Source organism: Lepus europaeus, chromosome 16, assembly GCF_033115175.1.
Source record: "Lepus europaeus isolate LE1 chromosome 16, mLepTim1.pri, whole genome shotgun sequence".
Lineage (NCBI taxonomy): Eukaryota > Metazoa > Chordata > Mammalia > Lagomorpha > Leporidae > Lepus > Lepus europaeus.
In genome coordinates, this window is record NC_084842.1 from 79,256,155 (window position 1) to 79,328,243 (window position 72,089).

The following is a 72,089-nucleotide window of genomic DNA, read 5'->3' on the forward strand; positions in this document are numbered from 1 at the left end:
GTTGACCAGTTGACATTAAATCAAGAAATTAATGTGCATTATATGGATGGGCTCAATATAATGTGTTTTAAAATCAGAAGAGGAGTGAGAGACTTGGCAAAGGAAGAGGAGCTAGAAGACAGAAAAGATCTAGTAACATGAGGACTTGAACCACTCTTTTTGCCCTTTTAGTCAATTTATTCACTTTTAAAATCCATATATGGTAATAGTCACTGTTTGGGGTACAGTTCTATAGGCATTTGGGCAGAAGTTATAATCACATGGTCACCACCATAATTAAGATACTGAACAGATTCAACAGCCCACATTCTTCTCCTGACCTCTATAATCAACATCTCTTCTCCCCATACATCCCTCCATCCCTCTAATCCCAGTAACTACTAGACCTGACTGTTTTTGCCTTTTTGAGACTGTCACAGAGATGCGGTCAGATAGATGTGATCTTTTATGTCTAACCTTTCTCCCTTAGAATGGCATGCATTACATTCACTATAATTGTGCATATCAGTGGTTTGTTCCTTTTTATTGCTGAGTTGTATTCCATTGTATGATGTTTTACAATTTATTTCTCCATTCGCTAGTTGAAGGATATTTGGGTTACTTAAAGTTCTTTTTTTGATTATAAATAATTTTGCTACAAAAACGTGGATTTGGATATCGGTGGGTACATAAAATTTCATTTATCTGGATTATCATCTATCAGAAATTGCCATACTCTTTTCCAAAATGGCTGTATCATTTTGAACCAATGTTTTATGAGAATTTCAGTTGCTCCACATCATCACTACACTTGGTATTGTTATTTTATTGATCGATTGTATTTTAATTAATCTAATAGGTGTATAGAGATATTTCATTGTAACTTTAGTTTGCATTTCCCTAATGGCTCCTGATGTTAAGAACATTTTAAATGTGTTGACTTTCTATTTTTCTATCTTCTTTTGTTCAGTTGTTAAAAGGTTTGCCCAATTTTTGTTGAGTTGCTTTATTGTTGAATTTTGAGGGTTGTTTAATCTGGATTCAAATCCTTTGTTGAGGTTGTGATTGACACATGCTTTCCTCCAGTGTGTGACTTCTCTTTGCATTCTCTTACCAGTATCTTTTGTAGAATACAAGTTTCTGTTTTGATGAAATTCAATGTATCATTCTTTTCCTTTATGGGTTATGTTAGTGGTGTTATCTCACCAGTTTTTTAATTTTATTTTAATTCTCAAACAACTGGCAGTGTTAGGACGTGGCTTCCAGGCAGTGGCTCCTCATGGACCCTGCTCCAGCTCTTTTCTCCACTTGCTGTTCTGCCCATGCACAGCTCACTTTTGACTGTTTTGCTTAACAGCTAGGACCTCTCTAGTAGGAACCCTGGCCTTCAGGAGTCCTGGTGAAGGGTGTTTTTAGCAAAGAGAGCCACTGAGGATGCTTCCCACTTGCAACATGCTTACAGCCTAGTTGCCTGCCTTCCAGAATTTCATTGCCTTTCATGGCTCCTATGTTTTTACTGAGCCATTACAGTCCAATTCTTTGTTAGCTAGTCTCTAACTTAACATAACAGGGAACAAGGTTGAAACAAAATGGATGAAACTGGAAACCATTATGCATAGTGAAATAAGCCAGTCCCCAAAAGACAAATATCATATAGAACACCAAAAAGTGTATAGGAATGAAGCAGGTGAAAAAGAAGCAGAGGAACCAGGACTGGAGCTGGCGCTCCACTCTGGAATGCAGACTTCGCAAGCAGCAGCTCAACTACTGCACTGCAACACCCAGCCCCTGGGTTTAAAAGGAAAATGGGCATGGTGAGTGCAAGTCTGCCACTTAATCCTGGATATTACATTAACTACAAAACCCACTGAGCTGAACTCCTGTTGCTGGCTTTAAAGATGGAAGAAAGGGGCTATAAGTTCTGGAATTCAGGAGATCTGTAGGTGCTGAAAGCAGTCCCTGGATGACAATCAGCAAAGTCATGAAAATCTCAGCTCTATCCTGCAGAGAAGTAACTTCTGCAAGTAACACAGATATCACAGGACATGGATTCTCTCCTTGTCTCCAGAAAGGAACACAGCCCAGCTGACTTCTCCACTGTGGTATTGTGAGATTCAAATCAGAGAAACCAATCAAACCCATCAGAACTTTGACCCATACACCTATATTATGGAATCCATAGAAAATGAATATAAGGTTCAAATAGGAAAATAAAAGCCACTCTTAGGACATTTTAAAAAATACATTTAATTCATATAATTAGCTAACCTGTTGAAGGAGGAGCTGAATATGGAAAAAAGCAAGGACATTTTCTTGGCATATAAGGAAAAACTCAGGGCGATGAGTATAAAACAGGCCTGGAGAGCAACCATTGGTTTAGACAAAGAAAAGCCTTCCTCTAATCCAAGACTTCTTGGTGTTGTAGATTAAATTATGCTCCCAAAAGCGCCACTCCTTTTGGTTGCCACATCATTGGAGTATCCTCATGTTGAGTAGACTGGAGTTTGGATTTGCTAATAGACGTGCTTGGGCAAATGGCATGGGGGTCAAAATAAAAACTGATGGTACTAAACCCAGGCCTTGAGAGGTTTGTATGTCTCTCTTTTTTTTAAAATATTTATTTATTTTTTACTTGAGAGTCAGAGTTACACAGAGAGAGGAGAGGCAGAGAGAGAGAGAAGTTTTCCATCCAATGGTTCACTAACCAATTGGCTGCAATGGCCGGAACTGCGCCGATCTGAAGCCAGGAGCCAGGAGTTTCTTCCAGGTCTCCCATGCAGGCCCAAGGACTTAGGCCATCTTGTACTGCTTTCCCAGGCCATAGCAGAGAGCTGGATCCGAAGTGGAGCAGCTGGGACTAGAACCGGCACCCTTATGGGATGCTGGCGCTTCAGGCCAGGGCGTTAACCCGCTGCGCCACAGCACTGGCCCCAAGAGAGGTTTGTATGTTTCTTTTTAGCCCCCTGCCTGCTTCCTTTGCTTCTCTGACTGCAATGTAAAGCTTCTACTATGGCCACAAGGCTGGTTCTATGAGAAGAGATACAGATGGAGCAGAGTTGAATCTGCAGATCCATGGTGTTAAGATTTACCTATTAAGGCAATTGAAACTTATTAAGAAAATAGAAAATGAATATAACTAGAGATACAGCCAAGATACTGTATATTTCCTGATGTGTGACAGATGATGTACATTGATTCTGTTATAAATATTATTTAAATGCCAAATATTTATCTAACCAAAATTGAGGTATAATAGCTATATTGAGAGGATAGGGATGCAAAGTGTGAGTTTATATATATGCCTGGGTTCTCATGTGTGCTTTTGAGAATTATTTACAAAGGTAAAATCCCTTTCTTTCAAAATAAGAAATTGGGGAAGAAACCAATAGTAACCTAGCAATATATATTCTCTTCTTTATAATAAGAAGTTCTTAGCTGATAGTGTAGCCGCCCATAACAAAGACCATTGTTCTCAGAACTAATACACTGGGTTCACAGTGGGATCTAACTGGAGTTGTACTGTACTTTTTCTGGGCTGTGTTCATAGAAGGAAACAATGAGCTCTTATTCCCTTTTTCACATCCCATTGGATGAAGTGTGGTGATGATGACAAGCCATTTTGATCAGATGACTAAGGGTCTTTCTAGTTTGATGCTTTTAATAAGAAAACATAATTTTCACAATGCCCCTGTGTGATTTCATGCCCCACCTGACCCCACCTGTATGCCCACCTGCCAATCAGGCTACATAACCACTCCCTTTTGGAATTGGATAAAGGCCTGGAACACAGTGGGCCCAGCCCTTTGGCCCTTTTCCCCCTCCTTTTGCCATTATTGACCTTTGTTGTCCTTGTTGCCCTGTGCCTTTGTGCTGGCCACTCTCTGCCTTTGCTTTGCTGCTTATGCTAAGCTACTTGTGGCTGCTCACAACCAAACACTTGCTGCACTTGGCTCCTAGCCTGCTCTCTGCTGGATATGGACCCCAACTTAATCTCTAGACTTTTCTTTCTCCATTAGACAAAGCCCTCACTCTCCAATGCGTTTTTCTCACTGAATAAAATCCTTAAAACTTAAAAAAACACAAAATGTAAGTTTCTATTTTCAAAGCATTCTTACTTTATTCTCTGTAACAGTAGCTAAACTTATATCTTGACCCAGAAACCAAAAGGTAATGACTGAAGCTGAGACTCAGAACTAAGCAGTATAAGAATGTTATTTAGAAGTATTTAATTAAATGCCAGAAAGAATTGCTAAAAGATTTGACAAATGTTGCCGCTGAGAATCTTTGGACTTTTAGAGAGAGGTGGAATAAGGGTCCACTGTTTATCTTGTGCAAACTATGCATTAAAATTAAAATTACATTAAAAACAATTGTTTCTCACATGCACATACAGTTCTGTAATCTGTGATTGCTGACATCTGGGCATGAAATGTGTTTCCACATAGGAGATTGTGATTTAAGGTATTAGAGAAAACATTGAGTTATCAAGTTTTATTTGAAACCATACAACAACTGACAAAAGTTTGATCAATGACATCATTCTCATATTTGTAATCTCAAAGCATAAATATGTTATAAGACTAGAGGTTGGTTTCAAAACAACCAAACTATTATATGACAGTCAAGAAATCTGAAAAGAAGTGTTTAGATGCAACCGTGGGTCATCATTTCAGGGGTAAATGAAGCACCTGCTGTCAAGGGCATTGCAAGGCTATAAACCTCACTACCTGAAGGGTGATCATGATTTAAGAAAAATATATGTGACCCATTTGTGACATGGAATGAAAAATGCTGCATTAGCCTCGGCAATGTTGGGAGAGATGAGAATGTTAATAAGGCACTTGCTGACGTTACTGTTTGGAAACACAAGGCTTGTGATACAGCTTTTTGTATCTTCTTTTACTCAAAAACATGCCTAATGGGTCCACAGTATTTTAGGAATTTATAAATAAGCAGGATATTTATGAGTTCCAAAATTATCAAGGCAATATGGAAAATGAATTGGTTTTTACCAGAGAAAGATTATGTGAGGTTATTGCAATATTAGATTTGAAAATGCCCTTAGAGGTAATTTCTTTCTTTTTTTTTATTGGACAGGCAGAGTTAGGCGGTGAGAGAGAGAGAGAGAGAGAGAGAGAGAGAGAGAGAGAGAGAAAGGTCTTCCTTCCATTGGTTCACCCTCCAAATGGCCGCTATAGCCGGGGTGCTGTGCTGATCCGAAGCTAGGAGCCAGGTGCCTCCCCCTGTTCTCCCATGTGGGTGCAGCGCCCAAGCACTTGGGCCATCCTTCACTGCCCTCCTGGGCTATAGCAGAGAGCTGGACTGGAAGAGGAGCAACTGGGACTAGAACTTGGTGCCCATATGGGATGCTGGCACCACAGGTGGAGGGAGGATTAACCAAATAAGCCATGATACCAGCCCCTCCTTTCTTTCAATTGCCCCATATCTGTGAGGAAAGTGAGGTTAAGCATTGGTAGTCAATGGCCAGGAGTCCTGTGTGACTTAAAAGATGAAGGGAGTAAAACAGGATGCTACAGAGTGAAAGCAGAACAAAGCAAAGGAAGGGGGAAAGTCCACCTCTTCTTGCTCTTCCCCGGTGTGGATATGAGGTCCACAAGTGAGGCCTGATCTGAGACAGGTTTGGGAATAAAGAAATGTTAATTGAATGAAAAGTTAATATTTTGATTTTAAAGTACTGGACTTTCAAATACATGAAAGCAAGCCATAGACAGCTCAGTGTAATTGCTCTTGTAACTGAACAGTGATCCAAAGACATCATATGTTGCTGATATGTTCCTTGCTGAAGGGCAAGGAAGTGAGGTCAAATGTTGATGTCAGTAACATGGCAAAACTTAATCACTGACTAATCATACCTCAATGAGTTCCACCTGCTCAAAAAATCCATTCTATGTAGCTACAACTCATCACCTGTAAGTGTTTTGCTGCACCCTGAGTTGCTGATCTTGACATTCATGGAAATGAGAAGAACAGGAGGAGGGGTGAGTCGTAGAGAAAGTTGTGTTCAGTTTGCCAATATTGAATTAGAAGGATTTAGAGAATACCTATGTACAAGTGATGGAGCAGGAGTATACTTTCACTTTCTTTTTGAAGGCTAAAACATTGGAGAAAGCTTTAGAATGGAGATAGAACTTGAAAGAGATTAGATATTAGATGCTGATTGAAGTGATGGAAAGTGATGACATTGTCTAGAGAGAATAGGTAGTTGTGAGGAGAGAAGAGACTGGGGTTTTCAGGCCTGAGGGGCATGGCATTTGAGGATGAATTAGGAAATATGATCGCACAGAGGAAAATAAGAAGGAATAGCTAGGGATACAGGGAAAACTGGGGACAGAAATATAACAGAAGCAGGGAAAGTGGGTGCTTCAAGAAGGATTTGTTAATAATGTCAACTGAAGCAAAGAAGTCAAAATTGAAGGCTAGATTGTCATTTGGATTTAATAAAACCAAAGTCATTCAGGACTCTGGAAAGATAGTGAGGGTAGAACCACCACACTGAAGATTAAATCGACGAGAGGAATCTGTGCGTGTTTAAGGCTACTGGAAAGAGGATACAGACAAGAAGTTGCACTGAAAGGATGAAGGGGTTGTAAGTGATGGTGTAAGACCCTTGGAAAGGCAAAGTGAGACAGTCAGAAGTTTGGGAAGAATTAACCTTAAGTAAGAGGGGAACATGTCTTTTTAAAATAAAAAACAAGGAAAAAGTGGTTGTGGATGCATCAGGTTACAGTTTAGTAGGTGTTGGAAAAGCTGATGCATTCGGTATGGCATCAGTATCAAAGGATGTAACCACCTCCCTGAACTGGGATCTGGCCAGTTGTTCAGGCGATGCTGTGTGCAGTCTGGGGAGCACATTGTGTATGAGAGATTGACACCTGCAGGGTGTGTAGAGAGGGGTCAGGCCACAGTGTTAGTGGCTGAAGATGATTAAAGAACAGGGAAATGTTAGTCTGAAGAAATGCAGATTTGGAATAGAAGTAATTATGGTCTTTAAATACCTGCAAGAGGGTTCAGTGTTATCTGCTGTGGTAGTAGAAGGCAGATATAGGCAACAGTGGAAGTTATAGGAGCCAAAACTTTTTTAGTGGTTAAGTGTGACCTGAATTTAAGTGTGGACTGGCTTTTGTTAAGGAATAGTAGGAAAAGTAGTGAAACCTAGCCAAGTGTCCACAGGGAGTTTAGGACTACATAAATGTTTCATTCTAAAAGTATTAAGTTTTTATCCTGTGCCAGATACTATGCTGGGTTCTGGCCACACAATCTGATGCAGGCAATTAGCTTGGAATCAAGTGTGGGAAAGAGACATATAAAAAAAGATACTTACAATACAACCAGCTGCACTTGGCATAGCACATATCATTCTAGAAGATAGCCGTAACTATTAATAAAATATTAATGTGGTCCTATTTATTTATTCATATATTTCATCACAAACACAATTAAGAATTTCATTCGTCTTGGAGACAGCATTTTGTGAGCCTGATGATAGAATTCTTTAAAGAAAATCACATGGCTGTCCATAACTAATATCAGGTTTTAAAAGTGAGAAGCAGAATTATGTCCTCTGATAAGAGACTTGAAAAAGCACAGGTGCACAGTATTCAAAATGATTCACTCAACTAAAAAAGAGATGGGGTAATTGATGCCTGGAAATGCATGAAGGTTGTATAAACACTCCCTAACTACCTATCACCTATTCGTGTCAATATTTATAAGTCAACAGACATGGTTTTCATGGGATTGCCTGCATATTTATTGGGTAAAGCTATTGGGAGAAACCAGGCCCAGCTGAATATGGGAAATTCATGTGAAGGTTTTATGTAATATATCTGAGTTAGTACAAGGGAAACGATGGGTACCTGGGAACGTGGGCTCAGAGAGTACAGGTTCCTAACCCTGGCTTGGGTGTGGAGAGTGCACGAACAGGGAGCAGGCACAGGAGTGACAATGGCATGGAGTTAAAGTTTGCTTTCAGGTGGATAGAAGGAAGACTCTAAAGACCACAAAATTAAATCAGATGGGTGAACACACGGAGGGTGTTTCTGTGTTGTGTGCACACTCACACTGTGCACAGCTCAGCAGTATTGTAAAGCAAAGAAGTGAGGATGGGGCCAGAGACAGGATGGAGAAAAGGGTCTTTGAGCCTTGTCTGAGGGAGCCAGACTGGTTTCACAGGGACCAGCTAGAGCTGTGGGCCCAGGGTGGCCCAGGGTGGAGGAAGAAAATGACCTGGAGAAACGTCTGAGACTTTATGTGGAAGGTAATGTGGGATTCTGTAGCCCCCAGTGGATGATCAGAGTGTTAGGAAATAAGCATATCTTCTGGCTCTGGCCCTTGTGACCACACGTGTACCTCGGGTAGACCCATTTACCTGGCAAGCCTCAATTTCCACTGTAAAATAGGACAGCTGAAGAAGATGGCAAAGGTTCTTTGAAGCACAACAGTTGACAGTTCTATTGCTTTCAGCTCTGGGTGAGCAATGTACAACGATGTCTTCAGTCATACATGCAACAAATGTTTGAGATGAGTGAGGTGGGAGACATGGTACTATTATAAACATTTTCCTTCCTTCTCAGGAATGGTGTAGTCCTGGTCCTGTGAACAGTTTATTCTCCTCTCTGCTGGGAAAGGAGATTTTCACCTTCATTCTTATTCTCCGAGGAACCAGGCCCATTAAACATGATTAAAAACAGGTCTTATCTGGAGCAGAGGCTGGTGCTCGGAGATGAAAATCCTGGGTACTGGAAACTAAATTTCTTGTAAGGATGAAATAACCCACCAAATACTTGCTTTGCCCTAGCAACTGCTCAAAATGTGGTATTAGGAATCATTTATCTTCATTGTGGTAATTTGTCCTTTTATGAAAGAATTTCTGGATGTGCACTTTTTACAGCTCTTAGAAAGCTGGTAGTTTTGACAAATTTGCAAAATAGGTTTCTAATTCCATTCTGCTCCTATCGCATCCCAGTAATTCTCACATTATTTCTGGAAGATTAGCAGACACACAGTTGTAGTGACATAATTAGTATTCATAGGAGATAATAATGTCAAGGGATTTTGTTGCTTTTAGAATCTAAATGAAAATATAAGGCTAGCAAAAGTTGGATTTGTGATAATTTCCTGGCATAAATTAGATGCCTGTTTAGAAAAATTTTAATGCTATAAATGAGATTGTGTAATGCAAACACGTTGGATAAATCACTAAGAAGAAAGTACATTTTGTTTGCTTTATTCTTAGCTTCCTACCTGTAAGGAAGAAGGGTTGCTCATTCTGGAGAATTCCCTTTCTGGTATGAAATGGTTAATCCTGAGAACTGTTTCAGGCAATAAAACACTGACTGGATTCTTTCCGACAATACTTTCCTTCTTGATCTTTTTTTATGACTAATTGAAATGAAAGCCTGGGGAAGCTTAATGTGAAGGAAACACTATGTGCTCTGTGCTACAGTTCTGTGAAGGGGGCGTCTATGCGGTGGGGAGCTCTCTGCTCTGGAATTTTAAGTTAGAGACCTAACTGAACAATCAATATTTCAATTAGATGCTGTGGTGGGTTTGGGATTACTGTTACTGTAGCTAGAAGATTGCTGGGTCTTTTCTTGGGAGGGGCCGTTACTGTGAGCTGCTTTTTATTTTCTTTTTAATCATAGCTCCCACAGTCTGTCTGCTTTGTCTGCATTTGAACCATTGGAGTACCACCTAGAAAAGCAGCAGAAATGTAAATGATTAGTCCCTCCCTAAAGGCTGCTAACAGCATGCTCTGGAGTGGTTTTTGGAGGGAAAGCAAGCATTATCTACTATTTAGAGGGGCCTAGGATCTGTGACCCATTGAGTTGGCCTGATCAGCCTCACTGTTTTTCAAGTAGCATTCTAATGATCTCTCAGACCTGTGTTCAGTGAGGAGGAGTGGCATAGTGTGAGTTCCTATGGTTTGAAAGTGTCCCCAGAAGATCATAGTGGAAACTTAATCCCCAAATTGGGAGGTGACTAGGATCAAGTGAGCTCGTGCAAGAGAGGTCTCTTCAATGGCATTAGTGGTCTTCCATGAAGAGCGAGAGGACGTGAGCTGGCATGCTTGCTCTGTCTTACCATGTGACGCCTTCTGCCATGTTAGGATGCCGCAGGAAGTCCCTCACCAAAGGCTAAGAAGGTGTCAGCCCTGTCCCCCTGGACTTCTCAGCCTCCAGAATTGTGAGCCAAATAGACTTCAATTCTTCATAAATTACCCGATCTCAACAGAAAGTGGACTAAGACATGGTTGGCCCTCCTGTGCCCCACCATGGATTGAGCCAAATGTAGTCATTCCCCTTTCCTTTATTTTGTATGTTGAGTTTCATATGAAGTTTGGTTTGAAAATGATTTTCTTTACAGACCATGGGTGAAAATAACTGATGCCAGGTCAATCATCTTGGGCTCCCGCACTGCTGATTGTCTTGCGCCTACTATACAACTTCCATGAAAGTGTGTTCATGATGTTGTCATTTTAAATAAAATCACCACCAGTGCCACCACCAAGATGGTTTACTTCTCAATATTTGAAATATTTTGGCCAAGATATTCTCACCTACCAAAGAAAACTTCTCATCATTGAAACCACATTTTTTTTTTCATCAAATACAATTTTCAAGAATGGCCAAGAATAGCAACACATATTAATCATTTTTGTCCAGGGGATAAATGGAATGTCTTTCCCTGTTTTGTCTTATTTTACCAAAAAAACCCAAACAACAACAACAACAAAAAAAAAACAAAGACAACAACTCCATGGAATGGTCACTCCTCTATTCTTTCTTTTCTGTGGTTCCTGTTTCTCTCAATACTTGTAGAGTACTTAGCTGAAGTCTGTAACATACAATTTAGAACATGATCTTGGGAGAGATGTCCAGAAATATTTATTCCTATTCAGTAATCTTCTATTCCTGAAGTATCTACTCCATGAGTATTGGTATTGTAAGGGCAAAGTAAAAGCAAAGGGCGTTGTTTGTGTTATATAAAACCACAGCTTCTGTATCTGTTTTTCTGACCAGAGCAGGGGTGACATATCATTTACTATCTATCCATGGGCCTGGCGCACTTCCTAGCACACAACAGGTGCTAACAAATGCAGTTTGTTAATGCAGAATCAGGACACTGGTATCTGAGGGATTTTTTGACTTTCAACAAAGCACTTTACTATAATGTTGGGTTGTTAAAGGACCAGGGTGCACTGTCAAAAGCCTAAGTGAAGAAAAAACAAATTATTTGAAGGACTCACAGTCAAAATGTTATTAAGATATTTAACATTATATCTTAGGACCAAACTAAATCACAAGAAGTATGCATACTTGAAATGGGCTACTTGGGCTTCCGCTGTGGCCTAGTGGGCTAAGCCTCTGCCTGCCGCACTGAAATCTGATATGGGTGCTGGTTCCAGTCCTGGCTGCTCCACTTCCTATCCAGCTCCCTGATAATTTGCCTGGGAAAGCAGTAGAAGATGGCTCAAGTGCTTGGGCCCCTGCACCCATGTGGGAGACCTGGAAGAAGCTTCTGGATCAGCTCAGCTTTAGCCATGGTGGCCATATGGGGAGTGAACCAGCAGATGGAAGACCTTTCTCTCTGTCTCTACCTCTCTCTGTCTGTAACTCTACCTCTCAAATGAATAAATAAAATCTTTTTTTTTTTTAAAAAAAATGAGGCTACTTGGCTCCTCAAAGAATCTTTTCCATTGAATTATATTTAATAATTCTAATCTTTTAAATTATTTCCATGTATTCTGAAATACACTATAAGAAACAATTATTAGGATCTTATGATTATATTGCCAATAGGAATATTGACAAAGAAAATATTCTTTAAAATGCTCAGAACTCCCTATATACTTATTTAATGTTTACCAATATGAAAATACTAAATTCTTAACAAATTTTAAAAATTCACTTGGGCATCAGATGGAGAGTGCTCCCATCTGCTAGTTAACTGCCCAAATCCCCATGGTGAATGGGGCTAGAAGGAACTCAATCCAGGTCTTTCACATGTGTGACAGCAACCCCATTACTTCAGTTATTACTGTTGCCTCTCAGGGTATGCATTAGCAGGAAGCCAGAGTCAGAAGCCAGAGGCAGGTGTTGAAATCAAACATTCCATTCTGGGACACAGGTGTCTTAATTGGTAGGACAAAAGCCACTCCAAGATTCATTTCTTTTACAAGTCTGTTATGATTTCATTTTTGAGAATGACGTAATTGATTATGTTTCTATTTTTCTTTTGGCTCCTGGAAAGCTCAAATTTGAAGCTCAATTAGAAGAAATATAATTCCTACCAACAGCAATACAGGTAGCTGAATTGCTCATTCTTTTTGTTTTACAGTATTTGTGCTTTTATGGTACATTTTAAATTATTTTTAAAATTCATTTTACTTGAAGGGTAGAGAGAGAGAGAGAGATTTCAATCTTCCATCTGCTCATTCACTCCTCAATTCTTGCAAGAGCCAAAGCTAGGCCAGTCTGAAGCCAGGAGATGGGAATTCAGTCCAGGTCTCCCACATGGGCGGCAGGGACCCAAGTACTTGAGCCATTATCCACTGCCTCCCAGGGTCTGCATTAGCAGGAAGCCAAAATTAGGAGCAAAGCCAAAACTTGAATCCAGGCACTCTGACACAGAATGTGACCTTCCCAAATGACATCTTAATCACTACATCAAATGCTCACGCCTTCATTTATTTTTTTTAAACTTTACTTTTCTCTACCCAGGGGTTTCACATTCATGGGAGATATTTTAAAATTAGTTTATTGAATGTGTTTCTCAAATTACCTATGGAATAAAAAAATAATTAACTAGGTAGATAAATAAAATAGCTGGATATAAAATGATATTTTGAGAAATTTAAATGTCTTGGTTAAAATGGGTAGCACTTAGTTCAGCTTTTAAAAATTCTTGAACAAAACTGAAACTGACCCTAACCTGTACTGTTAGAAGCTTCTCTTTGGTGTACCATTGATTAATTTGAATTGAGGAATCCAATTAAAGACACATTGATGACTCCTTTCATGAAAGCAAGGGAGCTCTGCCTGTATGATAGGTTACAATCCTCTACCACGTTTTTGGAGATTAGTCTCTACAAGTAGTATGCTGAATGTGGAGGCAGTGGCTGGAAGAGCAGGCATCTAATTGACATAGAGGGCCATGTGTGGCCCACTTCCTTGTGGTGTGTGTTGTGTATGTATGATGACATTCAATAGTCACCCTCTCTTCCTCTTTAGGGATATCTCCCATTATGTGTGTAGATTTGGTAGGATGCAGATCTACTTACCATGATGCAAGAGATGAAATCTGCAAGACTCTCCTTACAGCCTCTAGTGGTATAGTAGATAGTACAAAACTTAAGTTGATCCCATATGAGGGCAGCTTGGGACATTGGTTTGATGATTTTGAGAGAAGACTTAGAACTTTTTTGGTTAGTAAAATGTGTATCATGAGCAAGATCTAACTGTCGACAAAGTGGATACAGAGAGGTATGGGAAGTGCTGAAGTAAAAAAAAAAAATCAGGAAGTGGATTCAGAGCCTTGATCCTCCTAGGCTGAAACCTGGCCCATCTTTGGACTCTCCTAATGGAGAGTCTAACTTAGACTAAGTGTTATGTTATTTTCAACCAAAATACCTTAACTGGTATAAACCTTATCCCCCAAGTACAGTGGACCTATGTATTTATGTATATTAAATTTAGTTAATGTTAGGAATAGTGTAAAAGCTATATAAAGGAAACTGCATTTTCTGTACTGAGACATCCAGAAACATCAATTCAAGAAAATCAATTACCATTTGAGTGGGAAAAACAGTGTAAAGTGGAACAACATGAGACCTATGAAAATTATTGTAAACTTAATAGCATCTCAGAATTTGGAGAGAGCACAGTTGTTGAACAATGACTTGTGACTGGATTCAAAAGAACGCTTGAGAATTTTTTTTTTTCTGAAACCTCAATAGTATCAGGAGTACATGGTCTCTGAGAAACCAACACTGGTAAGAGAACAAATGGGCTGGGAAGAGTAAGACAGTGTAAATTCAAAAGGCAAGAGGGGAGGTGTAAGGCAACAAAATGGAATGAGGGGAGATTGGTATGAGGAAAGGATGCATAAAAGGAAGACAATTTACCATCAGAGAAGTAAAAACTGTATTTGTGGAAGTAAAGAGTAAATCATAGAACGTCAAAGAATTATGTGAAATTAAAGTTCAGATGCATTTTGAAAAAAAAGGGTGGTTGTGTATAAATGGGGGATCATGATTTCTGTATAGTTAGATCACAGGTGATTTTCTTTTTTTGTGTGTGTATGAGTTTTTGTGAGAACACCTCTTCTATAATTAGTGTGAATTTTAAAAGAAAACATTTTACCTTCAATATTGTGTTTTTAATGTATATTCTGTACCTGGATATCTGCCTGATCCCAAATTCCTCAGAATACAGAGAACCCGGGACATCTTAACTTGCTTTAAGAAAAGCAATCAAAATACCGCCAGGACATGATGTTGGTGTTACCTCACAAAGACTTGAATGCAGCTTCCATAACATTGCTTCAAGAATGGGTACAATCCTTGCTAAAATGCAAGGAAGGATAAAAGTTCACAATAAAAAGTGTAAGGTAAAAAGAATAAATAAATGGAAGTGTTAGCACTCTAAAGCATATGAACAAAACAGAACAGTAGCTGGATAGATTTAAGAACAGAATGGATTTGACACAATAAGAGGTCAATGAACTTGGAGATAAATGCAGTTGGTTCAGTAACAGGTCAATAAAAAAGATCTAATATTTGTGTCATTAGAATTCAAAGAAAGGAACAAATGCAGTACCGATAAAATAATTAAAGAAATACTGACTGAAAACTTCTCAAATGTGACAAAATAAATAAATCTATAGATTTAAGATGCTTAGTAAATGCCAAGCAGTGGAAACTCAAAGAAACCCACGCTTGGTAATATCATGATAAAATTGATGAAAACTAGAAACAGAAAAAAATGCAAATAGCTAGAAAAAATTGATGCATTACTTACAAGGGAACAATTACTCAAATGACAACAGATTTCTCATTAGAAACCACAGAGTCTAGCAGGAAATGACACCCATTTTTAAACTGCCAAAAGAAAAAAACAGGGAAGAAAGAAATTCCACATCCAGTGAAAATATCCTTCAGCAATTAGGATGAAATAAAGACATCTGCAGGTGAAGGATTTCTAAGAGAATTCATTCACAGTACCTTCTTCGACTTGCTGAAAAGAATCTCCTTAGCAGGAAAAGGCACTAGAAGGAAAGTTGGAACATCGGTAATAAAGATATTTGGGTAAATAAGACAGTCTTTTCCTCTTGAGTCACTGGAAATGTCTGCAGGTTTGAAGCAAAAAATACAATCTACCTAATGAGGCATGTGGTATAAATACATATAATGCATAAATCCACACCAGCATAGAAAGGAGAAGGTAAAGGGGTTTACATGGCACTTGACTGGGCCAAGGAGAGCCCAAGTATGTGGTTAAACATTGCTCTGGGTATTTCTGGGAGGATATGTTTTGGGTAAGATTGAAATTCACTTCAGTAGATGGCATAAAGCTGCTTTCCCTTCACAATGTGTTGGGACTCCTTCAGTTAGTTGAAGGTTGGGGCAGAATAAAAGGTTGACTCTTCTTTGAGTAATAGAGAATTCTAGGCCATGGTCTTCACTCTGAATACCAGCTCTTCCTGCCTGATGGTCTGCAGACTGGGACATAGAATCCTTGTGGTTCTATAGCAGCCTGCCAGCTTTCAGACTTGAACTGGGAGATTGGCTCTCTCCAGATTCTGTACTCGCCAGCCTCTTCACATGAAACAATTGGTTATAAGTTAGTCTCTCTCCCACAACCCGGTTCCCCTCTCTTACATACACACACATACCCCTTCCCCACCTTGTTGGTTCTGACTTAGAGGTCTCTGAGTAATAGAATAGTCCACCATATTAACCATCCATAGGATAAAAATGACATGATGACATCAACTGATGACCAAAGAATCATTTGACAGAGGTAGACAGCCATCTAAATAAAAGGTCTCAATAAAGACAGAATTTTGTCAACCCAATATGAGTATCTACAGAAAACCCACAGGTATCAGTATTAATTATGGCAAAAGACCAAATGTTTACTCTCTAAAATGGGGAACAGGCATGGCTATCTACAGTAACCACTCACATTCAACATCAGACTGAAAATCCCAGCAAGAGCAATAAGGCAAGAAAAAGACATAAATGTCATATGGACTAAGAAGGAAGAAATAAGATTATTCTTACTTGGTGTAAGAATTACTAATAAGACTATTCTTACTTGGTGTATTTGTCTATATAGACTATCTCAAGGCATATACAAAAACTCTCAGAATTAACAAGTGAATTCAGGAAGATCACAAGATAAAAGATAAAATACAAATCTCACTTTTGCATACCAAGAATAAACATGTGGCAATTAAAACTTAAGAGGTAATACCATTTACAAAAGGAAAATGTGATGTTTAGGAACACATTTAACAAACCATTTACAGAATGTGTATGCTGAAAACTAAAATACTGATGAAAGAAATACAACCTAAATAAATGAACATGTAATTTTCAGGAATTGGAAGACTCAATTTAGCAAAGGTGTCAGTTGTCCTCCAAGTGACATGTAGATTTTATGCAGTTACAATCAAAATCCAAGCAGTTTTCTTATATGTATAATACTGATTTAAAAATGTACATGAAAAGAAAAATAACCTATAATAACCAAATAATTTTGAAAAAGAACAAAGATCGAGGAGTCATAATACCCAATTTTAAAGATTTTATGTAAAGCTACTGTAATACCTGAATGTTATGGGCTGGAGGAAAATGAACACAATAGGAAGTAAATTACAAAACAGTCTAAAGATTCTGAAAAAATAGGAAATCTATTAAAAAGATAGCAGGCTGAAAGATTTCAGATGCAAGTTTCTGTCAAGAATCCTTCAGAGATGGTACTGTGTTGGTCAGGGGCTGCGGAGGTCTGGCTCTCATTGTCTGACTTGAGGCCAACGCTGAAGGTCAATGTCAGGGTGCGCTACTCCTCAGGGATGCAGAATAGTGCTGCTCCCGTCAGCCCACTCTTTCTTCATTTACTCATGTAAACTGAAACTTGCCGTCAGCAACTTTTGAGTTGCCCTAAAGTACCATGTATACCAAAATGATAAGCACTTCTTTCTTAATTATTTGTTTTTAGACTACATTGTCCACACTATAGCTGTTCCAATGATTAACCAAAGCATTTCTATTTATTTGCTTTTGTTTTGAAGTATCATGCTGAATGGATAGATTTCAACTTATGGATGGGTGTCAATCCATTGCATTATTTCTCTTATTCATGTCTACTTTATTCCGTATTTGACTGGTTGGAGTCTCCCCAAGTTAAGTTATTTTTAAAATTATTTATTTATTTAAAAGGAAGAGAGGCAGACACACAGAGAAAGACAGACATCCACTGATTCACTCCCCAAATGCCTGCAACAGCCAAGGTTGGGCCAGGAAGAAGCCAAGAGCTTAGAATTCCATCTAGGTTTTCTGCTTGGGTGGTGGTGATGCAAGTACTTAAGCCATCATCTGCCGCCCTTCAGGATGCACACAGCAACAAGCTGGAATGGGAAGTGGAACCAGGACTCACACCCAAGCACCTGACATGGGATGCAGAAGTCTCAAGTAACAGCTTAACCTGCTGCACACAACACTGACCCTTCAGTTAAGGTCTTTTGCCTAGGACCCTAGTTATCTTTAATTCTTTTTTGTTTTCTCATTTGACAAGACATTTTAGGCTTATCCTTTACATTTCTGTCCCAGAAGAGGGGTGAATTATTCCTCCAAGCCCCTTGGTCCCTGTTAGTGGGAAATGACAGCAAGGCACCACGAAATTCCATGGGTTTTCTCTATCTGTAAAACTTCCTCTGTATTCAGAATTCTAGTTCTGAATTTAGAACTTGGTCTGTAACCTATGTTGCAGCTTTTGTTTCTGCTTTGCTATTAGCCTGTGATGTCATTTGTAATGTTTTATTCCATATATATTTCTGTTTTCACATAGACTTGAAAACTAATTTCAAAACTCATTTACAACTCATTGCAAAGATTCTGGCTAAATCATATCAATGGTTAAAAATGTATTGTAAGAAAATATTTGCACCCTAAACTGACTTACTATCCAAAGTATTATTAGACTTTGAGGGTTAAGACATTTTCTAAAAAACAAAAACAAAAACAAACTTTAGGGGCGGTGCTGTGGTGTATTGGGCTAAGTGTCCGCCTAAGTTTGGTGCCAGCATCCCATAAGGGTGCTAGTTCCTGTCCCAGCTGCTCCTCTTCTGATCCAGCTCTCTGCTATGGCCTGGGAAGACAGTGGAACATGGCCCAAGTGTTTGGGTCCATGTGCTGTGTGGGAGACCTGGAGTAAGTTCCCAGCTCCTGGCATCATATAGGCCAAGCTACAGCCATTTGAGGAGTGAACCAGCAGATGGAAGACCTTTTTCTCTGTCTCTCCTTCTCTCTGGAACTCTGCCTCTCAAATAAATAAAATCTTTTTTAAAAAAAAAAAACTTTAGTAAGTTTATCACCTGTGCATTTTTTTTATTGAGAAAGTGCAACAAAACACATTTGTAAAATGTTGACTCTATTGTGGAAAACACCGTTGAGTTGACAGTCATCCCCCATTCTTTTTTGCTAACATGAGTCAGACATCTGTCAAGTACCAAGTGTACCTGTTTACAGAGGAGTCTGGCCCCACCTTGGGTAACAGGGAGGAATCATGGCTAGGCTAAGCCAATCATAGCAATGCATTCCTATTGCCAGCAATGGGAGAGGGCAACTGTGCTGGATGCTTCTGGAATATTAGGTATGGGAGGAGACGTCTTTTCCTGCCTCGGATGCTGTTTATCTTCAAGTGACACTGGGAAATGTTATCACCATTTACAAACCATGAGGGGACTCCGTGGTATACTGAGCCTGGCAGAGCTGCAAGATGGGAAACATCTGGCACCTTGACAACATGGTAGAGCTGCTGAATTAACCAAACCAGAAAGGGCCTAAGGCCAGGCTCTTAGGAGAGCGAAAACTGCCCACTCTGCGAACCACAGCTGGAGGGGTTTTCTGTTCCTTATGGCTTAAAGCATTTTGACACATAAACTGATGAAGAAAAGATGGATCCAAGGCATGCTGATGAACCAAGGAACCAGCTGAACTCATAATTAGGCTTAAATAATTGTTATTAATGAGGCTAAAATTAAGTGCAAAGGATTCCCAGAGCGTAAGAAGCATAATGTAAGAAAAAAATGAACAAATCTGGAAGAAGTAAAATTCCAGGTGTTTTCACTAAACCTAGGGGAGATGGTAGTGCAGAGGAGAAGTAAATCTGTGTTAAAGACTTTGTCCACTGGGTAGGATAAGTAGGGAAAAACTCCAGATCAGCAGATTTGGCTGTATGTTGCCATTACAAAGTATATTATGTGCTGACATGCAAGCCCACCCTGGACCTAATCTCCAGGGGTGGTGCCTCGTCATGCATTTTAAAAATATACATTACGTCACATGCCTTTTAAAATGAGATTAACAAGTTTATTTGAGTATCAGACAAATGTTAACAAAAGAAAGACAGAGTAACAATATTAGTATTACTCAAATTAAGTTCACGACCAACAGCATTAAAAGGGCCACAGAAGAATCCTTTATTTTGATGTAGCATGTGATGAACAGCTCTACAACATTTGGGTGTGAACATTTTTATTAATCCAAATTACTATGAAACTTTATTTGATGCCAGCCATCTAAATGACAAGACCAGGGGGTGCCCTTGAGAAACTGGGGCCCTTACCAGCCTTCCTGAGAACGTAAGGATACTGAGCAGACTACTGAGATATCCACCCCACGTCTGGTCCAAAGCACGGAGAGTCCACTCCCTGCATCTCTGCAGTTACTTCCCACTTCCGTGCAGCAAGCACCGGCCATTCTCTGTCTCGCCAGTTCTGCTGGATCACATTTGAGTCAAGTTTCCTTCATGGCAGCAGCTGCTAGGTCTCTCACTGGCTCAGCTACCAGCACAGCCAAGGGGCCTTTTGACTGAAAGAATCTCTGTTTCCTCGGAATTATGCTTTATCCCTTCCGACTTAATCCTGTTTGTTCTGACGTTGGCTGCTCCAAATCCATTCATCAGCCTCATGTGAAACTGAAAACAATAACATTTTCAAAACATTTTTGAGAAGGAGAGACAGAGAGTGCTCCCATCCTCTGATTCACACCCCAAATGCCTACAGCAGCTGGGGCTGCAGGAGGCCAGCTAAGAGTCAGAAACTCAGTCCAGGTCATCCATGTGAGTGGCATGAATCCTTCTTGAGCCATTACTACTGAGTCTGGCAGGAAGCTGGCCCCCAATCTTACTGGCTTCAAGCCATGATCACTGGTTGTTGCTCATAGTTCAAGAAGCTGGTGGGTTCTGGTGATCCGGGCGAGGATAGATTGGTCTTGGCCAGGCTCAGCCATATGTATTTGATCAGCCAGAAGATCAACTGGAGTCTGGCTAGTCTATGATGGTCTCTGCTGGAGTGGCACAGCTGTTCTCCATGTGGTCCTTTATCCCTGCTTTGAGCTCGTTTGTTCACGTCGTGTCGGCAGAGTTCCAGAAACAAGAGAAAAAGCGTGCATTGGCTCTTGAGGCTCAGCATGAGAACTGGGCAACGTCACTGTGAGATCCTGAGAGCAAGTCACGAGGTCAGCCAAGACTCAGCGAGGAGATCCTTCTGTAAGCAGGGAAATCTGCAGTGTCATGGCAAAGGTGCACGCATACAGGAGAGTGGTCAATTTTCATCTTTGGAAGTATTGCATCTACATTTCCTTGTGTTTCTTAGACTGGAATTTCCACATTTAGTTGTCCATGCTGCATATTACATAGTTCCAGGAGGCATGATTTACATTTTAATTCTGTTCCACAGAAAGCAAATTCCATCATTTTTTCTTAGGGTGCTCTTCAGATACAAATAAATCCCAGTTGCCCCCGTCCCCCGCCCCCCATTCCCAAGGGCAGCTTAGTCTACTATAAAAATTGGTTTCTTGGAAATGAAAACAAAATATGCCATTCTAAAATTCAGGTAAGAATCCTAACGTAAGTTTAGATATATGGATTTTCTTTAACTTCAGCTATTTTACATGGTTGTATTAAGCTTGCTTAAGCAATAGAAATCTTATGCTGTTGATCCTTTAAAATATTTATAAGCTCCATTGTCAGAAAAAAATTTGTTAAATGTCTGTTGGTTTGGATTATCTACAGCTAAATCTATTGTGTAGGTAGTTTTACATTAAAATTTCCAGCAAATAAACTCCAGGCTTAAATATACATTTCTGGTGAGGCTATGAGATCATTTATGCAAATGAAAAGCTTTGACTTTGTCATATCTCTTTTTTTTCAGTGAAAAAGAGGACTTTCATTAGAGCAGAGTTTTCATTTTGAAAAGATTATTCCATTAAGATTGTTGCCTTGCTGGGAGAGTAGATGAGTATCTATTTCTGTACATTAAGATCCAAATTCCATGTAAGTTGCCTCCTTGAAACTAACGATGCTATTAATAGGCTCCTCCAGCTCTGTTCAGCATGGGAAGTAGGAATGAAGCAGCATATTTAATTTACCAGGGAATAGAGCACCTTTATACAACTATTATTTCTGGAAACAACACTTACCTTTCTGAATGATCTGTGCACTTATGAGGGATGTTTTGGTTTGATTTACTAGAGGTTAGAAATCACTCATTTCTGTAATATCTCTGGCAGGCTGATTGCAGGGGTGCTTTGTAAAAAAAATTAGAATCTTTTTATATATTTATATCTATTGTTTATTTGAAAGACATTGTGTGTCAGAGAAAAAGATCTTAAATCCGGTGATTCAATCCCCAAATGCCTGTAACAGCCAGAGCTAGGCCAAGTCAAAGCACAGAAACTCAATTTGAGTCTCCCACATGGGTGACAACAAGTACCTATCTATTTGAGTCATTACCTGCTGCCTCCCTCCAGCCCCCCAGGATGCACATTATCAGGGAGCTAGAATTGGAAGCAGCCAGTATGGGGGGTGGTCAAACCAACCAGTGTTTCAACCACTGTGCCAAGCACCTGTCCTGCATATTGGATTTTATTTATTTATATGTATTGAACTAAATATGAGAGTTTGTTAATCTCACTTTTAACATGTCCTGCATTTTCATAGATGCAGAACTCACCGAATATATTATAGCAAAAACTTTACTAATTTGGCCATATTCATTAGGAACCTGTGATGATTTGGACAAGCCCTGGATTGAAGTTCATCTTTAGTGATATCTGAAAGATGGATAAATAATAAAATGGTCTGAAGCTAATTTCAAGGAAAATTTACATGTCCTAAACAACACCTCTGCTCTGAAGTTCTTAGAAACACCTGTTTGCCTCCACATGCCGTAATCAAAGGTCATTTTCAATAAAGCCAGTGTGTGCTAATTACGAAGCATTCTTGCCTTCTTAATGAGAAAAGCCTCAGTATCCATGAAAGAAATAAACCTTAAATAAAAAAAAATCATGTGATTTAAGTCACTGATGAACAATAGTTGATGAATGAGAGTTGATATAGGAAAAAATAAAACATTTTCAAGTTAAATTTAACTTTTTTTTCCAAGATAAGATCAAGGAGAAAATTGGCACTGCTTTCCAGCTGCTAAGATATTAATATCAGGGATTTTGAGAAGCACCAATAAAATACAGTTTTCTTCTATACTTCACATTTTGACCCTTTAGAGTTCACTGAAGCATGCTTGTGGGTGACATTCTATTTTGCACTGAAGACATATCCTGAATTATGGCCTCACTTCGTTGATGGTGACAGAGATGCTCACACTGGTGATGTCATATGAAGGTGCCATGGTACTGGAGGGAAAATCAGCCCACATCATTGAGGACTGCATGTACTACATGCCTGGAGTGGACCAGGCGCCGTGCTAGACAGAGGAAGGCTGCAGATGCAGGTGATGCAATCCCAACATCCTCTTCCCCCATACTAACCATGCTGGTCTGTGGGCCTGGTTCCTTCTGTAAAGGTCTGAGTGTCTGAGAAGGCCCTTTCACTTGCTGACCTTCAGTTTTCCTGTTCACATGGGAGGATCCAACATGGTTTGACGGTGGATGCCAAACACCGTCCTTCTGTGTGTCTTCTGCATAGCTTTTGCTATGGCTGCCTTGTTTCCATGTCCTCTGCTTCAACTTCTCTAAAATTCATGAACTTTGCCTTTCCAAATTTATTTATTTATTTAAAGGGAAATTTTCTATCACCACATTAAATGAAAAACTAGCATCACTTGCCAAAGAGGAAACCATAAAATAAATAAATACCATGAAGCATTGCCATCAGTTCTCACACATACTTTGTTTGCTTAACACTAGGGAAGTAGAGCCTTTCTCTCTCTTTTTAAGAATTATTATTTTGATTTATTTGAAAGAGATACAGAGAGAGGTAGAGACAGAGAGAGAGGGGTCTTCCAACTGCTGGTTCACTCCCCAATTGGCTGCAATGGCCGGCGCTACACCAATCTGAAGCCAGGAACCAGGAGCTGCTTCTGGGTCTCCCATGTGGGTGCAGGAGCCCAAGGACTTGGACCATCTTCTACTGCTTTCCCAGGCCATAGCAGAGAGCTGGATCAGAAGAGGAGCAGCTGGGACTAGAACTGGCGCCCATATGGGATGCTGGCACTTCAGCCACAGGGCCAGCCCCTCTTTCTTTTGAGAAGGAGATCAGACTGGTAGAAAATTGGTTAAAAATAGCAACCCAGGAGGCTTTCTCTTTGATACACCCAATTGAAGGAATTGACAAGGGAATACCTCTTCCCCTTTGTGATCCATGGTCACTTGACTCTGTGCAACATCCAGATATCCTGTCTACCAGCACTGGCCAGATCTTGTGCCTTGAAAAACTGACAGAGAGAGGGGTCTTTTCACTTTCTAAGTGTCTTTTGTCTGATTTTAAAGACCTAAAAACTGGGGATCCCTGTGGCCATCAGTGCCTGTCTTTCACAGCTGTCAGGAGCAGAATCCTTTTTCTACTTCAAAACTTTCTGCTTTTCTGGAGGCTCAGGTTATATTCTTCAAGCCTCAGTGGAAACAGAACAGCTGTCCACCATCTTCCCCCCAGACCCCTCCCCTAACCTCCCCTCCCGAGTCATCATGTGGTCTTTGATTCTCTAAGCTGCAGTATCTCATGTCCTTAGCTTTCACATCTTCCACCCAATCTCCTAATTTGGTGTCTGATTTCCAGAAAATGCATGCACCTTTGGTTTCTTGAATTCTTTCTAATCTGAGATCCAGTTGGAAGAACTTTGTGGAGGTTTGATATCTTTCTTTGTCTTAATTTGAAAACCAAAGTGTATATAAGACAATAACTTCTCTGCTGGAAGCAGGATTTGTTTTGCTGTGTCCTGCTCCCAGTCCCCTTATATCAATCTTTAGAGCACAGGTACCAAGTGGGCTGCTTGAATCCCGGAGCTGGTGTAATTTGTGTTTGGCCCAGTGGTATTCCAAGTTTGATGCCTGGGTTGGCACAACACATCATTTTAACTTGTTAAACATGTACATTTCAGGTCTAAGGAGACTTGCTGAATCAGAATCTCTGTGTTTCAACAAACTTTCCAGTTGGTGCCTAAGAAATTTGGATATTAGCTGGGGCCACACAGTATCTTAAACATTTTTGCATATGGTCCTGATGTTTAAAAATTAGAAGGTCTTACACAATCAACTTCCCTTCAAAAATTACTTCATCTGAAATCAAGCCGGTCACTGACTCCCTGTGTTTGTCTCTGCATGGAGGTCCAGTCTCAACTGTTATTTTCCTTCAAGCATGTGTTACCGTGTTTCCTGTAGTGGAGGGAAGGTGAATATGAAATACTTCTTGTAAATATGTCACTTCTGAAAATGGTCAAATGAGAGTTAGACTTAGGGCCCTGAGAGTCAGTGGGAATTAAAAAGATTTCTGATCAGAAGGAGATGAGACTTTCCTCAATCCTCTCCATTGCTTTCCTAGCCCCATAAACATTTGAATATGTGAAATATGTGATTCCTGCTCTAGACTCTGTATGTTTCTAGGTTTGTTTGAGTTTTCCAGCTACAGCTCCATCCTTGGACTCTACATACCTTCTTTCTGACCTGATTTCCACTCAGACCTCTTATTCAAATGCTTGGTCCTGGCCTCCTCATCTCACTCTGACCCTTTGATACTCAACCATGGTACACATGGCACAAACCACTTTTTAACTCATTAATGACTACTCTGCTTTTAGTTTAATGCATTGATTCATTCAGAATGTGCTGTGCCATGTAGTACAGAGGAAAATCCTAGAGTTTGCAGCCAGGATACGTGAGTTTGATTTAGGCTCTGGGCTTACTGGCTTGTTATGAGAACTAAGTGAGAAATACATGGAAAGTTCCTATTGCAGTGTCCAACACATAGTAAACACCAAGTCAATAGTACATATGAATACAAGTTTAGCACTTGTTTATTTGGTGACTATGTTAATTGAGTGTTTAACACCTTTATTAGACCAGGGCTGTGCTAACTAGACATTATAGTACAAAAAAGAGGAAAGGACATCAAACACATAAATGGTCATCATGAAACCATATGTACAAATGATCTGAGATCATGGTGAAGGGGAGCTTTTCACAGATTCTGGTAGCCTTCATGTAGGAGGTGATTGTCCAACTTGATAGTCAAGTCTGAGTGGGAACTTTTTTTTTTTTTCTTTGAGATAACCAGATTTTTTTTCTGTCTTTTTTTTTAAACTTTTATTTAATGAATATAAATTTCCAAAGTACAGCTTATGGATTACAATGGCTCCCCCCCCCCCATAGCTTCCCTCCCACCCGCAACTCTCCCCTTTCCCGCTCCCTCTCCCCTTCCATTCACATCAAGATTCATTTTCAATTCTCTTTATATACAGAAGATCAGTTCAGTATATATTAAGCAAAGATTTCAACAGTTTGCCCCCACATAGCAACACAAAGTGAAAAATACTGTTGGAGTACTAGTTATAGCATTAAATCACAGTGTACAGCACTTTAAAGACAGAGATCCTACATGATATTTTTAAAAAATTAATTTTCTATGCCATTTCCAATTTAACACCAGGTTTTTTTATTTTCAATTATCTTTATATACAGAAGATCAATTCAGTATATACTAAGTAAAGATTTCATCAGTTTGCACCCACACAGAAACACAAAGTGTAAAAATACTGTTTCAGTACTAGTTATAGCATCACTTCACATTGGACAACACATTAAGGACAGATCCCACATGAGAAGTAAGTACACAGTGACTCCTGTTGTTGACTTAACAATTTGACACTCCTGTTCATGGCGTCAGTAATCTCCCTAGGCTCTAGTCATGAGTTGCCAAGGCTATGGAAGCCTTTAGTGTTCGCCGACTTTGATCTTATTCCGACAGGGTCACAGTCAAAGTGGAAGTTCTCTCCTCCCTTCAGAGAAAGGTACCTCCTTCTTTGATGGAACTTTTTGAGCACTTGAGAAGAGAGTGAAGGGGTAACCTGTGTAAAAGTACCCAGAAATACAGAGGAATGTGATTAATTTCATGCTTCCAGGGAAAAGGGTATGTAGAGATACTGAGAACACATAAGACTCAAAAGGTAGGCTGCGGTGAAGAGTGGAGGACACTTTCCCAGACTGTAAGAGTTAGATTGTATGCTGGCATCAGACTTGTGGTTTGGAAAGGCCACTCTGACACCTTAGACCTTGAAAAGCTTTAGTTAAGTTATGCTCTATTGATTATGTGAGGAAAGCAAAAGAGAAATTTGCTTACAAAATGGTAGGAAAATATTTTTAAAGACTATATTTTCCTGATGGTTGAGGACGTTGAGAAATTTTTTCATGAATATGTTGGCCATTTAAGTTTCTTCTTTGAGAAGTGTCTATTAATATTTCTGCCCTATTTTTAATTTGGAAGATTTTTTTAATGGAGTCTTTTGAGTTTCTTGATATACTGGATATTAGTCCTTTGTCAGATGAAAAGTGCGCCTCCTCCCTTTATGTTTTCTCTTTACTCTGTTGATTGTTTCCTTTTCTATGCAGAAGCTCCTTAATTTGATGTAATCCTTTTTGTCTAGTTTTGCTTTGGTTGCCAGTTTGTTATTGTTATTGCTTTTGGGTTCTTATCCATAAAACCATTGCATATATCAATGTCCTGAAATATTTCTCCAATTTTGTTTCTAGTAATTCCATATTTTCAGGTCTTACGTTTAGATCTTTGATGCATTTTGAATTGATCTTTTTTATAGGGTTAGAGATGGATTTATTGAAAACATAGGGACCTGATTGCTCCTGCATTTCATTTACTAAAGTCTTGCTTTATCAACCTTCCAGCCAAACCAACATAAAGTTTGTGATTGAAACTAAAAATTACCATAGTGTCCAGAATTGTTGCCTTGGCAACACTGACAAAGGGCCAGTGAAGGATTCTGGGTAACAGAGTAGGCTGTAGGTAAATTCCTATTTGGTCTACTTTGGGCCAGTAAGTTAACACCACAGGAAAGTCTAGCTTGGCATTTCCTGACTTGGAAGTGCTTTAATTCGCTCCTTTCAGCAAAGTATACCCACGGGCTTTGCTCTGGGTTGGCCCTTTGTGAGGCAAATGTGTGATCCGATGGGTTTTGACAGGCCTGCCAGACCAAAAAAATATCTTTCCAGGTCCAACATTCCCACTCTGAGAGGATTTTTTTTTTCATACTGGCTAACACACTGTTTCCAAAAAACTCTGTCAAAATGTAGATGTGTTATGACAGAACTACAGCACAGGAAGCAAACAGAAAAATGCAGGTAGTGTAAAGACAGAGAACATTCATCAGAGTTTACATGGTGTTGGGTCTAACTCTATACTAAATCTAGCACAGGCTTCTGACATTGGGTGAGTCAGAATCGTGTGTCACTAAAGGAAGAGGATTCATTCTGGGAAATGCACTGTTAGGTTATTTCATCATTGTGCAAATATCATGGGGTATACCTACACAAACTGAGATGGCTGTGACATCTCTAGGGGATATAATTTTATCAGACCACTTGCATATATATAGTCCATCATTGACTTAAACATCAGTATGTAGTACATGACTATATTGTTATTATTTGAGTCTGTTTCATCATGTAAATGGACTTCATGCATTCATTTCCATTTTGCTGTTATGAGGGTCAAATGATCTAAAATGTAAAGTGCTAGACAAAATACCAGTGGCTGTTAATTTCAGTGTTTCTAGGACTGGGATTTAGGACAGTAATATTTTGTTTGGGGTGAGGAGGAAGGCACAATGATTACAGTGTGAGAAATACGGCTGTCACAGAGGTGAGAGGTGGGAGGTGGCCTCCCATGAGGACACAACTTGCCTTTTAAGTCTCATCTCCGTGACACCCCAGCCTCCACTCTGTAACTCATCCATCCTGAATGACTTGAGTGACTTTTAGCCCACACAACTCTCCATGTTGTTTTGTGTTTGTGTTTTACAGTAGCTGTTCTCTTGACCTAGATTTCCATGCTTTAACTAGTCCATTAAGTAATTCTCTCTTCTTTGAAGATCCATTTGGTACATTGCAGAAATACACAATATCTTTATGGTATTTGCTCTATCATATGACAATTATCTCAACTTATCTGCCTTTTCCACTTGAATGATGTTACAGACTGCAGTATTATCTGCTCATCCTCCTCACCCCCAAATTTGAATTGGATTAGGGCACTGCTCACTGAAGCCCTAATCTTCAATATGATTTTATTTGGAGATAGAGCCTTTAAGAAGGTAAATGATGTTACAAGATTAGGCCCCTAATCCAATAGCAATGGTTTCCTTTCAAGAAGAGGAAGAGAATCAGGAATGTGTGCATAGAAACAACCATGTGATGACAAAGTGGAAAGGTCTCAGAAGGTGCCAACCCTGCTTGCACCTTGACATTGGGATTCCAACTTCCATAATTATGAGGAAATAAATCTTCATTATTTAAGTCTCCCTGTTGATAGTCTTTTAATGTGGCAGACTGGAGAGACTAACACAGATGGAAACATCTTAAAGGCAAAGACTGTATATTACTCATTTTTGTGCAATCTGAAACTGGTGAATGAGCCTTTGGGGACATTCAATAGCCAAACCAATATCCAATCCCTAGCACCTACGGTTCCTTAAATTGCTGCAGATTAGGAAAGGAAGACAACCTGAAGAAAAGACATGGAAATGACACAGCCTCCTGTGGAGGTTGGAAGATCACTGCGGAACATGGTCTCTCCCAGTGTTTCACAGCCCTGTGTCATTCCAGAGATAACCCTGAAGGACTGTCTTCTATTCTGTTAAAGAAGAGTTTTCTTGATGGTCAATTATGATACCAGGTACAAAGAATATGTATGCATAGCCCTTCTTCTTCAAGAGTCTTACAATATAGCAGATACATGGAGAAAACTCATTTTATTGCCTGGAAGACTGAAATATGGATTTAAGAGAAATTCAAACTACATGGAAGCAAAGAGTGGTTCATTCCTCTGCTACTAATGTGTGTGGAGCATCTGCTTAGGCAGGGTGTGGAGCTTAGTGTTTTCACACAGGAGGTGCCCTATCAAGGAGTGACCCTCACAGATTCTCTGCTTGATTGCCCAGAAGACAAGAGCACTTTATAAGCATAGTCAACCAGTAAATATGTTTAGCTTATTTTTAATTAAATGGACACTATGAGAAACAGTGATTTGATCAGCCCTTGTCCTGACTGTTGACGTACAATTTAATACTTTATCCCTTTTGGTATTTTTTTTTCTTCTAGTCCTATTGGTTGAACTCTGTAATTAACATACATTTATTCTTAGGTGTTGAAATTTAACTGAAAAGTGATCCCTGTTAAATATAAGAGTGGGAATAAGTGAGGGAGGAGATGTACAATTTGGGACATGCTCAATCAGACTTGCCCCAAATGGTGGAGTTAGAAATGTGCCAGGGGATTCCAATACATTCCATCAAGGTGGCATGTACCAATGCCATCTCACTAGTGCAAGTGATCAATTTCAGTTCACAATTGATCACACTGATAGGTCTAAGAGTAAAAGGAATCACACAAACAAGACTAGTGTCTGCGAATGCTAACTGATAGAATCAAAAAGGGAGAGAACATCCAACATGGGAAGTGGGATACACAGCAGACTCATAGAATGGTGGATGTCCTAAACGGCACTCTGGCCTCAGAATCAGCCCTTAAGGCATTCGGATCTGGCTGAAGAGCTCATGAGAGTATTTTAGGCATGGAAAGCCAAGACACCCTGGAAAATAAAAAAAGAAGATGACCTAAATGAAAGATCTCTGCAAGAGAGAGATCCCAGTGGAAAGAACGGGGCCATGAAAGAAGAAGGTACCTTTCTCTGAAGGGAGGAGAGAACTTCCACTTTGACTATGACCCTGTCAGAATAAGATCGAAGTTGGCGAACCCTAAAGGCTTCCATAGCCTCGGCAACTCATGACTAGAGCCTAGGGAGATTACTGACGCCATAAACAAGAGTGTCAAATTGTTAAGTCAACAACAGGAGTCACTGTGTACTTACCTCCCATGTGGGATCTGTCCTTAATGTTTGTCCAATGTGAAGTAATGCTATAACTAGTACTGAAACAGTATTTAACACTTTGTGTTTCTGTGTGGGTGCAAACTGATGAAATCTTTACTTAATATATACTAAATAGATCTTCTGTATATAAAGATAATTGAAAGTGAATCCTGATGTGAATGGAATGGGAAAGGGAGAGGGAGATGGGAGGGGTGCAAGTGGGAGGGAAGTTAAGGGGGGGAAAGCCATTGTAATCCATAAACTATACTTTGGAAATTTATATTTACTAAATAAAAGTTAAAACATTTATTTATTTATTTATTTGACAGAATTACACAGCGAGAGGAGAGGCAGAGAGAGGGAGGGAGGGAGGGAGAGAGAGAGGTCTTCCATCTGCTGGTTCACTCCCCAATTGGCCGCAGCGGCTGGAGCTGTGCTGATCTGAAGCCAGGAGCCACGAACTTCTTCTGAGTCTCCCACGTGGGTGCAGGGGCCCAAGCACTTGGGCCTTCCTCTACTGCTATCCCAGGCCATAGCAGAGAGCTGGATTGGAAATGGAGCAGCCGGGTCTCGAACCGGCGCCCATAAGGGATGCCGGCCTTCAGGCCAGGGTGTTAACCCACTGCGCCACAGCACTGGCCCCTTATTTTTAAATGTCAGCAGTCATCTTCAGAAGGTGACAATGTTCAAATCTAAACTTCAATGTCACATAGTTGTACATACACAGACTGATATATTCATGAAGCTTGATATAAATAGAAATTACAGATGTAACTTTGTATGTGACAAGATTCTGGGAACGTTGTAGATTTTTACATTCTGAAAAAATAAGAAGACCGTTGCAGTCTTAGAAATGTATGGCCCTAGAAACTTATAAATCACGAGGGCAACCCATTCACCTCCCAGGTGATTCCATTAAAATGTAATTACCATTCCAGTCATGTTACACTGGTGTTTTTGGCACAACTTATCACTATTTATTGATTGAAGCTGAAAAGCTATTTTTCCTTCAACATGTGCCATATTTATTTGTTATTAGCCACTGGTGGAGGCTGCAATTTTCTCCCTACATGGAAAGAGGACTCTTACCACCTATGCAAGGAAATCAGAGGGAAGCTTAGCAAGAGAAGGCCCTCTGTTCTGTCTGGGTTGGGCTGGACAGGTTTTCCTGGCTCTGCATCGTCTTTCCCAGCTCCCAGAACTAGCTGTTCCACCTAAAACTTTGAAAGTGATGCCTCTGTTAGAAATACAGGTCTCTCCAGAACCTCGAATGATGATAAGCAGCGGTTTAGGAAAGGATTATGTTCCCTATATTTGTTGATTTATTAATTCATATTCTCTTTCTCTCATTTGTCCATATATGCTCATATATATGTATGTGTATATATATATTTGTATGTATAAATATATATATTATATATATATAAATCACTCACTTTTCTACTATTTTCACAATGCTTTATAATTGGCAGGATAACCCATTGATTTATTCAAATGATAAAACTTGGGTAGATAATCATTTATTCTTTCAAAAATATGTTTTCATAAAGAGCCAGTGAGATTCCCTAAAAAATCTAGTTGCAGATTAATTTCACTGATTCTCATCCCTTCACATCTCTGCTCTGTTTCCATGTTTTTTGACAGCAGCTCCCATAGTTAGGACTTTAATTGGCTCCTCTTTTTTTTTTAAGATTTATTTATTTGAAAGTCAGAATTACACAGAGAGAGAAGAGGCAGAGAGGGGGAGGAGGGGGGGAGAGGGAGGGAGAGGGCTCACATCTGTTGGTTCACTACCCAATTAGCCACAACAGCTGGAGCTGCGCCGATCTGAAGCCAGGAGCCAGGAGATTCTTCCAGGTCTCCCATGTGGGTGCAGGGGCCTAAGGAGTTGGGCCATCTTCTACTGCTTTCCCAGGCCATAGTAGAGAGCTGGATCCAAAATGGAACAGCCGAACTTGAACCAACGTCCATATGGGATGCCAGCACTGCAGACAGCGGCTTTACCCGCTATGCCACAGCGTTGGCCCCATAATTGTCTCCTCTTTATCCCTTCTGCTAATCTTTCCCATTCTAAACCATTGTGCAATGTCAGGAATAATTTTTCTTTTTAAAAAATAATGAATGAATAAGGAGGAAGGGGAAGAAGGTAGGGAGTGTGTGGGGGGGAGATAGAAAGAAAGGGAGAGAGAGGGAGAGGGAGAGAGAGAGAGGGAGAGATCCCAACTCCTAGCTTTGATTCATTCCTCAAATGCCTGCAACAGCTGGGGCTGGACCAGGCTAAAACTAGGAACCAGGAGCTCAATGCAGATCTCCTATATGGGCAGCAGGGACTCTGCTACCTGAGCCATCACCTGCCACCCTTCAGAGTGTGCACTAGCAGGAAGGTGGAATGAGGAGCAGAGCCTGGTCTTGAGCTCAGACACTCTGATACGGGAGGTGAGTGTCTTAACTTCTGGGCCAAATGTCTACCCCAAGAAGAATCTTTCAAACATGATCCTTTCACTAATTCCCAGTGTACATGGTAAAATGGACAGGCTAGATAAAAGAGGCTTTAAAACACACACATGAAACTTGAATATTTTACTTCCATCCCTTCCTCTTTTTCAACAGGTCTTATTGCATTTAAAATAAAATCCAAATGCTTATTTGTTAGGGATGCTTATATCTGCACTTTGCCAGTCCCATAGCTGGACACACATGGCTAGATAAATTTATAAAGTTATTATACAAAGTACAGGTAATAATTTGCATATGACCAAATCCTCTCCCCACTTAGTTTGTCCACATGACCCCAGGTGACAGTTCTCTCACTTCACCTGGACCACTCCCCACGTACTCACCTTATACCAGCCTCCCTGCTCTTCTTTTATGCCAAACACACCAAGTGCAGCCCCATTTCCTGATCTCTTGCTTTTGCTGTCACCTTTCCCCCACCAGTTTGCATCATGAGATACCAAATAGCCAGTTCTCAAGGAAGAACTTACTGATAAATTCACCCCAACTCCAACTACATTTCAGTGTTCTATGATTTTATGTACCACCTACCACCACTTATGAACATCTTATTTATTGATTTGTTCCCTTGCACACTGTCCTGTTTGTGGGCATCAGAATGTAATAATGATATCTAATACTTACACCATTCCTATTACATGCTGTGCCTTATTATCGGCACTTTCTTTGGTATTTTGTCCACTTTCTCTGCACAAGAACCTATGAGGAAAGAACTATTTCGACCTCATTTTAAAGGTGAAGAGATTGAGGCACAGAGAGGGTAAGTAATTTGCCCAAGGGCTCAGTCCTCTTACCCTCTGCACTTTGCTTCTGTACGTGCGGGAGCAGATCCTGTGTGCTGTGCTCCCTGCTTTATCTCCGGTTCTAAAAACTGTGTGTGTATCCTCACAGACCCCAAAATGAATGAACAAAAACAGTACTGACTGAACTCTCTCTCCTTATTTCACTAGACACTGATGTATAACACTGCAGTGAATCCCTGGGATTTTGCTGGGTTGAATCATGCAGGGACAGAGTCAAGTACTTTTTGGTTTAGATGTGTTAACTTTCATTCGATTCTTTGGCTACACTTCTCTAGACATGAATCTAAGATTCCACACTCCCAAACAATAACAACAACAACAAGCTTTGTTTAAGTAAAATAATGGTGGAAAGATTCACCGTATTCTTGGGAAGACATAAAACTTCACTTGCTATGGTCCATAAAGTATCCAGAATAATTCTATGCATAGTCATTAAAGAACTCTATAAAAGGCACTGAATATTGAGACCACTCAAGCAATCTGATTGCTTAATTAAATCTCTAGAAATACTCAATATGTGCCAATTGAAACTGTATCACCCATAAAAGAGAGCTACATGCCTTTTTTCCTTTTCCTTTTTAGTTTATAAAAGCAGTAACGACCTTGGCTCCAGGCGTTTCCTGGAGATTAATGGCCGGCTGGGCTTTATGGCCCTCTGCTGCCCCTCCAGTGGACTATCAACTCCTCCCAACTTGTCATTCATACCCTGAAAACTACCCCACATCTCACTCTGGTTTGTGAAAGAATGTCAGTATTTGTCAGAACTGGTGGGAATTGCTTTGTGGATAGTGATTTGTGGATTCTTGCAAACTCGGGGCAATATTGACATCTCTGAAGACAGGTTCCTGACTAACCTCAGAGGTGGCCTTTGATGCAACGCCCTCAGTGCCTTCACAGGAGCTTGCTTCCCTCCACTCCACCTGTCAGTGTGATCATTTGAAGTGGTGTACAATGGATTTTTCTGCTATTGAAGCATTGTTGTCTTGTCTTTTGCTTTGTAACTTTCTTAAACCCATGTATGGACATAAAATGCTTTGGAATCATAGTGAAAAAGGTTTCTTTCCAAGTCAAACAAAGATGGTGATGATTGCAACTAAGGACTGAATTCTGAATGTAGTACTTACAGAGGTTAGGCTTCCTCTGCCCCATCTCTGTGAGCCTCCTAGGACTGTAGGAAGATCATACAACTGGTTGCAGTTCTAATTCTGCTTTCTTTGCCTATTTGCCAAAGCAGAGACTTAATTTTAAAAATGATCACTCCCTCTCTCTCCAGTTCCAGAATCCTTAGCTACTGCTTTCTTGGTACCGAGAGCCATGTTAGGGTTTTCTTAGCTTGTGTTATTAGTGTGTTCTTGAACTACTTTGTCTGCTGTAATAGTAATACTAGCACCAAATATTTTGGTGGTTCTTTAAAATTTATGGAGCACATAATTGATCTTGTATTACAGGAGAAGGTGCTAGATTTCCACAAATAAAGTGAGCTGCCCAAAATCATATATTTTCTGAATAGAAGAGGTATTCTAGATTTTCTGACTCCAAATTTAGTCTCCTCTCAGGCCTTTCAATTTCCTGTCTCCCAAAGAGAGCTCATTCACTTTTTAATCATTTAAGTGATTTCTTTCTTTTTATGTCAGAGCAAGTGAATGGGGTTCTTATACAAAAATAGTTGCAACTATTTATTACTAACTATGGGCATACCTTTCACGCATATCATGCCATTTTATTTTCACAACTCAGTGAGAGAGGAACTATGACTATATTGCAGAAAAAACTGATTCAACAAAGTCAAGTATCCTATTGAAGTACATGATCTAATAGGTCTGACTCAAGTCCCTATACTCACGACTGTGCTCTCTCCTCGTGGGGACTATACTCGGTAGGGTTTTTATGGTTTGGTAAATTTTACTGTTGCTTCATAACAAATAAGGTGGTTCAGAGAGCAGAGTATAAAATCATTGAGAGCTCAGCATAAGTCCTCAAAGATCTCATGTCAATGCAATTGAACACAAGATGAAAATATCTCCATCCGGGTGGTAGCCAGCATGGGAGCTGTCTTAGTAGTGGTCTGGGGCAGGCTGTGATATTTATCTTGAATATGAAAGAAATAATCTGAAAAGTATCTCCATATTTTTTACTTTTCCCTACTGTGACACCAAGTTGTATGAGACAACCATAGCTAGAGAAGGAAGGAGGGGCGGAAGGAAGGAGGAAAAGAAGGAAGGAAGGAGAGGGAGCAGCTCTGATATTCACATCTTTGGACAGACATCTGTAAATTTTGTGATTCGTAGGTTAAATCATAGAGGATGTAGTTTATAGATTCATGGGGCTATCAGGGACTAGAGAAATAATTTATTCCACTCCTTAAATTCCTGGGAGAAAGGAAACCAAAGTCCAGGAAGGCTAGAAGACTTGCTCTAAGAATTTAAGCAAGCACTGGTTTCGCTTGTTTTCTTGTGGTAAGTGATTGATATGTGACTGACACTCTCATAGGCATTGGGAATCATATTCCACTATATGGAATAAGAGCGACCCAGGCCCTGCCTTCAGAGAGCTTAGGGTCTTGTTGGCAGAGATTGGGATCTTTTTTAAGTAATTCTGTAACCAACTGACCCTGTTACTCATTTTGGAGTGGTGCTTATGTCTCTGTTTATATGAGTCCTTGCCACAGGCCATGTGTGCATCACCATGTTTTTGCCATAGAGTGCACGGAGTGCCAGCTACACACACAGGATTCATAGCGAGGGGTTTCTCCTTTGAGCCTGACAAATTGGAATGGGATAAAAGACCTTAAAGATGCCCTTCACATACTTGTGGGCTAGCATCAGGCCTGGGCAGACTTGCTACCTTCCTGTCACATTCTTCTCCCTTAGAGCTCGACTCTAGTACACACCTCTGCAGAGGGAGAAGAAAGCACAAGGGTCCTTTTGAAGGTTTCACTTCTATCTCCTCCTTCCTCTGTCTGTCTTACCCTTTCATGTGTTTCATTCTATGATGGTTCAGTAGGGTTGTTTTGTTCTTTATGTGTCCTTGGTAGACATCATAGCTCCCCCTTAAGGTTAAAGCGAGGAAGGAAGGGATGTGGCCTGAAGTACATACCAGTACAGACTGAAGAAAATTTTGAAAATAAGATTGTTCAACTTTTAAAGTTGTTCATTCATATGGTCTTTATTTCACAGCCTCAGGAGAAAATAAAAACAAAAACAAACAAAAACAAAACTTAAAAACATAGCGCCTTGGAACTCCAGAGTCCACTGTAATTTATTTTCGTAGAAGAGCTTTCTCCTATGGTTCTTTACTCTGGAGAACTAGTCTTGCCATCAATATTTAAAATGAAAATAAAGTAGTTCTTAAAAAATAAAGATCACTTAAAACATAGTGCTACTTGAATGTCAAGAAGCCATTATGTTTAATAGCATTTTTTAAACTATTAAAGTTGAGTGGTTACTTTTTATTTTGCATTTAGTCACTCATGGGAGACGTTTATTTAGTCTTATATGCTACAAATAGTGCTGCTGTTAGTAGAGAAGATTCTCATTTTGAATAATGGTCTCATTTCTATAATATATCTTAGTATAATATATTCATATCTAACCAAGGAATGAACGTTCACTAACTGTTAGGAAAATGCAAATGCTATGAAACTTAAGCCCCCTAAAACTATAGAATTGAGAAATTAAGAAATGTGACAATTATTTCAAGTTGATCAAATGGCATATTTCCAATGGTACTTCAAAAGGTTCATGGAAAACAGAATTTAAAAAGATAATTTATTCTGGGGCCCAAGATTTTGAAATCCGTGCATACAGGGTTTCTTAGAAAAGTTCATAAAATGCATATGACAAAACTATGTATGAATTTGAAAAAAATATTTTGGCACCAAAATAAACTTGTCTTCTCATTTGATTTGCCACACACTTTTCAAAATCCCTTCTTTGTGCTTTAACTACCTTCCAGAGTATAGGCAACACTAAAGGTCTGGTGTATTTATTGTTCCTTCCTAACGCTCAGGAACTCATCACTGCTCAGGGGACCAGGGTGGGACATCAGTTCTCAGTAGTTTGACTTGAAAATGTACTTCTCGGGGCCAGCACTGTGGCGTAGCAGGTAAGGCTGCCGCCTGCAGTGCCAGAATTCCATATGGGCACTCGTTTGAGTCCAGGCAGCACAACTTCCGATCCAGCTCTTTACTATGGCCTGGAAAAGCAGTAGAAGATGGCTCAAGTCCTTGGGCCCCTGCACCAGTGTAATAGACATGGAAGAATCTCCTAGCTTTGGATCGGCCCTGTACAAGTCATGGCAACCTTTTGGGGACTGAACTAGCGGATGGAAGACCTCTCTCTCTGCCACTCTGCCTTCCAAGTAAATAAATAAATCTTTTAAAAAATATACTTCTCCCCAATTTTCTATCATAGGCATTTGACAAATGTATTTATACACATGCTGCTTTAGCATTAACTCCTATTTCTAGCTCATTATGAGCTAACAGGGCTTTTTCACTGACTTAGGAAACCAGTCACAATGCAGGAAACCATATGTATAGAAAACGCCTTTGGAATACCAAGTCATCATCTGGAATGCAGTGCGTTTCTGAGCCAGGCATTGCCTGTGTACGAAACCAACACTGTGCTTTGAGGTGATTCATTCCTTCTGAAGACTTGAAGTATTTGTTCAGAATTTCAACCTGCTGGTTGAATTTCTAATAATATTGAAATTTACACAAGTTCCCATGTTTCAGACCAGGAAATGACCCAAATCTAAGAATATATGAAACAAAGGAACTTGCACAAAGAACTTGAGAGATTTGTCTGTCACTAGCCATGTACATTCTCATTTTTAATCAAAGGTCTTTGTTAATCATACCTGGCCAGGTTATATTTCACTGCATCGGGATTTCAACTCGATATTGAGCCCAAAGTTGATTTATGTACATTAGACAGAAAGGAAACATGATTGTTTTTACTTGTAAAATGCACTGACTTGATTTAAAACTGCCCAAAGCCATGAGGCAGGTAGGCAGCACTATGGCACCGTGGGTTACGCCACTGCTTGTGACGCCTGCATCTCAAGCTAGAGTGCCAGTTCAAGTCCTGGTGGCTCTGGGCTCTGTTTCTAATTCAGCCTCCTGCTAACATGACTGGGAAGGAAGCAGATGATAGCCAAAGTACTTGAGTCCCTGCCATACACAGTGGAGACCCTGGATGGGGTTCCTGGTTCCTGGCTTTGGCCTGGCCCAACCTCAAGTCATTGTGGCTATTTGAGGAGTGAAACAAGGGATGGAATATCTCTCTCTTTCTGCCTCTCCCTCTCTCTTTGTCACTCTGCCTTTCAAATAAATGAGTAAATAAATCTGTTTAAAAAGACAGAGCGAGAGAAAGAGGGAGAGGAAGAGGGAGAGAGAGATCCCTGCTTTCTCTGGGGACATTATTTTAAAAGTGCCCTTAAAAGTGTGGAATTTCTTGCAAAAATTTTCTTACCTGCCTCTCACGATCATCTTCAGCACTTTAGCAAATTCCCCTGAAATAGGCTGCCATTTTGCACGTGACCATGTACTTCTCACCTTTTAAACTACTCTTGCATAACGTGATGTTAATGAGTGGAGGAAATCCATGACTTAAATTTAGTAAAAGTTTATAGATCACTCAAGGGGCCTCTTTGGTAAGTTATTATCTTTAAAACATGATGTGAGAGTATCAATCTAAAACAAGTTAAGAGCATTACTGCAGTAATTTTTACTTTAAAAACAGGTACCCTTGGAAACATTTATATCAAGAATGTTCAAGAATTTCAGAAAACAGCTGCACATAATCTTGAGAGAAATAGCTTTAGCGTTCTATAATTTTTGCACTGTTTAAGGACTGCACTGAAGGAATTTGAAATCAAGATGATTGACATTACTAAGCTTTTTTTATGCTGCACACATGGTCTTTTTTAAAAAGAGTACTCTGTACGCAAAACATAATTGCTCTCTGCTTCTGCAAAGGTTTCCCTTCAATAGAATTGCATTTTCCTGATATAACTGATTAAAATAAATTAAATGAGCTGCTCACTTATTCTTCCAGTTTGCAAACTTTGAAATTTTTAACAGGGGTTTTAAACCGGCATGCATTGTGCTACTCGACATACTATTTGGTAAAGTGTATTATAAGTGCACTTTGAAGACCTAGATAAAATATTCTCAATAAAGAGAAAGATAACACAGAGTCTAGCCCAGAGGCCAGTAGTCCTCTGCTCCTTGACCATCAAGCAGATATTTTTGATTCTTTTTCAAATAGCTGTTTCTTGCCAGTTTTGCCTACAGTGGCAGCTGTCTTGAGTGAAATTGTCCATTCTTTCCAGATTTCTGCATCAGTATTTGGTAAAGTTTAATGAGAAAGAAGCAAAGTTCTGAGGCCAAGCTTCTATTTGCACTCCTTTTAGGATCATTAGTTTTACTCTTTCATAAATCTCTCTCTCTCTCTCTCTCTATATATATATATATATATATATAAATATATATACATACATATATACATATATATGCATGCACATATTATTATCTTATTAACTCATTGCACTATGCATGTGTGTATGTACATATATATATACATTGTATGATAATATATATATGAGCTTCTTTCAAGATTTGGTATAAAGAAGTCCCAACTATGCTTTCTTATGATTTATGCCCTTTATGAGTACATGTATTGTTTTACTGGTAAACCAATGCCACTTACATTAACAGAAAATACATAGGAGTCTATAAAAGCATTGCAAAATTATTGCTACTTGGCTTAATGAGTATATGGCAATTTTTTTTAATCCCATGCCTTGATCAGTGGAACAACTGCATAGTGACTGTAAACCACAGTGAGTAGGAGAAGAGAGAACAGAAATCATAGAAGACAGACAAAAATCTCAGAAATCATCCATTCGTTTTCAGTTTTCTTTTTCAATTAGACCATGTCTCACTCTGTTCCGCCACGTGTTAAAACCTTAAATATGTGGCTTATTATTTTCTTCTCTAGGAAATGTTGTGGCGTTCAAGAGGTAGAATAGGCTTCACACATTCTCATCAGGTTTCTCCTAGCCTCTGGATGCTGGAGCAATGTCGTACGGGTAAATTTCCACTCTCTCAGCAGGCAGTGTTTTGCATGAACTGACTCCCAGGAGAAAATGTTATACCACACAGCAAAACTCAGGCAGTGACTCATAGGAAACTGACCAGGGTGGGGGCGGGGAAACACTGGGAGAGGATAGAGGACACAATTCTTTCTAAAAACTGCAGCTCTGGGAGATGGTCTCCATCTCTCTGGGATGCTTTTGTGTAAAAATTATTTGCAATGTGTCATAAGGATTTTCTAGGATGAAATGAAGATTCTGGCTGGGAAGAAAAATCAAGAACCTGTTACAGAAAAAATTCAGGAAACTCTCTTCTTCCTTACCCACTGTTAATCACTGTAATCTTGACTGTCTGTCTTTGATGAGGTGGACATGGCTAATTTAATAAAGCCATTTACTGCTCACCATCAAAAACAAGACTAAAACAGATACTGCTTTTAAAGCAAAGCCATTTCTTGCCTGGATTTGCATGTTTCAATGCGACACAACCTAAAAATGGATTCTTCTCCCATGAGCTAAAACAACTTTGCTTTTCAAAGAGGTTAGAGAGTCGCAGCCCATCACTGTGTGATGTTTCCTATTGTTTTAGGGCTGCTTCTTGATGAAATGATACAGTTCTACAGTGTGATCCTTTTAATTATCTTTTTTATTATTACAACATGCACCAAGGTCTTAAACTCCCCAGGATTTATTGATAAGGGCGGCTTCCACTTGTACTGCCTCATTTTATTGCTGTTTTCATAATGGTTTCTAACTAATAAAATGTTATCTTATTCATTCTGTTTATGTGTAATAAATCAGGAGCCTTCTCCTTCTGCTAGGCAGATCTGGGTGTGCACGGGTGGGGGAGGTTGTCTCAACGTGTTAAACCCATGACATCTTTTGCATACAAATAGAAATTAGTAAAAGAACATTTCATTAAGGAGAGTATACTGCTTCTGCATGACCTAGGGAAAATTAATATTCTAAATGCAGAAACATGTGACTTGAGATTTTGCCTCTTTCTAGCAACGGGAGCTGGGAAGAGATGTCTGGAATAAAGCCTAGGTTTGTTCTCTGCTTCTCTGACCGATATTCTTTCCTTGATGGAGGAAATAGATGGGAGGAGGAAATATGTGTGCAGGTTTAAACCCTGGATGTTTTATTCATTCAGCAGATAGTTTCCAAAGCCTTGGAATATGTCACACACTGGTAGCTATGGGGGTGAACTAGAGACATAGTCTCTGCCTCCACGGAGCTTCTGTTTTTAAGGGGGGTGGGAATAGACCAGATGATTGCATCCATGAAGATGTAGTTGTTAGGAGGATAAGGGTGGGGAAAGAAAAGCTCGGGAAGTTGAGAGTCTATCGCACGGGGTGTCATTCGCCCCTGGTTTTCCTCCTTTATGCAAAGACTTTGTCTGCCTTTCAGGTGCTGGGACTGGCCCAGAGTGAAAGACAGAGAAGCCGCCCTGCTGCCTGGAGAGGGAGGTTGTCTCACAGAGACAATGCTTCAGGGGTCCTAGGACAGAAGGAGGTGCTGTGAATAGCATCTCGGGCAGTCAGGCAGCTCGGGAGGGTGGCGGGTGCAGTGGTAAGAGGAGTAACAAGCACTTGTGCAATATTGAGAAGCTTTCAAGGCACAGGGGGCATGGAAAAGGGGGTGAGCAGAGTCCTACTTTTAGGAATAAGGACTGCATCCTGTTAGGGTTTTCAACCACGACCGAGAATAACCAAGGCCATGCTGAGCAAAGAAAGAGTTTTATTAGGGTGAAGAACTGCCAGAAGCAGCCTCAGAGGGAGAGAAGCTTGGGGCTCATGTGTAAGGCTGGGGCTTCATAGGGAACTTGTGTCAAAGGAGGAGAGAGATAGGTGGAAGATGAGTTGGAGCAGCCGAACAAAGGGTTGTGGGATGCGGGCTGGAGCACCTGGAGAGGATACCAGATACTGACTTGAGACAGGGTGTCCCCTGACACAGGGAGTCCCCGGGGCTGCCTGACTCATAGCTGGGGCGGTGATAGGGACTGGGAGGCACAGGATGTTTCCCTGATTTGCAGCTGAGACAAATTGTGGGAATGGTGAGGCTCTCCAGGTGCACGGTGCCTCTGTGTTTTCATTTTCCTGGTGCCAGGAAGGAGTCGGGGAGATGTCTCAGGCCCAAGTGCATCCAAGTCTCTCACACATCCTAGGGTAGGAGTGAGGGAAGGGACCTGTGGGGACTGGAGCCGACCTTGGGGAAAAACAAGTTGCAGGCAGGCAAGTTGAGGTAAAGGTTATAATGGGCATTGTCAAGGCATTGGGCCTTTGCTCTGAGAATCCTAGGGAGCCCTTGAAGGGATTTCAAGAGGAGGCTATAGTGGACATAGCTGGTTACCTACAGAGCCTCCATTTGCCCACTTCTCCTTCCTAAGAGTACAGTCATCTCAACTGGTCCATGGATTTACTTTCTGTGATTTCAGTTATCACAATCAACTCTGGTTGGGGAAAATTAAATTAAAATTTCAGAAATAGACAACTCAGTCATTTTAAATTGTGCACACTATTCCAAGTAACATGATGAGATGTTGCACTGTTCTGTCCTATCTGGGATATGGACCGTTCATTTGTTCAGCCTATCTCTGTGTGTGTGTGTGTGTATAAATATAATATGCTACTGGCATGCTAGTTGCCCATTACTCAATTAGTAGCTATCTTGGTTATCGTATCTACTATTGGGGTATTATAGCACTGTGTTCAAGTAACCCTTATGTATCAGTCTCATGTGACATCCCAAGTCATGTGTCATCACCTCACTTCATCTTATCACATAGGCATTGTATCATCTCACAACATCATAAGAACATGGCTGAGTACAGTAAGGTATTTTGAGAGTTAGGAGAAGAAACCATATATACATAACTTTTATTATAGTATGTGGTTTTAATTGTCCTATTTTGTTATTAGTTATTGTTGTTAATCTATTGAAGGACCCTTGTGGGGGAGAGGGACAGGAGGCTAGACCTGGGCAGATACCAGGGGCTTCTTGGGGGGTTGGATGTTCCCCAGGGTCCAGCGGGCACGTTCTCTGGGAAGGAAAAGTCTATCCCCTTTGGAGAGCCTCTGGGCGTGCCCAGAGCAGAGCTGCCTCTCCCCTTTGGAGAGTCTCAGTATTCTCCTCAGCATTCTCTTCACCTGGTTCCCTCAGCACTCTCCTCAGCATTCTCTTCAGCTGGTTCCCTGAGCACTCTCCTCAGTACTCTCCGGTATGCTAATTGCCCCTCCGAACCGGCCAATCCCATATGCTAATTTGTTGACTATATAACCTGTGTGAAACTGCCGCTCAAGGCTCCTCACCGCCTTAGGTGGGGGCCCGTTTGCGCAAACGTACAATAAATACCTCATGCTTTTTGCATCAACTGGTCTGGAGTCTGGATTTTTGGGCGTCCTCTCGAGCAAGTGGGCATCTCTACAACTGAGAGGTCCAACATTTTGGCGCCCAACGTGGGGCTCGAGGTCGCCCTCAGACCCATTCTCTGCAGGACCAGTTGGAGGTATAATTAAGTGTTTTCTGTCTGTTGTTCTTTGTCTTGAGTATTCTGACTGGATTCTGACTGAAGTATTCTGACTGGCCAGTATCTGACCTGACTCTGTGGGACCAGTAGGGGAGGCAGGCGTGCCCTGCAACCCCTGGTCCGTTCCGGACCAGTGGGGGAGGCAGGCGTGCCCAGCAACCCCTGGTCCGTTCCCCGGAGGACGCTCCGGGGTATGAGGGGAAACCCTCGGTCTGTTCCCCCGGAAGACGCACCCGGGGTGGTCTGGAGGTGGGTCGGAGACCAAGTCTCCCTCCTTCCCGGGGAGGGCTGGTCAGGTAGCCGCTCCCAAAATTAGCGCAAGCCATGGGGTTTGTCTTACTTATTGTATATGTTTGTGCATTGGCTGTTCTTTTTGTTTGGGCTAAAATCCTTGCACACATGGGTCAACAAATAACCACCCCTTTAAGTCTCACTCTAGATCACTGGAAGGACGTTCGAGAACGCGCGCATCACCTCTCATTGGAGGTTAAAAGGAAACAATGGGCAAAATTCTGTTCCTCAGAGTGACCGGCCTTCGAGGTCGGCTGGCCAAGGAACGGCACTTTTAACCTCGATATTATTTTACAGATTAAGGCACGGGTCTTTCAGCCAGGATCAAATGGACACCCTGATCAGGTGCCCTACATTACTACGTGGGAGGATCTTTCACGTAATCCCCCTCCCTGGATAGAACCCTTCTCCTTCCCGACGGAGCCCATACGGACCCCGTTACCCCCTCCTCCTATCCCGGTTGTGCCAACCTCCTCCCTATACCCTCTGAAGGAGATTCGAGATCCAAAACCTGACAAGCCACCAGTTCTTCCGGCTGATCAGGACTTTCTCCGCTTTGACTCTCCCCCACCCTATCTTCCCGGCCAGCCTGCTCCCCCGCAGGAACTTCCACAATAACCAGAGCGGGATGTGCAACCTTCTGCACCACCCCTTGATTCCACGAGGGCAGGGGAAGAAGTCTCAGCGCCTCCCCCGCCCTCCAGCCGCCTGCGCCTCCGTCAGGGGCAGGCAGGGGGCTCGGGAAGCGTCTGGAATTCGCAGGCTTTTCCTCTTCGCTCGGTGGCTGGCCAGATGCAGTACTGGCCATTTTCTGCTTCCGATCTTTATAATTGGAAAACCCATAACCCCTCTTTCTCTCAGGACCCCCAGGCTCTGACTGGGCTGATTGAGTCAATTTTATTGACTCATCAGCCCACCTGGGATGATTGTCAGCAGCTCCTGCAGACCCTCCTCACTACTGAGGAAAAGCAGCGTGTCTACCTTGAGGCACGGAAAAACGTCCCTGGAGCAGATGGCCGACTGACCCTACTGCTAAATGAAATCGAGGAGGCGTTTCCCTCAACCCGTCCTGATTGGGACTACACCACCGTTGCTGGTAGGGAGCGACTTCGTCTTTACCACCAGATTCTCCTTGCGGGTCTCAGAGGGGCTGGAAAGTGCCCCACCAATTTGGCCAAGGTATGTGCAGTAGTACAGGGGGCTGAGGAAACGCCGGCAGGCTTCCTAGAAAGATTAATGGAAGCCTACCGTATGTATACCCCGTTTGACCCCCTGGCAGAGGACCGGCAGGGAGATGTAATCATGTCCTTTATAGGACAGTCAGCGCCGGACATCCGCAATAAATTGCAGCGGCTAGAGGGGCTTCAGGGGTATACTATACAAGATTTAATAAAGGAGGCAGAAAAGATTTACAACAAAAGGGAGACCCGAGAGGAGAAGGAGGAAAGGATCCGCAAGGAGCAGGAGGAAAGGGAAGACAAAAGAGACAAAAAACGTAATCGAGAGCTTAGTAGAATTTTGGCCACCGTAATACAGGATACAGAAAGGAGTAGACCAGGACAGAATAGGGACTTGGGAGACAAACGAAAGCCTCGGGTGGAAAGAGATCAATGTGCCTATTGTAAAGAAAGAGGACACTGGGTCAAAGACTGCCCGAAGAAAACACAGGGACCAAAGAGGAGACCAGTTCCAATCCTGTCCCTGGAAGAAGACGACTAGGTGAGTCAGGGCCAGGAGCCCCCCCCTGAGCCCAGGATAACCCTTGAAGTGGGGGGCAGACCGGTAACCTTCCTGATTGACACGGGAGCCCAGCACTCGGTACTGACTTCAGAAAAAGGGCCTTTAAGCTCCAAGATTTTCCTCAGGCCTGGGCAGAGACTGCGGGAATAGGGCTGGCCGTCAACCGGCCTCCCTTGATCTGAAGCCCACGGCCATTCCCGTGTCAGTTCGTCAATATCCGATGGGCAAGGAAGCTAAGGAAGGTATCCGGCCACATATCCAGAAACTGTTACACCTAGGCATTTTAAAACCTTGTCGTTCACCTTGGAGCGCCCCCTCTACTACCAGTAGAGAGGCCTGGTACGGGTGACTGCCGCCCGGTACAGGACTTGCGGGAGGTTAACGGGAGAGCGGAGGATATGCATCCCACGGTGCCCAACCCCTACAATCTGCTAAGTACCTTGCCTCCGACCCACGTATGGTACACAGTGTTAAATCTAAAAGGTGCATTCTTTTGTTTAAGACTGAGCCCTCAGAGCCAATCCATCTTTGCTTTTGAGTGGAAAGACCCAGAGACCGGGTTTTCAGGACAACCCACCTGGACAAGGTTGCCTCAAGGATTTAAAAACTCGCCTACCTTGTTTGATGAAGCTCTGCACCTAGATTTGGCCGACTTCCGAGTCAACCATCCGGACTTGGTCCTCCTGCAATATGTGGACGACCTCCTCCTTGCCGCTGAAACTGAGCAGAGCTGCCACTCTCCTCAGCATTCTCCTCAGCAATTCATTGCCCCGGGCACCAACGAGGAGACGATCCCGTAGCAAGGGGAAACAGGATGGCAGACGAGGCCGCTAGGGCGGCAGCCCTGAGCCAACAGGTGCTCCCGTTAAAGACAATTGAGCCCACCCAAGTATCGAGGGAACCACCTTTCCTCTATTCAGACCGAGACTTAGATACGATCCAGCGGCTCGGTGCAGAGTATGATGAACAAATAAGGGTTTGGAGGCTCGGAGAGAAAATAGTAAGGCCGGGCAGTTATGGGAATAAGTATCTTCTAAGTTTTTGTAGACATTTTCTCCGGATGGACTGAGGCATTCCCCACAAAACGGGAAACCGCCCAGGTGGTCGTCAAGAAGATCATAGAGGAGATCTTCCCCCGGTTCGGCTTGCCTAAGGTAATCGGGTCCGACAATGGCCCAGCGTTTGTCTCCCAGGTAAGTCAGTTGGTGGCCAAGGCATTAGGCATAAATTGGAGATTGCATTGTGCCTGTAGACCCCAAAGTTCAGGACAGGTAGACCAAATTAGCGTTGGAGACTGGCGTTAAAGACTGGGTCCAACTCCTCCCTATGGTGTTGTTCCGGGTCCGAAAACACGCCCTCTCATTGCGGGCTGACACCATACGAAATCCTTTATGGAGGGCCCCCACCAGTAGCAGGCTTGCTTGACCTTGCCAGTGACTCCGTTGCCGATGCCCCTAAGTTACAGGCCCGGTTGAGAGCGCTCCAGATCATCCAGAACCAGGTCTGGAAACCTCTTGCAGCAGCCTACCAATCTAAGACTCTGGAGCCCCGGTGGAAAGGCCCCTTCACTGTGCTGTTAACAACTCCCACCGCTCTCAAGGTCGACGGAATCGCTGCTTGAGTCCATGCCTCACACGTGGGGCGAGTACCACCTCCCCAGGGCCCCAAGGATCCGGATAGACCAGCCAAATGGAAGCTCCAGCGCACTCAGAACCCACTCAAGTTAAGACTTTCAATATTTATGATGTTCCTGGCCTTTCCCCATTGTTTTTCCAATCCCTAAGCTCCACAATTGTTAACGTGGAACCCAACCTAGTCCAGCAAGAACAGAATTTCCTCCCTCCAGTGAGGCAGGTTCTCTCCAGGCCGGTCCAATAGATTTTAAGATTAAAATCTTTGCAAAAAGAAAAGGAGGGAATGAAGGACCCTTGTGGGGGAGAGGGACAGGAGGCTAGACCTGGGCAGATACCAGGGGCTTCTTGGGGGGTTGGATGTTCCCCAGGGTCCAGCGGGCACGTTCTCTGGGAAGGAAAAGTCTATCCCCTTTGGAGAGCCTCTGGGCGTGCCCAGAGCAGAGCTGCCTCTCCCCTTTGGAGAGTCTCAGTATTCTCCTCAGCATTCTCTTCACCTGGTTCCCTCAGCACTCTCCTCAGCATTCTCTTCAGCTGGTTCCCTGAGCACTCTCCTCAGTACTCTCCGGTATGCTAATTGCCCCTCCGAACCGGCCAATCCCATATGCTAATTTGTTGACTATATAACCTGTGTGAAACTGCCGCTCAAGGCTCCTCACCGCCTTAGGTGGGGGCCCGTTTGCGCAAACGTACAATAAATACCTCATGCTTTTTGCATCAACTGGTCTGGAGTCTGGATTTTTGGGCGTCCTCTCGAGCAAGTGGGCATCTCTACAACTGAGAGGTCCAACACTATTACTATTTATAATTTATAAATTAAACCTTTTCATAAGTATGTATGTACCGGAGAAAGCATAGAATATGTGAATTTGTTACTATCTGCAGTTGTAGGCATTCCCTTGGGGTCTTGGCATGCACTCCTTGTGGGTGAGGGGGAATTTGTGTGCTTGAGTTCTGGTATCTACCCACCTCACAGTAGCCCATAGAGATGCTCCAGGGAAGCTGAACTGACCTCCCCTGTGGGATTTGACTCTATTAAGACTTATTCTCCATTCTGTCTTAATACTTCCTTAAACTGGATTAGACTGCCCCCTTTGGCCAATGCGGGTCAGCTTGTGGCTGGACTCTGTGGCAGCCAGTTTATTGATGGAATTATGACCAGTTCCTACCCATTAGATGTTAAGCGAAGAGTTTTGGGGAAAATTCTTGGGAAGAAGTCTCTCCTCTTATAATGGAGCCATTGGAAAGGATGCCTTCTCTTCCTGTGGAAGGCAAGGTGTGCGGATGTGAAGCCCAGGATGGTGCAGCCAGCATGTGCCTTCCTCCCAGGAGCATGGAGCCCAGCTGTGTCCCTTACTAGCATGTGATCTGAGGCAATGCATACCCTGAAGACTGTCGTAGTGTGTACCTCTTGGAAGGCTTGCCTGAGTGCTTCTCTCATGGTAACTGCCTAAGAGATGTCAGTGAGTTTTGTCTAGTCACTGAAATTTGCCGAGAGCCCTCCACTGTCCCGTTGCTGTGCTTAATAGAATATAGGGGAGGCAAGAAAGACACAACTTTTGTCCTCCAGGAGTTTGCAGAGTGTGACGTACCTTGTATTTGTCCCTTGCATGTATGTCACTGTCCTCTGTATTGTAGTCAGTGACTGTCATGTGCTTTACTCACAATTCTGTCTGCCTCACAGTGCCTAGGATGGTTCCATATATGAGCATATAGTAAGCACTCATTCAGTGATTGCATAAAGTAAACACTGCCTCATAATTGCAGACTCCGGACCAGGCCACAGCAATGCTAACAGAAAGGTAGTACAGTTGAGGGAAAGGTAAGAAAGACTGGTGTTAGCCTCATAAAGGAATTTTGGCTCTTGTGTTTACTATCTTTGGTGAGTTACTATTTTCTTGGCCCTAACATGATAATACCTGTCTCATTAGGAGTATTATGAGGGGATTATATGAGATGAATGAGATTGTATATTATATGTAATAAACTGCCTAGAACTGCATATTCTATAATATAATATAGTACATATTACATATAGTGCATTGCCTAGGAAAAAACTTTGAATAAATTGTAGCTATTTGCTGTCAAGATATTTCTTGACATGAAACACTCAATTTGTATTCATCTGGGCATTTTGACAGGCTTTAGTCACTTTTGTTGCTCAATTCCTGAACCCTTTCCTATTTGAGTGAAAGCCCAAGGAGGGTCTCCACTCACTAACAGCTAGGTGCTGAACCAAAATGTGACTATGACCACTCAGAGGCTTCTGCCTAGGACTGTAATTCATGACAAAGATGTAAGAGATTGGGCAGGTGGAAATTATTCATGCACTGGACATGAGAGTCGACCGGTACAGCATAAGTGAAGACTAGCAAGTCAGTGTGGAGACTGACCAGGGAAGACTAGCAAATCAGTGTGGAGAAAGCAAATGGCCTGTGCTGGTGGACCAAGACCCTGAGTATATGCAGACTCTGTACTTCCTGAGCCTTGCTCTCTGATCATGAGAACATCCCACCTGCCTCCTATACATTTCTGTTGTTTACAGCCATTGACCCTGGGTGGAATAACAAATGTTTTACTTCCTAAGCCAAGAATTCAAGTTGTACACTTTTATGACATTGGTGGAATACCTAACGAGATATTGAAGGTTATTTGTAATTAAATTGTGAACCTGCAAAAAAAAAATCAACATGAAATTCTTTCTTACTCTTCTGAAACTATTAAAAGCCATATACTCAGCTGTGAGACTACCACTAAAAAAGAAGGAAGGAAAGAAGGGAGGGAGGGAGGAAGGAAGGAAAGAAGAGGGATGGAGGGAAAGAAACCTGCTTTTATATTCTTTCAACTTGGCTAAAACCCAACTCAGACATGATGCTGCTCAGATGATGTTGTTTTCAACATGTCGTTTATTTCATGGTACATTATGTCATCTTATATCGTATAAAAATGTTGGCTACAGGCCAATACTTTAAATGTGAAATGTTTTAACTTATTTTTGGTATTATTTATTTCAGAGTCACACACACACACACACACACACAGAGAGAGAGAGAGAGAGAGAGAGAGAGAGAGAGAGAGAGATGTGCTGCACATTTCCATCCACTGGTTCACTTACCAACCACCTGAACAGCAGGGATCCAGGAATGTAATCAGGTATCTCATGTGGATGGCAAGGACCCAGTTACTTGAACTATCACTGCTTTCTCCCAGGGTTGCATTAGCAGGAAATTAGAACCAGGAGTTGGAGGCAGGTAACCAACCCAGATGCCAATATGGGACGAGGGCAACATGATCACCAGGCCAAATGCCCACCCCAGTCCTCACTTCTTTAGCTCACATTTAGAATGCACTCGTTGTAATAGCTATTGCTTTAATAATAGAAAATAGTACACTTTAATTTTAAAAAGTTAAATGATTGTAGTTAAAACATTTTTTTCTCTGGAATATAGTTTCAGGAGAGAATTCTACAAGGGAATTTCAAAAATTTTATTAAAAATGCATATTATGAAGCAACTATACTTGGATTTCAAAGTGTTTTCACAATAAAATAATCTCTCTTAATGTTAGCTTTCCATGAATTTTCTGAAGTATTCTCATGTTAAGATAAACGCAGAGTCTGGAGGTTACCTGGTCTTCATGCTATTATTCCGAGGGATGATTGGAGGCCTTAATCACTTATGGGGGTTTGTGTGCTGAATGATACACAGACCTAGATAGAAAAAAAATGATCAACTAACCTATAAAGCAAATTTGAAGAGCATCACAGTTGACTTAGTCTACAGAAGTCAGAGAATTTCTTTTGTGCATGCCAACTTTAACCAATGGCAGCTGTTGCAGCAAGCATGGCTGAGCTCCCTTCGTATTCATATGAGCTTCTTATTCATGAAGTGTCTTCCTTGTTCAGTGGGAAAGCATGCTGGGGTCAGGGGTACTGTGTGTTATAGGAGCTGAAGTACACAGGAGTGGTATACGTGTCAATTATTACCCCTGCTCAAATCTTTTCATCTTATCAGTGAAGAACAGAAGCCCAGAAAGGGAATGGGTTCTCCGTAGCTTGCAAGCCTGGCATCCTGACATGCTCAGATAAATGCTTCAGGTCCTCAGTGATACTCTGTGGAATGTGATTTCAAGTCCCTGTCTGTAGTTTCCTCACTAGGATTTCCAGTTTGTTACATAAGGACAGCAAGGTGTCCTGAAAGCTACTGGAAGGGGAATCAAGACACAACTAGGTGTGAGCCCCAGCTTCTCTGTTCCTTAACATCTCTGAAATGTGGCTGCCACATCTTGAACCAAGATGGGTAATTACTCCATCCCCCTTGAGTTGCACAGATTTCTTCATTTATTCCAGAAATATTTCCTGTGGACTTTCCATGTGTCAAGGCACTGGGGGATAGAACCTGAAGGAAAACAGGCAAAATCTTTTGCTCACATGGACCTAACTTTCTACTGTGCTAAATGAAATTTCATGTTTGTGTCTGTGTGAGGGTCACATAGAAGACAGCCCACAATCTCTGGTTCCTTTTCATCCCTCAACTCTACATACCACTCCAGGGTTGTGCAATGGGAGCACAGTAGCCTTCCTCACCAGGGGATATATATATACCATACTTGGCTAACAGCAATCTACATTCACAAAGGCTTTTGACCTTTGGGTCTTTCCTTACTTGTTTGGGTGTCACTGACATTCTCAAGTGACCACAGACAGTATGTACCCTCTCCACAAATGCTGAGTCCAGCTAGGGATTATTTTGCCTTCCACCTAATCCTGACTGCCTCTTTCTAACACAGAGGGAAGTATAAAACTCATGAGGAATAAAGCCTGTTGGCTCTCAGAAGATCTCTCTCTCCCTTACCCATTTGCAAAGGGAGAAAAGACCCTAAACTCTCATTGCTCACCTCTCCTCTTTGAGCTTCAAGAGAATTCTATTTGGAGCAGAACAGTAGCCTCCACCCACACTCACCTGCCCATCTTGTACTTGTGATTTGCACATCTCCTTCCAATTTCCATCCTGTAAACATTAGGAAAATTAAAGTAGCTATTCATCAAGAAAAGGCTAATTAGTAAACAGATTCAGTCCTTTTTGGGAAAAAAAAGAAATCTAAATGCAATGAATTTAAAATGTCAAAAGATTTCAGGGGATAGTTTCTATAATCTGGAGAAATATATATATTTGTAGAAACATTTCTGGCAATGTGAACCAGAATTGAATTAGTCTCCTTCTCTCCTAGATTTGATTATTTTCCCCTGGGGACTCACACTCTTAGAACATAATGAGGAGCTACACACCAAAGACAGTTTTTGGTTTCCTCTCCTGCTTGGTTTTAGGTATGCCATGGAAGACAGTGCTTACAGAAAATTCTTTTGTGTTCAGTAACCTCTATTTCACAGTTTAGGAGAAGAAAACTGGAAATTAGATTTCTGTTTGGAGATACTATAGGATTTTGTTTTTCTCCTATGCAAAAATGTTGATGCTTTTAATGTGAGGGTGAGCTAGAGGAAATTTCCTGGAAATAACAATTTTTGGGAAAGCACAAAGTTTAGGAGCTACTTCTGTACCTACTTTTCACTTTTCAGTTGTGTAAGCAAAGAGAAAGCCAGGGTTGGAATCTTTAACGTGCATGGTATGCTGCCTAGGTGGAAAACTTCATAAATGTCACAGGGGGTCACCACTGCTGGCATACTTTGAATCTTGTAGTGACCTGTAGTGAAGGAAATTGGGTTAAGATTACCTTCTGTATTTTGTATTTGAGAAAATCAAGACAGAGCAGGGCAATGGACACTATTTATAATCACAGAGTAACAGAGAGGCAGGAACAGGACTAGAGTACCCACACCTCCTTCAGTTGGGTCAGGTCTTCCTCCACCTCTTCCTATGGGCTGGCAGCACTTGTCCAGGAGTTGGGCAGCTCCAGAATCTTCTGGATAGTTGATGGGAGGTGTCAGTCCTAGTCTTGGGCACTCTGCTGTCCATCTGCAACTGTGGCCATCGCTTAGAGCTGAGGCCAAGAGGGGCTTCTTTGTGTCCATTCAAGCCACTCAAACAAACAAAGATCATTTGGGCTTCAAGCCCTGCACGAATCACACACTCAGAAGCCTTGTGTCTTCTATTCGGTAATGGAAGTTTGGTTGTTGATGCCATGGTTTTATCATATATGAAGGAGGGATGGGGATATTTGGACTTGTGGGTTTGTTGTGGTGACAAAAGGAAAAAATTACTAGGAAGATGCTTTGTAACAGATAAAGTGCAATTTATTTATGTATTACATACCAGTTACTGTGGGCCAATCCCTGCTATGAAAGCTTTACAAATATTAGCTCAAATAATCTTCTCACTAACCCTAGGAGATTTTTTTATACTAAAGATTCTCATTTTACTGATAATGGGAACTGCTTGTCCATGTTACACAAGTAGAAAAATAATTCAGCGTGTACACCCTTGGTCATGACTTCATATGAACTGCCTGCGATATGTGATGATGATGATGATGATGACGACAATGATGATGATACTACTTAGTGGTGCAAGTAGAAAAGGCACAGAGCTCATGCTTTTATTTTTCAAAAGCTTATGGAAAATCAGATTAAATTAAGCAGAGAATTAATCAAGGAATTGAGATTAATAAAGAGAAAGATGTAGAAATTATACTTTCTTACTTTTTGACAGACAGAGTTAGACAGTGAGAGAGAGAGACAGAGAGAAATGTCTTCCTTCCGTTGGTTCAACCCCCAAATGGCTGCTACAGCCGGCATGCTGTGCCGATTCGAAGCCAGGAGCCAGGTGCTTCTTCCTGGTCTCCCATGCGGGTGCAGGGCCCAGGCACTTGGGCCATCCTCCACTGCTTTCCCAGACCACAGCAGAGAGCTGGACTGGAAGAGGAGCAACTGGGACAGAACTGGCGCCCCAACTGGGACTAGAACCCAGAATACAGGCACCACAGGTGGAGGATTAGCCTAGTGAGCCGTGGCGCCAGCCAAAAGAAATAAATCTTAAAAAAATAGTATAGAAACCTCAACCTAAGAAGCAGACAAATTAAAAATTCAGCAAGGAAGCTGGCGCCGGGGCTTACTAGGCTAATCCTCCGCCTTGTGGCGCCGGCACACCGGGTTCTAGTCCCGGTTGGGGCACCGGTCCTGTCCTGGATGCCCCTCTTCCAGGCCAGCTCTCTGCTGTGGCCAGGGAGTGCAGTGGAGGATGGCCCAAGTACTTGGGCCCTGCACCCCATGGGAGACCAGGATAAGCACCTGGCTCCTGCCATTGGATCAGCGCGGTACGCCGGCCGCAGCGCGCCTACCGCGGCGGCCATTGGAGGGTGAAGCAACGGCAAAGGAAGACCTTTTTCTCTGTCTCTCTCTCTCTCAATGTCCACTCTGCCTGTCAAAAAAAAAAAAAAAAAAAAAAAGAAGAAATAAAAAAAAATTCAGCAAGGTGACGGGTTAAAAATGAAACATCCAAAATTTAGGTATCCTGTGTACTAGCAACAATTACTCTTGAGATGGCATGGGAAAATACCTACCCCCTTCATAGTATCAGCTAGCATTATAGAATAATTATTCATAAAAATGTACAATGGATAAGTATTGAACTTCAAAGTAGGCTTATTTAAAATGCCAACATTTTTACTCCAGTATGGCAGCCATGGAGGGTTGCTGTTTAGCTCTCCTGTGAAGAGAACCTGGAACCTCCCACTCGCTCACCTTTGACTCCAGTCTAAGGTGAGCCCAGCACACAAAGGTCACACAAAGGCTGCTGCCAGCCAATGAGCATAGCAGTGAGTCTCCAAGCACAAAGCTGTTTTGTCAGGTGCAAGAATTCTCGAAAACACAGTCTTTAGGCTCTTTTTAGCCCAGTTGAGATTTTCTTTTTCTTCCTTTTTTTTAAGATTTATTTATTTATTTATTTGAAAGAGTTACACAGAGAGCGAAGGAGAGGCAGAGAGAGAAAGAGAAGTCTTCTATCTGCTGGTTCACTCCCTAGATGGCCACAATGGCTGGAGCTGCATCAACCAGAAACTAGGAGCCAGGAGCTTCTTCCCGGTCTCCCTCTCAGAGGCAGGGGCCCAAGCACTTGGGCCATCTTGTGATGCTTTCCCAGGCCATAGCAGAGAGCTGGATCAGAAGCAGAGCAGCTGCGACTTGAACTGGTACCCATATGGATGCCAGCATTGCAGGTGGTGGCTTTACCCGCTACAGCACAGCGCCAGCCCCATGGTTGAGATGTCCTAAGCACAATATTTCACCCGCTCCTTCTCTCCTCTCCATTTCTCCTTTCCTTCTCTTTTTAACTGTCATCAACATTTTTTTTTAACCAAGGCATTGTAAGGTTTATATCTCTCCTTTGTTCTGAGTGTCAAAGTTCCATCATCTGAAGGTTGAAGATGTTCTTGACTCAAAGTGTTCAATGAACATTTGTTGAAGCAATTCAGGAAGGAAAATATATTAAGTAATACACGAATGATGGAAAAGATGAAAATCCAAGTAGAAATTAAAAAAATTATTCTTGTGCTTTGTTTTTTGAGAGAGAGAGAAAGAGACAGAGAAAGACAGAGAGCAAGAGAGCCCATGCACATGACAGCGAGTACTCACATCCGTAGGTTCACTTCTCAAATGCCCACAATAATCCCTGGCCTGGCAGACCAAAGCCAGGAACCAGGAGCCCAACACAGATCTCCTAAGCTGGTGGCAGGAACCCAGTTACTTGAGCCATCCCTGCTGCCTCCCAGGGTCTGCAGTGGTAGGAAGATGGAGTCAGGAACCAGAGCCAAGCATCAAGCCCAAGTTTCCCCTATAGGATGTAGGCATTGTAACACCTCCACTGCTAGGCTAAATGTCTGCTACCAAGTAGAACTTTTTAAAGTTCATATTGAAAACTAAATATTAAAAATGGGAAAGAAAATGTGAAAAAAGAAAGGCAAGATATTATATGAGATACTGAAGAGTACAAAATTAGAGTAATTAAAGCAGCATGGTACAATTTGGGAAGAGATAATTTGGGAGAGGGAGAAGGAGAGGGAGAGAAAGAAAGATAAAACATATCTTCAATCTGCTGGTTCTTTCCCCAAAGTCTTGCAACAACCAGGCTGGGCAAGGCTGATTTCAGAAACCTGGAACAGAATCAAAGTGGGTGAGAGAGACTCAACTATTTTAGCCATCACCTGCTACCTTTCAGTGTCTGTGTTAGTTGGAAGCTGGTTTGGAAGTGAGGCTGGGACTTGAAAATACAACTCTAATATTGGATGTGGGTGTCCCAAGTAGGAACATAACTGCTCTGCCAAACACATGCCCCAGTCTCATGTATTCTTGCAAACTTGGCATATGGACAAGCATAGCATTTAAAAATTATAAAGAATTATTCAAAATTGATGTAAGGAAAGCCATTCATTTTTGGAAAACCACATACAACATATAAACCATATGGATAAAAGACTTAAATAGAAAAAGAAAATCTAAAATCACCAGAGGGGGCATATTTGTTGCAGTTTTTAAGATGCTCCTTGGGATGCCTGCATCCCATATTATAATGCCTAGGATTTAATTCTAGTTAGCTCCTGTTTCCAGCTTTCTGCTAATATGCAGCATGGGAGATAGCAATTGGACCCCTGCACACATATGGGAGACTTGGATTGAGTTTCTGGCTCTCAGGCATTTGGGAAGTGACCCAGTGGATGAGAAGTTTCTCTGTTTCTTTCTGTGTCTTTGGCTCTCAAAATAAGCAAAAAAATATTGTGGCTTTTTAAAGATTTATTTATTTTAAGAGGAAGAGGGAAAGAGGAAGAGAGAGAGGGAGGGAGGGAGAGAGGGAGAAAGAGAGAAAGAGAGAGAAAGAGAAACACCATCTTCCATCTGCTGGGTCACTCCACTCCCCAGATGGCTGTAATAGCCAGTGCTGGGCCAGGCTGGAGTTAGGAGTTAGGAGCTTCATCTGGGTGTCCCATGTAGGTGGCAGGAGCCCAAACACTTGGGCCAGCTTCTGCTACTTTTCCAGGCTATTACCTGGATTAGAAGCGGAGCAGCAAAGTCATGAGCAACACCTGTATGGGATGCTGGCTTTGCAGGCAGCAGCTTTATCCTCCATGCCACAACACTGGCCCCTGTTGAGTTTTTTGAGTTGCTGATATACTCTGGATACTCATTCTTTGTGGGATAGATAGCTTGCAAATATTTTTTTCCCATTCTGTGTGATGTCTCTTCATTCTGTTTATTGTTTCCTTTGCTATGCAGAAACTTCTGAGTTTCATGTAATCCCATTTGTCTATATTTGCTTTTGTTGCCTGTGCTCTAGGGATCTTTTCCAAGAAGTCATCACCTATACAAATGTCTTAAAACATTTCCCCTACATTTTCTTTGGGCACCTTTATAGTTTAAGGTCTTAATTTAGGTCTTTGATCACTGTTGAGTTGATTTTTATATATAGTGATAGGTGGAGATCTAATTTCATTCTTCTACATATATACATTCTGTTTTGCCAGCACCATTTATTGAAGATATTATCCTTTCTCCAGTGTAAAGAATGGGGATTTTTGTCAAAAATCAGTTGGCTGTATATATATACGGATTGATTTCTGGACTCTCTATTCTGTTCCATTGATCTATGTGCCAGTTTTTATGCTGGTACCATATTGTTTTTAATTACTATAGCTTTGTGGTATGCTTTGAAATTAGTGTTGTGATGCCTCCAATTTGATTTTTTTTTTTTGACAGGCAGAGTGGACAGTGAGAGGGAGAGAGAGAGACAGAGAGAAAGGTTTTCCTTTACCGTTGGTTCACCCTCCAATGGCTGCTGTGGCCGGCGCGCTGCGGCCAGCGCACCACGCTGATCCGAAACCAGGAGCCAGGTGCTTCTCCTGGTCTCCCATGGGGGTGCACAGCCCAAGGACTTGGGCCATCCTCCTCTGCACTCCCGGGCCACAGCAGAGAGCTGGCCTGGAAGAGGGGCAACCGAGACAGAATCTGGCACCCCGACCTGGACTAGAACCCGGTGTGCCAGTACCGCAAGGCGGAGGATTAGCCTAGTGAGCCGTGGCGCCAGCCACCAGTTTGATTTTTTCCTCTCAGAATTGCTTTGCTACTTTGGGTCTTTTGTGATCCCATATGAATTTAAGGATTGTTTTTTTCTAATTCTGTAAAGAATGTCATTGGTATTTTGGTAAGGATTGCATTGAATCTGTAGATTGCTATAATTAGTATAGACATTTTCTTCCAATTAATGAACAAGTAATATGTTTCTGTTTTTGCATATGCTTGATGATTACTTTCATCAGTGTTTTTAAATTTTTATTGTAGAGATCTTTCATTTCTTTGGTTAAATTTATTCCTAAATATTTGATTCATTTTTGTGTGACTATGAATGTATTTTCTTTCTTGATTTCTCTTTTGGTGAGTTCATCATTAATGTATAAAAAAGCTACTGTTTCTGGTATGTTTATTTTGTAAACTGCAACTTTACTGAATTGGTTTAATCAATTTTAACAGCCTTTTGGTGGAATTTTTAGATTTTTTTTTTTTTTTTTGACAGGCGGAGTGGATAGTGAGAGAGAGAGAGACAGAGAGAAAGGTCTTCCTTTTTGCCGTTGGTTCACCCTCCAATGGCCGCTGCGGCCAGCTCATCGCGCTGATCTGAAGCCAGGAGCCAGGTGCTTCTCCTGGTCTCCCATGGGGGTGCAGGGCCTAAGGACTTGGGCCATCCTCCACTGCCTTCCCGGGCCATAGCAGAGGGCTGGCCTGGAAGAGGGGCAACCGGGATCGAATCCGGCGCCCCGACCAGGACTAGAACCTGGTGTGCCAGCGCCGCAAGGCAGAGGATTGGCCTGTTAAGCCACGGCGCCAGCTGAATTTTTAGATATTTTTATGTACAACATCATGTCATCTGCAAACATGAGTAGTTTGATTTCTTCCTTTCCAATCTTGAAGCCCTTTATTGCTTTCTTCTCCCTATGTGGTCTTGCCAGTACTTCTGATACTATATTGAATAAATATGATGAAAGTGGGCATCCTTGTCTTGTTTCAGATCTGAGGGGAAATTCTTTCAGCTTTTCCCCATTCCGTATGATATTAGCTGGCGGGTTGTCATATATAGCCTTAGTAATTTGGGTTATGTTCCTTCAATACCTAATTTGTAGAGGGTTTTTATCATGAAGGGTTGTTGAATCACCAAATATTTTCTACAGATCTATTGAGATGACCATATAGTTTTTTCTTCTTCATTCTTTTGATATGATTTATGACATTTATTGTTTTGCAAATGTTGGACCACTATTACATCTTTGGGCTAAATCTCACTTGATTGTGATGTATGATCTTTTAGATGTGTTATTAGCTTTGGTTTGCTAGTATTTTGTTGAGACTTTTTACATCTCTATTCATCAAGGATATAGATCTATAGTTTTCTTTTTGTATTGTGTCTTCAGTTTTGGTATCAGAGTGATGGTAGCCTCATAAAATGAATTTGACAGAATTCCATTCTAAATCCAGTTAGACCTCAATGTACAGTTCTCAAAAAGAAATACCAATGTCCAGCAAATGTTTGAAAAGATGATCAGCATCACTAGTCATCAGGAGATGTTATTGCATCCTTGTCAGAATGGCTGTTATCCAAAACACAGAAAGACTTTGCTGGTGAGGATGTGGAGAAAGGGGGACTCTTCTGGACTGTTGGTGGGAATATAAATTAGTGTAGCCACTTTGGAAAACAGTATAGAAATTTCTTAATAAACTTGCCATATGATACATAAATCCTACTGCTGGGTATAAACCTCAAATACATGAACACATTATATCAAAGAGATACCTGAACCATCATGTTTATAGCAGCCCTTTTCACAATCACTAAAGTATGGAATCAATCATGGTGACCATCATCAGGTGAATGGATAAAGAAAGTGTGTGTGTGTGTGTGTGTGATGGAATATTTGGTAAAGAAAAAGAATGAAATTTACCATTTGCATCAAAATCATATTCTTTGAAGAGTTTCTATGAACTGCAATGAATCTGTTCTCTTTGTATTAATATCATTAACTTGAGAATTGATGAGAATTGTATTGTAGTAATTATCATGCATTTGCTATGACCCTGATAATCTAATGCATTGGTAAATTTCATGTTTTTAAAAATTTTATTTAAGGTGTACAAAGTTCTTGCATTTCATATATACAGATTTAAGAACATAGTGATACTTCCTACCCTAACATCTCTCCTGCCCACACTCCCACCCTTCATCCCCTTCCTTTTATTATTCCCACTCTTAATTTTTTATAAAGATCTATTTTCAATTTACTTTATATTCATAAGATTAACCCTATACTAAGTAAAGACTTCATCAAATAGTATGAAAACAAAACAAAACAACAACAACAAAACCACTGTTCTTCAACAATAGGGACAAGGGCTGTAAATGATCATCAAATCTCAAAATGTATATTTCACTCCAATACATTGCATTTTAGGTACTATATTAGTTACTGATGATCACAGAGAATGTATGGCATCTGTGTTTTGGGGATTGGTTTATTTCACAAGTATAATGGTGTCCAGTTACATTCATTTTTGTTGTGAAAGACAGGATCTCTTTTTTACCACTGAGTAGTATTCCACAGTGTATATATACCATAATTTCTTTTTTAAAAAAATTATTTATTTTACTTGAAACTAAGAGTTACACAGAGAGAAAAGGAGAGTCAGAGAGAGAGAGAGAGAGAGGTCTTCCATCTGCTGATTCACTCCCCAATTGGCCGCAATGGACAAAGCTGCACCGACCCAATGCCAGAAGCCAGGAGCTTCTTCTGGGTCTCCCACGCAGGTATAGGGGCCCACGGACTTGGGCCATCTTGTACTGCTTTCCCAGGCCATAGCGGAGAGCCCATTTCAAAAGTAGATTGTTTAGTTTTTGTTGAGTTTCTTGAGCTTTTTATAGATTGTGAATATGAATGCTTTATCAGTTTCATAGTTTACAAATATTGCATTCTATTGGTTGCCTCTTCACTTTTTGTAGTGTTTTGTTGTGGTGCAGACAACTTCTCAGCTTGATGTAATCCCATTTGTCAATTTTGGCTTTGATTGCCTGTGCTTCTGGAGTCTTTTCCAAGAAGTCATTGCCTATTCCAATGTCACACAGAGTTTCTCCAATGCTCTCTAGTATTTGATGGTATTGGGTCATAGTTTTAAGTCCTTTATCTATTTCGAGTGTGTTTATGGGTAAAGTGTAATGAAGGGTTCCTATTTAATACTTCTGCATGCAGAGATCCAGTTTTCTCAGCACCATTTGTTTTTGTTGTTGTTGTTAAAGATTTTATTTTATTTATTTGAGAGATAGAGTTACAGACAATGAGAGGTGAGACAGAAAGGTGTTCTGTTCGTTGGTTCAATTCCCAGGTAGCTGCAACGGACAGAGCTGTGCCAATCTGAAGCCAGGAGCCAGGAGCTTCTTCCTGGTCTCCCATGTGGGTATAGGGGTCCAAGGAATTGGGCCATCTTCTACTGCCTTCCCAGGCCACAGCAAAGAGCTGGATTGGAAGAGGAGCAGCTGGTACTAGAACTGGCGCTTACATGGGATGCCAGCACCATAGGCGGAGGATTAACCTACTGCACCATGGCGCTGGCCCAGAACACCATTTGTTGCAGAGACGGTTCCTGCTCCAGCGATTGATTTTAGTTCTTTTTTAAAAAAATGGGTTGGCTTGGGGCTGACACTGTGGCAAAGCAGGTAAAAGCGCTGTCTGCAGTGCTGGCATCCCATATGGGCACTAGTTCAAGTCCCGCTGTTTACTTCCAATCCAGCTCTCTGCTATGACCTGGGAAAGATGGCCCAATTCCTTGGGTTCCTGCACCCGCATGGGAGACCTGGAAGAAGCTCCTGGCTCCTGGCTTTGGATTGGTGCAGCTCTGGCCATTGTGACCAATTGGGTAGTGAATCAGCGGATAGAAGACCTCTCTCTCTCTCTCTCTTTCTCTCTGCCTCTCCTCTCTCTGTGTAAATCTTTCAAATCAATAAATCAATAAAAAAAATCTTTAAAAAAGATGGGTTTATGTACATATGTAAATTGATTTCTGGAGTTTCTATTCTATTCCTCATGCCTGTTTTTTTTTTTTTTTGCCATTACCAGGCTATTTTGATTATAGCTTCTATGTAGCATGTCTTGAAATCAGGAATTGTGATGCTCTGGCTTTGTTTTTGTTATATAAGATTCTTTTAGCTATTTGGGGTCTCATGTTTCCATTTGAAATTTAACATATTTTTTATAGATCTAAGAAGAATCTTATTGGTATCTTGATTGTGATTGTATTGAATCTATAAATAGCTTTTGGTAGTATGGTCATTTGATTATATAAATCCTTCCAATTAATGAATTTGGAAGATTTTTACATATTTTTTTTATTTCTTCTTATAGTTCTTTTTTAATGTGTTATAATTTTCATTGTAGTGATCTTTAAATTCTTGGGTGAAATTTATCCCAAGGTGTTCAATTCTTTTTGTAGCTATTGTGAATGGGGTTTTCTTAGAAGTTCTTTCTCATCCATGACAAAGTATGTGTATACAAAGGCTATTGATTTTTGTGTATTAATTTTATATCCTGCCACTTTGCCAAACTCTTTTAAGAGTTCCAATAGTCTCTTAGCATATGGGAATCTTTTACATCCCCTATTTATAGAATCACATCATCTGCAAATAGTGATAGTTTGACTGCTTCCTTTCTAATTTGTATCCCTTTGATTTCTTTATCTTGCTTAATGGCTCTGGCTAAAACTTCCAGGACTCCTTTGTATAGCAATGGTGAGAGTGCGCATCCTTGTCTGGTTCTTATATTTGTGGGAATGTTTCCAACGTTTCCCCATTCAGTAAGATGCTTCTGTAGGTTTGTCATAAATTGGCTTGATTGTGTTGAGGAATGGTCTATCTATACCCAATTTGCTTAAGATTTTCATCATGAGGATCTGGCGGAAGAGCCCATGAGAGTATAGCAGGCATGGAAAGCCAAGATATCATGGAAAAAAAAAAAGACCTAAATGAATGATCTCTGTGAGTGAGATCCCAGTGGAAAGAATGGGGCCATCAAAGAAGGAGGTACCCTTCTCCGAAGGGAGGAGAGAACTTCCACTTTGACTATAACCCTATTGGAATAAGATCAAAGTCAGCGAACTCTAAAGGCTTCCATAGCAACTTCCTGGCAACTCATGACTAGAGCCTAGGGAGATTACTGACGCCATGAACAGGAGTGTCAAATTGTTAAATCAGCAACGGGAGTCACTGTGTACTTACACCCCATGTGGGATCTGTCCCTAATGTGTCGTCTAAAGCGAAGTGATGCTATAACTAGTACTGAAACAGTATTTTTATACTTTGCGTTTCTGTGTGGGCACAAACTGATGAGGTCTTTACTAATTACATACTGAAGTGATCTTCTGTATATAAAGAGAATTGGAAATGAAAAAAAACAACTTGGTGTTAAAATGGAAATGGCATAGAAAATTAATTAATTTGAAAAAAAATTATGTAGGATCTCTGTCTTTAATGTGCTGTACATTGCTATTTAATGCTATAATTAGTAATCCAATGTAGTTTTTTCACTTTATGTTGCTATATGGGCAAAATGTTGAAATCTTTACCTAATATATACTAAACTGATCTTCTGTATACAAAGAGAATTGAAAATGAATCTTTACATGAATGGAAGGGGAAAGGGAGCGGGAAAGGGGAGGGTTGCGGGCGGGAGGGAAGTTATGGGAGGGGGGAAGCCATTGTAACCCATAAGCTATACTTTGGAAATTTATATTCATTAAATAAAAGTTTAATAATTAAAAAAAAGAAAAAAAAAGATTTTCATCATGAAAGGATGTTGTATTTTCTCAAAGGCTTTCTCTGCACCTATTGAAAAAAATCATATGTTTTCTGTTCTTCATGTTTGTTAAAGGCATGTGTCACATTTATTGATTTTGAATGTTGAACCATCCCTGTATACCAGGGATAAAATCCCACTTGGTTTAGGTGAATAATCTTTCTGATGCGTTGTTGGATTTTATTAGCTAATATTTTGTTGAGGATTTTTGCATCTATGTTCATGAGGGATATTGGACTATATATAGTTCTCTTTCTCTGTTATCTTTTTCTGGATTAGGAATTAAGGTGATGCAGGCTTCATCGAAGTTTTGGAAGTTTCCCTCCATTTCAATCATTTTGAATAGCTTGAGAAGAATTGTAATTAGTTCTTCTTTTTTTTTTAATCACTGTGCATAGAATCTAAGAATCAGGAACCTGGAAGCTGCTTAGTATAGTGGTTCTCTTTTGTTAAAGATTTATTTATTTATTTGAAAGGCAGAATTACAGAGAGGCAGAGGCAGAGGTGGAAAGAGAGAGAGAGAGAGAGAGAGAGAGAGAGAGAGAGAGAGAAAGAGGTCTTCCTTCTGCTGGTTTACTCCACAGATGTCTGCAGTGGTCAGATCTGTGTCCATCTGAAGCCAGGAGCCAAGAGCTTCTTCCAAGTCTCCCACCTGGGTACAGGGGCACCAGGACTTGAGCCATCTTCCACTGCTTTCCCAGGCCATAGTGGAGAGCTGGGTTGGAAGTGGAGCTTCTGGGACTTGAACTGCTGTCCATATGGGATACCGGCACTACAGGCAGCAGCTTTACCCATCATGCCACAACACCAGCCCCCAGAATTAGTTCTTCTTTAAATGTCTGGTAGAATTCATCAGCAAAGCCTTCTGGTCCTGGGGTTTTCTTTGTTGAGATGATCTTTATTACTGATTCAGTTTCTGTTTTGGTTATTGGTCTGCTTAGGTTTTCTATGGCTTCATGACTCAATTTTGATGGATTGTATGTGTCCAGGAATCTATTCATTTCTTCTAGATTTTTTATTCTGTTGCCATATAATTCTTTGTAGTAATTTCTGATGATTCTTTTTTATTTCTGAGGTATCTCTTGTCTTGGCCCTTTTTTATGGTTAGTTGGGCCAATGGCATATCAATTTTGTTTGTTCTTTCAGAAAACCAGCTCTTAATTTCACTGACATTTTCTATTATTTATTTTAATTTTGTTTATTTCTTCATTAATTTTAATTGTTTATTTCATCCTACTAATTTGAGGTTTGGTTTGTTGTTGTTTTTCTTGGTCCTTCAAATGCATGATAGCTCATTTATTTGGTGCCTTTCCAGTCTCTTGATTTAGGCACCAATTGCTGTTAACTTCTCTCTTACTACAACTTTTGCTGTATCACATCAGTTTTGATATGTTGTATGGTCATCTTCAATCATTTCAAGAAGTTTTTTGATTTCTTCTATGACTGTTCATTCAGTAGCATGATGTCAGTCTCCACGTGTTTGCATATGTTCTCAAGATTCTTGAGTTGTTAATTTCCAGCTTCATTCCATTGTGGTCAGAGAAGATGCATGGTATGATTTGATTTTTTTTTTAATTTGGTGGACTTGCTTTATGGACCTAGCATATGGTCTGTTCTAGAGAAAGTTCCATGTACCAGTGAAAACAATGCGTATTCTGCTCCTGTGGGATGAAAAATTCTGTAGATATTAGTTAGGTCCATGTGGTCCATAAGGTTGATTAGCTCTTTTGTTTCTTTGTTGATTTTCGATTTGACCTATCCATTGCTGAAAGTGGAGTGTTGCTTGGACTTATAACTAATGGTAGAGCTAGAAACATGCCAGGGGATTCTAAATCAATCCCATCAAGGTGGCTTGTATCAATGCCATCTTACTAGTCAAAGTGATCAATTTCAGTTCATAACTGATCATGATGATAGGATTAAGTATCAAAGGGATCACATAAACAAGACTAGTGTCTGTTAATAATAACTGATAGAATTAAAAAGGAGAGAACGATCCAACATGTGAAGTGGGATACACAGCAGACTCATAGAATGGCAGATGTCCTTAACAGCACTCTGGCCATAGAATCAGCCCTTAAGGCATTCGGATCTGGCTAAAAAGCCCATGAGAGTTTTTCATGCATGGAAAGCCAAGACATTGTTCCAAAAAAAATGACCTAAATGAAAGATCTCTGTGAATGAGATCCCAGTGGAGAGAACAGGCCATCAAAGAAGAAGGTACCTTTTTCTGAAGGGAGGAGAGAACTTCTACTTTGATTATGGCCTTGTCTAAATAAGGTCAGAGTTTGTGAACTCAAGAAGCTTCCATAGCCTTGGCAGCTCATGACAAGAGCCTTGGGTGATTATTGACATCATAAATATGAGTATCAATTGTTAAATCAACAACAGGAGTCACTGTGCACTTATTCCCCATGTAGGATCTCTGTCCTTAATGTGTTGTACTATGCGAATTAATGGGAAAACTAGTACTCAAACAGTACTTTATACTTTGTGTATCTATGTGGGTGCAAACTGTTGAAATCTTTATTTAGTATATATTAAGTTGATCTTCTGTATATAAAAACAATTGAAAATGAATCTCGGTGAATAATGGGATGGGAGAGGGAGTAGGAGATGGAATGGTTGCAGGTGGGAGGGAGGTTATGGGGGGGAAAGCCATTGTAATCCAAAAGTTATACTGTTGAAATTTATATTTATTAAATAAAAGTTTAAAAAAATTAATCCCAGCAAAAAACATGGAGCAATGAACAGAGATTTTTATAATATAATGGCCATGATTTTTGATATTGGAGTGTGAGCAAATTCACAATTTTGCCTGACTTGTAATGGGGAATTTTGAGTATTTAGAATTGAGGGAAGTAATAAAATTAATATAATTGTTTTTAAAAAAAGAAAGTGGAGTGTTGAAGACCCCCATTGCTATTGTCTTGGAGTCTGTGTCTTCCTTTAGATCCATTAACATTTGTTTTAAATAACCAGGTGTCCTGGCACTGGGTACATATACATTTATTATAGTCAAATCTTCCTGTTGAATTGGTCCCTTAATAATTACATGGTACCCTTCTTTATCTCTTTTAACATATTTTGTGTTAAAGTCTGTTTTAGTTGATAAATGGAGGGCTATAGCTGCTCATTTCTGCTTTGTGTTAGTATGGAATATCTTTTCCATTCTTTCACTTTTATTCTGTGTGTTTCTTTGTTGGTGAGGTGTGTTTCTTGTAGGCAGCAAATAGATGGATTTTGTTATTTAATGTATTAAAGCAGCCTGTATCTTTTACTTGGAAATTTAGGCCATTTGCATTCAGGGTTACTATTAAAAGTAATGATTTGTTCCTGCCATTTCTGTAAATATTCCTATTGTTTGCTTTGGATTTCCTTTGTACATTTACTAGGAGATTTTCTGCCTCATATCTTTTATAATGATGATTTCTTTTTTAAAAAAAAACTTTTATTTAGTACATATAAATTTCCAAAGTACAGTTTATGGATTACAATGGCTTCCCCCCCTATAACTTCCCTCCCACTCGCACCTCTCCCATCTTCTGCTCCCTCTCCCATTCCATTCACATCAAGATTCATTTTAAATTATCTTTATACACAGAAGGAGATCAATTTAGTATATATTAAGTAAAGATTTCATCAGTTTGCACCCACACAGAAACACAAAGTGTAAAATACTGTTTCAGTACTAGTTATAGCATTGACTCCTGTTGTTGACTTAACAATTGGCACTCTTGTTTATGGCGTCAGTAATCTCCCTAGGCTCTAGTCATGAGTTGCCAAGGCTATGGAAGCCTTTTGAGTTCACCGCCTTCAATCTTGTTTAGACAAGGTCATAGTCAAAGTGGAAGTTCTCTCCTCCCTTCAGAGAAAGGTACCTTCTTCGTTGATGGCCCATTCTTTCCACTGGGATCTCACTTGCAGAGATCTTTCATTTAGGCCCTCTTTCTTTCTTTTTTTTTTCCAGAGTGTCTTGGTTTTCCATGCCTAAAATACTCTCATGGGCTCTTCAGGCAGATCCTAATGCCTTAAGGGCTGATTCTGAGGCCAGAGTGCTGTTTAGGACATCTGCCATTCTATGAGTCTGCTGTGTATCCCACTTCCCATGTTGGATCATTCTCTCCCTTTTTTATTCTATCAGTTAGTAATTAAATTGGCAAACAAAAAGGCTGTCTGCACCTTAACGTTTATTGCAGCTCAATTCACAATAGCTAAGACCTGGAATCAATCCAAATGCCCATCAGCAGTAGACTGGATAAAGAAATTGTGGGACATGTACTCTATAGAATACTGTACAGCAGTCAAAAACAATGAAATCCGGTCATTTGCAACAAAATGGATGATTCTGGAAAACATCATGCTGAGTGAATTAAACCAGTCCCAGAGGGACAAATATCATATGTTCTCCCTGATCGGTGACAACTAACCAAGCACAAAAAAGGAAGCCTTTTGAAGTGAAATGGACACTATGAGAAACAGTGACTTGATCAGCCCTTGTCCTGACTGTTGATGTACAATTTAATACTTTATCCATTTTAGTATTTTTTTTGTTCTAGTTAATACTATTGGTTGAACTCTGTAATTAACACACAATTATTCTTAAGTGTTTAAATTTAACTGAAAAGTGATCCCTGTTAAATATGAGTGGGAATAAGAGAGGGAGGAGATGTACAATTGGGACATGCTCAATCGGACTTGCCCCAAATGGTGGAGTTAGAAATGTGCCAGGGGATTCCAATACAATCCCATCAAGATGGCATGTACCAATGCCATCTCACTAGTCCAAGTGATCAATTTCAGTTCACAATTGATCACACTGATAGGTCTAAGAGTCAAAGGGATCACATAAACAAGACTAATGTCTGCTAATACTAACTCATAATGATGATTTCTTTCAGTGTTTCTGTGTTTAGCAAATTCTTAAATATTTTGTAAGGCTGGAAGAGTGGTGACAAATTTTTTTCAATTTGTTTGTTATGGAAGGTCTTTATTTGCCTTCATTCATAAATCAGAGCTTTGCAGTATACAGTATTATGGGTTGACAGTTTTTTTTAACCCATAAATCTTGGACTTTTTTTCTCCATTCTCTTCTAGCCTGTATTGTTTCTGATGAGAAGTCAGCTATGTGTCTAATTGGAGATCCTCTGAAGGTAATCTGGTGTTCTCTCAAGCACATTTCAGAATCTTTTCTTTATGTCTTACTGTTGTAAGTTTGACTACAATGTATAATGGTGAAGATCTTTTCTGGTCATGTCTATAAGGATTTCTATATGCCTTGTATACTTGGATGTACATTTCTTTCTCCAAATTAGAGAAGTTTTCTGTAATTATTTCATTCACTAAGTCTTCTAATCCATTCTCTCTTTTCACACCTTCAGGAACTCGTAGGACCCATATGCTGGGTTGTTTGATAGTATCCCACAGATCTTCAACACTTTTTAATTTTTCTAATTTCTTCTTCATTTTTTTGATATGACTGTAAAAATTTCAAAAAATTCATCTTCTCACTTTAATATTCTTTCTTCTGCCTTACTAAGTTGTTAAGGCTTTCTACCATATTTTTTATTTGATATATTAAATTATTCATTTCTAAGAGCTCATTTTGTTTTCTCTTTAAAATCTCAATTTTGGGGAAAATTTTTCATTCATGTCATGTATGTATTTTTTTAATTTGTGAATTTGTTTCTCATTGCTTCTGAGTAATCCTATGATTAATTTGAATTTTCCATCTTTTCATCAATCTCTTCCTCTTCATTTTCTTTTTTTTTTAACTTTTATTTAATGAATATAAATTTCCAAAGTACAGCTTATGGGTTACAATGGCTTCCCCCCTCCCATAACTTCCCTCCTATCCGCAACCCTCCCCCCTCCCGCTCCCTTTCCCCTTCCATTCACATAAAGATTCATTTTCAATTCTCTTTATATACAGAAGATCAGTTTAGTACATATTAGGTAAAGATTTCAACAGTTTGCCCATATAGCAACACAAAGTGTAGTTTTCCTCTTCATTTTCTAATGTTGAGGTGGTGTTGTGTTCCTTTGGGATGTCATGTTGTCTTCCTTATTCTTGCTTCTTGTATTTCTGTGTTTGTTTTTAGGGATTTGTAGGATACTTGTTGGTTTTTCCCTCTGATGGTTTTTATCTTTGAACTATGCCTCTGTGGCTTTGTGGAGTGTCTGCTATTTTGTGAATACACAGAGGTGTGTATTGGGTTTGACGAGAGAGTTCTGGCCAGTGCTTCAGGGTGGGGCAAGTGTCCAGTGTGACATCCAAGTTAGGCCTGGTAGATCTCATCTTTTTAGCAGAAAGGAGGGTATGATCATTTCTGTTGTTATAATCACACCGTCACCTCCTCTCTTCAAAGGTGATCAATGCCTCGTGTTAGCCCACAGTGGGTACAACACTCATCCAAGATGCCGCATGAACTACATAATGGATCTGTGCAGTCATTGTGAGCACAGATCCCACTGCAGTGCCCCACCCTAGGCAGTTAGGGAGCTCTGATCTTCTGGTGCAGGACACAGTGATTGCCCAGAGCCCAGCTGACCCTTTACCCTGTCATGCAGTCACAGAGTTCCCATAGTCACAGAGCCCAAGGGTCCCACAACCATGCAGTGCAAAGAATCTGCTCCACCCTGCTAGCCTATTCTGCCCATGGAGAGAGCAGAGATATTGCCTATGGGTGCTCCACTTTGCTTTTTTGAGCCCCATGGCCTGTGGTATGTTGAGAGGCCTGGGGTATGTCACAGTCCTATGTGGATACCCAAAACCCTGTCAATCTTTCCTGCCAGACTCAGTCAGTGGAGAACACAGATTTTTCCCACTGGTAAACTCCCTGAATCATATGTGCACACAAGAGCTGCTGCGCCTTCTCCCCATCATTTGCTGGATGTGTGCACAAGTCACAGCAGCCACTACTGGTTTCAAAATGATGCCATCTCCCCACTGGTTACCAAGCATCTCTGGATCACACATGTGCACACAGTGTTGCCTTCTCTCCGCCAGTTGCCGAGTGTGCACATCTGAGCTGCTACT